The sequence below is a fragment of the Lactuca serriola genome, chromosome 5 (assembly GCF_051521515.1).
Source record: "Lactuca serriola cultivar US96UC23 chromosome 5, Lser_US96UC23_V15, whole genome shotgun sequence".
NCBI classification, from domain to species: Eukaryota; Viridiplantae; Streptophyta; class Magnoliopsida; order Asterales; family Asteraceae; genus Lactuca; species Lactuca serriola.
Genome location: NC_136412.1, coordinates 263,065,154 through 263,137,242, shown reverse-complemented (window position 1 = coordinate 263,137,242; position 72,089 = coordinate 263,065,154).

Below are 72,089 nucleotides of genomic sequence, written 5' to 3'. Positions count from 1 at the left end.
AACCTAAAAATTAAGGTTTGTCCCAGGTGGTTGTAGGCCCCGCGACTCCACATACGCCCAACGTACGTGGATGCCTCCACGACCAGCTTTTCGACCCAATATGCCCAGCGTACTCCTAGCGTACGCCGAAGATACTGGTCACGGACCCAAATGCATAAGATTTTAAGTTTGAGGGTTAAAAGGAAAATACCTAAAATGTGAGTGTTACAAACGCTCCTAATAAATCCTAGTCATTCGCTTACACACTCGTGAAAATATAGTTATACACCCATGCATATATAATTACACCGACACAAATAAATTCAAACATCTGCAAGAAATGCAAGCTTGCAGAAGTGTGCACCATCCACAAATATGTTGTCCTACACTTCCCCAAATTAATAAATTACACGGTATTCCTTTGCACATAATAAAAAGTCACGGCTTAATCTTCATAAATTTCATCGTAAGTGTGAAATACTTATCAAAAAAAGTACAGGAGAGATAAAAAAGATGCAGGGTCATTTGTCTGATCGGCTAGTTAAGCATGGACTAATTCATAGATCTTTGGGCTTTGATTACCAAAGAATAAACTTTACAAATCATACAGAGGGATTGACATTCCATTGCGGTCATTTTTATATGTATATTGTTACAATTATCTTCGCTCCCAATATGCCTATGATGTAGCACTAGGCAGACTATTAGCTTGTCTGTATCATATTACTAGAATAGAGTATGGTGTGGATAAACCAGAAGAGGTATACATAAAAGTATTTGCCCGATGAGGGATCCTAGAATTCCATATGTTTTTTGGGTTACAAGAAGTATGGATTTTCAAGAACGGGAATCCTATGATATGTTAGGAATCTCTTATGTTAATCATCCCCATTTGAAATGTATATTAATTCTTAAAAGTTCAATATGATGGCATTTACTTAAGGATTATATTGCTCCCAATTTTTATGAAATACAAGATTGTTACTTCCGGTTTACCAGGATAATTGTTTTAATTATTTAATTTAAGGATTTTGGAGGGAATCGACGAGTTGGTGCCTCAACTTGTCGAGTAGGGTCGCGAGTTAGTGATGTGTTAAATGGATGGACTCGACGAGTCGGGTATCTGACTCGCTGAGTCAGCGCTGCTGAGGAAAACCCTAATTGTCTGGGTTTGTGACCTATTTATAGGATCTTATGGCCTTCATTTGCGGCCACACTTTCCCTTAAGAGTTCCTATTTGATCCAGAGAGCATAAAGAGAAGGAGGGGGGCTAATGTCATCATCTTGGTGCATTCTTGTAAGGAAGAAGGAGGTTGTTCTAGCAAGATCGACTTGAGGGGCTCAGATCTGCTGCTATTCCATTCAAAGCTATTGTTTATGGTATAAATATATACATATTTTCATATGTTTAGTAGATCTCATGAATTTAGGGTTTCTTCACCCTCTTTTAAATTGAGTTATGAAGTATGTGAAGTCCCTTTGAGGATTAGACATCAGATCTGGACCTTTAGAGGTCCAAAGAGACCCATGATCCCAGCTTTATGCAGTCACATAAGAGTATTGAGCCTAAAACATCATTAAGAGGGTCATTTTTTCAAATAGAGCTAGATATGTGATGCATGAACATAAAGGTCGGACCTTTACGTGACTTTTGGATGATAGGAGGTTGGATCTATAAGCTAGAGTCACAGATCTGACCTCAGGTGGCTGAATGAGAATCCGATGGAGCCAACTCGTCGAGTCCATGGGATGACTCGATGAGTCGTAGTGGGTGTGACCTAGTAGCCTAGGCCCAGTGTTAACTCATTGAGTTGGGAGTCAACTCAGTGAGCTGAGTGAACCCTAGGAAGAACGTGGAAAATACAAGTGGACTTGGCGAGTTAGATCAATCTTGGCTGTTGAATTGGTCTGGCTTTCTGTTGACTTCCTGGGTGAGTCAATAAGGGGCAGGAGGGACCAAGGAGGGGTAAAATAGACTTTTACCCATCTCGAGAGTAAAAAGGGGAAAAGAGGTCTTAAGGAGTAAATGAGTAATAAGGAGAATAATGATCGAGATGCTTGTCTAATGTGTAGGCGGAGGCTAGTCCAGGATTTTCGAGTGTTGTCTATTACCTACTAGCCACCAGGTGAGTCTTCTCACTATAATTTACCTAGAGTGGTAACTATGTGTGACCAGAGGTTCTTATGTGCTTGTTTGAGTTATGCATGTTTGTGTGATATGTATGGTATGCTATATTATTTGTTGCTTTGACCGAACCGGAGGGTCCAACGAACTATAAGGCCGGAAGGCTCTCAACCAGACCGGGCCAGAGGGTCCAACGAGCTAGACCGGACCGGAGGGTCCAACGAGCTATGACCGGAGCAGAGGGTCCAACGAGCTATGGGACTGGAGGGTTCCATTGAGACACATTGACCGGAAGGTATTACAGGGCTATAGCCTCGAGTGGCTAATTAATTGTGCATGGTATTTTGGGGAACTCACTAAGCTTTGTGCTTACTGTGTTATGTGTTATGTGTTTCAGGTTTTCTCAGGATCGCGGGACGACACCGGCTTGATTGTACACACCAGAGAAAGAATTATGTTTCGAGGATCCTGGATTATAACTAATTAAACTCGGATTTATGTTATGTAACTAAATAAATGATGTTTTTTGAAATGAGTTATGAAGATTATATGATTAAGAATGAAAAATTTGTTTTGAAAATTTACGTTGTCACAAGTTGGTATCAAAGCCTTGGTTTGAGGGATTCGGATGCACCTTCGGGTAAATCTGGACTCAAACTGAGGATTTGAGAAAAATTTTCAAGGAAATGATTTTTCTAAGACGAGCAAGAGTTTCTGAGAGAAAACGAGAAGGAGCAGTGTGTACAATCAGCCAGAGCCCAAATGGTGATTTCCCAAAATACCCTGTTTTGTGTTATCATATATTTTGTTATATTATGCATGCTAGAGGATAGGCTAGGTATTTCATATTTTAGGACTAGAGTGGCTTGATTTGTGATGTCTTAGCCTAGGAGTTGCTGCTATCTGTGATGTGCTTTCGAGTATGTGCTGAGTAAGAGTATCCAACAAGAATATTATAGAGATAGAGTTTCGAGTAGAGGAGTAATCTAGGAGAGTCACCTAGATGATCATTGGGGGAGCCTACTTAGAGAGTAGTTAGATTCCCGCATGGGGTAGAGTTGCTTGAGTTCGGTGACACCTGTTGAGTATGAGTAGATCAATAGAGTTGTAGCCTAGAGTAGGTTTTACATGTTTATTCGACGTCCGAATGCTGCTTGCTTTGTGCTTTGTGGAACTCCCGATGATGGGAGTCAGCTACCAAGTGAATGTGACGATAGGTATTACATGGCTATGGGACTGGAGGGTTCCACTGAGACACATTGACCAGAAGGTATTACAGGGCTATAGTCTCGAGTGGCTAATTACTTGTGCATGGTATTTTGGGGAACTCACTAAACTTCGTGCTTACTGTGTTATGTGTTATGTGTTTCAGGTTTTCTCAGGATCGCGGGACGGCACCGGCTTGATTGTACACACTGGAGAAAGAATTATGTTTCGAGGATCCTGGATTATTAACTGATTAAACTCGGAGTTATGTTATGTAACTAAATAAATGATGTTTTCTGAAATGAGTTATGAAGATTATATGATTAAGAATGAAAAGTTTGTTTTGAAAATTTACATTGTTACAAAGATGCTCGTTGAATGATAAAAAAACGAATCTTCAATTATACAATTCTATAGATTCCAAATACGATTCTAGATTAAATAGTGTAATTGAAGACTTGTTTATTGTTTGTATTTTTATTATGTATAGAACAACAAAATACAATAAAATAAAATAATGAATTAATCGGGATTCTCCAATTTATAAAATATTTACGTGTTCTGGTGTTCATCACTTAGGTGTTGTTTGTTTTTTTGAAGCCAAAATATTTGCAGCCTGCGGACCACATCTGCAAACCTCTGCGGCAGAAGAGGTGGACCAAATGTCTGCAGTCTGCAATAAGAAGACTGTTTGTTTTTAGCGTCTGCAGCTGTTGAAATAAATTAATTTTTCAAATTTAATTTCATGTCATAAAGATTAAAAATGCATTTTCAGCAAAAAGAGAAAGAAAAAAAACGGGTGATCTTTTTTTTTTTTTTTGTTAAAATGAGGTCTGAAAACCTTTGAAGACAGTGGCTCATGTCTGCGCCAGGAAGACCTCGCGCAGACGTTTTTTGGTCTGCGCACTTCCAAAAAACAAACACTCTGCGAGGGCATATGTCTGGGCGTTGTCTGCGTGGCGCAAACAAAAGTGGTTGCGCAGCTCTTCACAAAAAAAACAAACAGCCCCTTAGTCTGTTCACACCACTTCTATTTCAGTCAAGGAAGTAGTAGTATATGCTAATACCACAATAACGATACAGAATAACACAAGGCTAAAACATACTCGCGAGTATGTTCTTGAAACACTTATTATGAGCATGTTTGTCAACCACTGATCATTTACACACATGCACGGAATAGGGTGATTTTCGTTGCGGTAAAAAATACAAAAGAAATACAACAATATTAAACTTTAGAAATTACAAAACTAGTTAATATTTCTTAACATATATTTTTTTTCAAATCTATTTATTCATAAATTAGTAGTTATTATTTTTTACATTTTGATTATAAACAATTAATTATGTTTACTTATTTAAACGCAATTCAACTAAAACATGTTAACTAAACGAGACGAGAAAACTCATGATAAACTCGAGCCCGACTTGAAAGATACTCTAAATCGACTTGATTTTAGTCGAGTCGAGCTCAAGCTCGAGCTACTCGAGTACCTTATTGAGTCGAGCTCAAGTTGTAAAATACCCGGCTCATAAAACTCGTGAGCTTAATCAAGTATTTATAAATTAGTAAACATTTCAACACTTTAGCTTTTAGGCACCGATTAAGGAGTAAAGACTTAAGTTGCATTTCAAAACTTCTGAGAACTTTTTTTTTTTTTTAATATTTTAGATATATGTAAAATGCAATGGAATAGAATGTTGATGCTATATTGACATTAGATGGTTTATTTGAATTTTTGTTATTTTGAACAATGTAAAAACATGTGGAATGCTTAGAAAAAGAAAAAAAAAAGCAATAAATTCAAAGTACAATTTTATTTATTGCATTTATAACCAAAAAATTGAAAATGTACGAAATGTCAATCTATGTTTGTTTTTTGGTAAAGCAACTTAAAGAAATTGCAAAAAATAGAGCCCAATATCAGCAACATATTTTGGTTTTGGCCTTTATAGTAAACTTGGGTTAAGGTTTCGATGTCTTTTATGATGTATTGGGTAATTGACTTTATTATCTATCGGAATGGCGTCTGAAATGATTAATACAATCTGCACATAAAGAAGTCGTATGTTGACTAATACATAAGACGTGAATTCATTTCTAAATTCTTTCTAAAGGAGTAGATATGTCAAAATCTCCTCTAAAATAAATGATAGAAATATTCGACTGCAATTCAAAGTATTCTATATCTTTTCAAAATGTACAAACAACTTTATCTGTTATCGTTTATATGGTTTCATTTTTTTAACGAATAAATATAGGAAGTGTGTGACACTATATGGATCAAAAGATAATCATTCATTACTAAATGACTACATGATATTGGATTACATACATTCTAGATACAATAGGAAGGATATTAGATGGTGGCAAAAGCATATGATATTGGTTGGTTATGTTGTTGGGTGGTCTTTCACGATTTTGTTGCATATGTCCATGGCTGCGGCCATGTTCTGCTGCATCATGTCAAACATATCCAGCATCACCACCACATATGATAAGTTTAATTAATCAAAATTATTTAAAAATTAAAATATAAATAAGAAAAAACATTTGAAAAACAAAATCTTACATAAATTGCTTCAAATGTAATAATCAACAAATCTATTAAAAATCAGAACTGACCCAGAAATGAATTTCATGGACTTGCAGTCCCTTGTTTTAAGTTAAGCTAAAGACACGGACGGAGATTGAAACAATCAAATACCTTGGAACAGAGAAGGTAAGAGTGTGATCATGCATTTGCATGTGGAGCACGTGTGCTTCTCCCACCACCACCCATTCCACGTCCACCAGCTGCACCACTTATCATTGAGCCACTGTGTGATATATTTGGGTCCATGTAAAATCTCGCCCGAAATGCAGCCAGATGAACATTGTATGCAGGTGGCACTGCATATCACATTCATGTATCATAACTGTTAATAATCTATTCAAATGTGTGTGTATTTCATTAATAATACAAGTATATATACAGGCTGTGATACACTGGATATGAACGATATCTTTATAACTAATATCCCATAATACTAGGAAACATTATCTTGCTGTGATGATACTATAATCTCGGCTAATATACCCCCGCAGTCGAATCGGGAGGAGCACAGACGTTGAGGCTGTTTTTGAAGTCATCAAATAGCACGAGAGGTAGACCTTTGGTGAAGATATCGGCGACCTGATAGCGTGAGGGAATGTGAGAAACACGGATTTGACCACGAGCAACTTTTTCCCGAACAAAGTGGATGTCAAGCTCGATGTGTTTTGTTCTTTGATGTTGAACAGGATTGCAAGATAGGTATACTGCACTGACATTGTCACAGTAGACGAATGTGGCTTTATTTTGAGGCAATTTAAGTTCTAATAGTAGATTTCGTAGCCAACATGTTTCAGATACTACATTTGCAACGCCTCTATACTCCGCCTCGGCACTTGATCTGGAAAGAGTTGGTTATCGCTTTGATGACCAAGAGACGAGATTGTTTCCCATGTAGATAGCATATCCTGACGTCGATCGTCTTGTGTCCGGGCAGCCTGCCCAATCAGCTTCTGTGTATGCGATAATGGAGTGTGCCCTTTATGTAGCGTAAGATCCTTTTAAGAGCATTGAAGCGAGTTGTTCGAGGAGCATGCATGTGCATGCAAATTTGCTGAACGGCATAACAGATATCCGGACGAGTGAACGTTAGATATTGGAGCGCACCGGCTAATTGACGGTATTGAGTGCGTCCATCGGTCAAAAGAGTGCCGTCATTTTTTACTTATCTTGGATTTTGTGTCAACTGGTGTGGAGGATGGATGACAGGAACTCATGTCGGCTCTTTCTAGGATTTCGGTGGCATATTTGTGCTACGAAAGATGAATGGAATTTTTCGTTCGTGTGACTGAAATGCCAAGAAAGTAGCTTAAGGGACCAAGATCTTTCATTGCAAATTCCTTGGCTAATAGTTGCATGAATTTTTGGCATAAGTGGGGTGATGATGTCACGAGCAAGATGTCATCTACGTAGAGAAGTAGGAAAGCCGTATGTGATCCGTTCTTGTAAATGAACAAAGAATGATCACATTTGCTGTGTTTGAATCCCAAAGTGAACACGTAATCAGCGAATCGTTGGTACCAAGCCCGAGGCGCTTGTTTGAGGCCGTATAAAGATTTCTTGAGTAAGCAAACATGGTCCGGATAGGAGGGATCGTGAAACCCTGGGGGTTGGTGCATGTACACAGTTTCATGTAGGTGCCCGTGTAAAAACGCGTTTTTCACGTCAAGTTGGTGAATTTGCCATGCATTTGAGAGAGCAATGGAAAGAACTGTCTGTATTGTTGTTGGCTTCACTACGGGACTAAATGTCTTCCTACAGTCAATTCCTTCCTTTTGAGACCTGCCATCACAAACCAAACGAGCTTTGTATCGCTCTAAAGAACCATCAGACTTAGTTTTGTGGCGATAAATCCACATACTCCGTACCACATTCATATTCGGAGTTTTTGGGACTAATTTCCACGTATTATTGTCAATAAGGGCCTAGAATTCATCGTTCATGGCTTTATTCCAATCCGGATTTTTGAGAGGTTCCAAAAAAGTTTTAGGTAAAGGTGAAATAGACGATGTAGCATGAAGAATGAAAGGTTGTTTTGGTTTAGAGATGCTGGACATACTTCTGGTGTGGATGGTTCGATTGGAGGTAGATTGTGACATGGGGGAGGGGGGTTGTTGGTTGCTGTATGACAGGAGATAGATGTGAAGCCTGGTTAGAGCGACGTGAATAAGTAAACTGGATGGGAGGTTTTGGAGATGGAGTGGGATTAGTGGTTGGCAAGGATTCAGAAGAGGAAGACCATAAGGAAGGATGGGGATCTGATTCAGTTTGGGATTGAGTGGAAGTAGTTGATGGTGAAGATGGCAATTTTGAGAATGGGAATATTGTTTCGTCAAAAATGACGTGGCGGGATAGGATGATGGTACGGGTTTGGATGTCATAACATTTATACCCCCGATGGTTGGATGGATAACCCAAGAAAACACAGGGTGATGACCGTTTGTTTAACTTGTGTGTAGTAGTAGGAGAGGTGAGGGGATAGCAAAGACATCCGAAAGTGCATAAATGAGAATATGTGGGTTGGAGATTGTATAGAAGGTGAGTAGGTGTGAGTTTATGTAAGAGATTACTCGGAAGAATGTTGAGAAGATAAGTGGCGTGTTGAAGAGCGTGTTGCCAAAAACGTAATGGTACCGTGGAGTGAGCAAGAAGAGTCCGCAACACATTATTTATTGAACGGATTTTTCTTTCCGCTTTGCCATTTTGCGGAGATGTGTGTGGACAAGAGAATCGAAATTGGATGCCATTTTGAGAACAAAACTGATGGAAGTTATGATTGTTATACTCGCGGCCATTATCACACTGTATTGTTTTTATTGTAAAGTGAATTGGGTTTTGATGAGTGTGAAAAATTGAACGAAAGTGGAATAAACTTGAGATTTATGTGCAAGTGGGTATGTCCACAAGAAATTAGTTTTGTCATCTAAGAATAGGAGATAATATCGATGACCACTAGAACTTAGCACAGGTGATGTCCACAAATCTGTGTGAATTATATCAAAAGGTAAATGTGTTATAGAATTTGAAGCATAAAAAGGAAATTTAGATTGTTTTCCAAACACACAAGAAGAACAAACAGGAGATAAAGGTTTAGAACTAGAACTAAATTTCAAAGTAGACTGTAAAGAAGATAAAATATCAGATCCCGGATGTCCGAGCCGATGGTGCCATAAATCCTTGTTTATTGCAGCAAAAGTTGAGGGTGTTGTAACTTGGGATGATGATTGAAGAGTGAAAGGATAAAGATCGCCAGAACTATTGCATCGAAGAAGTGGTGTCCGCGTCTGGAAATCCTTCACATCAAAACCGAAAGGGTCAAATTCCACAGAAAGATTATTGTCAGTGGTGAACCGACGAACAGATAAAAGATTTTTGATAATATGAGGAGCATGAAGAACATTTTTGAGAATTAATTGAGGGAAAGGTAAGGCAAAGTTTGATGTCCGGTACCTTGGATTGGAATGGTGGAACCATTACCGACAGTTATATTCTGAAAAGGTCCATTATTTTGATAAGACGTGAAGTTACCTGAATTATTTGTCATGTGGGAAGTAGCTCCGATGTCTACATACCAATTTGTGTCAGGTGGGTGGAGCGACATCGTGTGAAAAGCCTGCTCCAAATCAATGGCCATGTAGCTGGAGTCGTAGGTTGCATAGGTCTGCTGGGGTCGGCTGCCAAGAAGACCAGGTCCATTAGATGGAGGTGGGCATGTAGCTTGGATTGGAATGGTGGAACCATTACCGACAGATATATTCTGAAAAGGTCCATTATTTTGATAAGACGTGAAGTTACCTGAATTATTTGTCATGTGGGAAGTAGCTCCGGTGTCTACATACCAATTTGTGTCAGGTGGGTGGAGCGACATCGTGTGAAAAGCCTGCTCCAAATCAATGGGCATGTAGCTGGAGTCGTAGGTTGCATAGGTCTGCTGGGGTCGGCTGCCAAGAAGACCAGGTCCATTAGATGGAGGTCTGGTGTTACCAAGTTGTTGTGTAGGATAAGGGCACGGTGGATAGGCCCATGGTGAGTAGTTTTGGAATGCCCAAGGAGGTGGTGTAAGCCATGGTTGATAGGAGCGTGTACTAGAATCGGAAGTATGTTGAGGTTGATGTGAACCGTTGTGGAAGCCTCGTCCCCTGTTGTTGCTCGATCTACCCCGACCACGACCTCCTCTGCCACGACCTCGTCCACGAAAAGAGGTAAAATCAGCTTGTTGTTGATTGAATCAGTTGTTGTTGTCGTTGTTTCTGGGGTTCACAAGTGTTGTGGATGCAGTTAAGCCGGTTGCGGTGGCGCTGATGTTAGGTGAAGTTGCAGCTACGGCTGCTTGATGAGCTTTGCGAGATTCTTCCATGATTAGTTTTGATCGGACTGCATAAAAATCAGGAAGAGGAGTGGTTTGTTGTATGAGCATGGCAACGCCTTCGTAGCTTTCATTAAGACCGGCAATTAGTTGTAAAACGAGCCTTTGATTTGACACCGGGTTTCCCATGTTGGCAAGCTGGTCTGCCAACATCTTCATAGCTTGGCAGTAGGAGGAGATGTTGGGATGATGATCAAGACGGGTGGAAACGAACTTGCTGTCGAGATAGACAGCCCTTGAACTTTGATTATCTTGAAAAATATTTTCGAGAGCTTGCCAAGCCTGTAAGGCAGTAGTCTGAGGTTTCAGGATGGTATGAAGAAGATCATTGGAGATTGTACTATAGATCCACTGAAGAACAATCGCGTCTAGACGAGACCAGATTTGAGATTCAGAGGTTACTGTGGCCTTTTCGGCCTCAGTGGCAATTGAGGAAGAGGGGGCAGATGGTGGTGGCTTGACTTCAGGGTCGATGTGATTTTCAACTTGGAAAGCACGACAGTGTATTTTGAACAACTCAGCCCATGAAGTATATTGACCGTTTTCCATTTCAAGAGTGAATGGAATGAAGTTTCTGATGTTTGTAACAGTGATGGCTGGGTGATTTTTGGGATCCATGGAGGCTGATTTTCAGAGGATACAGGCTGAGAAAGAAAGAAGAAGATTGGCGGCTGAGAAAGGGTTTTCAGAGGATTATAGAGGATTATACGCTCTGATACCATGTTAATAATCTATTCAAATGCGTGTGTATTTCATTAATAATACAAGTATATATACAGGCTGTGATACACTGGATATGAACGATATCTTTATAACTAATATCCCATAATACTAGGAAACATTATCTTGCTGTGATGATACTATAATCTCGGCTAATAATAACATTTATTAATAAACAAAATTTTTAAAAGAAAATAACAAAGGCCAATTGATATTTGAAACAAAAGTCAACTCACCAAACTCACTAATTGAAACAGAACTTATACATGTTGCATAACTGTCAATAAAACAAAACAGAAAATGTAATGAATTTTTAAATTATATATGCCATATGCAATGAAAAAGAGAAAGCAACATACATGTAACAAATAGCACTTGGTTCATCTATCAGTTAAATATGGACAACATTACAATTCACCACCAGAAAGATTAACAACCTCTTGATCATTAATTGGTCAATCTGAAGACATTTCATGACATTAGAGATAAATTGAGGATGCATATATGATTTATGAATCTTTTGATGCAATAAATGCCTGAATGGATCTTTTGATGTTTGTAAGAGGCATTAAATTCATAATAATAATACTTACCAGCATATGGAATTATGGATAAATGTTGGTTTCCCTGTGGAAAATCACCCTCGACCACCTTAATTTTGAAACAACCATGAATTTTTGACATTGTGGAGTACCAATAGCATATATATGTTTCTCACTCGTGGTTTCCCAGACAACTATTTTTCCATAAAAAGGGCAATTAAAAAATAGAAAAATTGTAAATATGCTGGTAAAAAAATGTGAAATGTTTACGAATGAGTAGCTGGTATGACAGCATAAAGTCAGGCTTGCCATGTAAAATCCCACTCTTTATTTAACCACACCTAAAATCCCACCTTAATTAACTAAGATTAAAGTGATTGTAAAAAAAATTTCAAAAAAAAAAGTGTCTCTAACTTCTAGCAGTATTGTTTACGATAAACATAAACTTAGAATTCATTTTCATAACAAAAACTTGCGATCTATGTATAGTTAGCACTTAGAAATGTCAAAACTTTATTAACAGACTTTATTTAAACATGCATGGGAATTTATTTAAATAATAACATTTTTTTAGGTAAAGGTAGATCAGAAAAATCAAAAGTTTTACAAAGGCTGTAACCAAAAGATGAAATTGACAGCAACAAACGAATATAAGAAGGAAACTGAAATACAAAACCTGTTATGGAGTTTCAATCTTCTCTGTGCCTATGCGAAAGAGAAATAATTAATCAATAAAATATAGTATTTTGAGAACATTATAATGGAATTACCCTGTGATTTTTCAACTTCAGCTCCATTTCCAACTATTTCTCCCAAAGAATTTTTATGTCTGAACTAATAAAACCAATTTCAACCTACCACAATAGATATAAAACAGGTCAAAGAATATATTAGCAAGGTTGGTTGATAATAGTACTATGATTAACAACTTGAAACCCACCAAGTAGAGTTTCCATTTGTGAAAGAACGACATCACAATCACAATGACGTAGATTATCAGTCACTATTATGTACTGATGTTAATAAAAAGATAAGTAATTTCATTAGTTAAACGAAAAAAAGTAAATGTAATTATAAGTTAATATAAAATTCATAAATAACCAAAACTCAATTAAAACCACTGAGAAAGACTTTCTGATGGCAGACCTTGACAGCATCAACAAACACGGTAATTGATGAGGCTTCGGGCAAGAGACAACATCTAAAAACGCATGACAAACCGATTTGGACGCATATAAGAGGATCAGTTGTGGTTCACAATCCAAGATTGAGGGGTGAGAAAGGATGAATCGGAATAATAGGGTAGAAATTAGGTGAAATCATCAATTACCTTTGATAAACGTGAAATTAGTTCAATAATCCAATTACCCCCGCACAAATAGAAACCCATATCTGACCGCTGTGCTCTTCGTCAACTCATCAGGAAGCTGCTTCTTGTAGGACCGATTGAGTGGGTATTGAAAGCCGATTAATGGATATTTTCATCCAAGTAGATAGATAGAGGAGAGATAGGCGGTGGATCGGTAGGGGATACAGAAATTAGAAAAAAAGGAGCGGGACGACGTTCCAGAAGAGAAGCCATCTCGTTCCATAAGGCGATGACGTCAATCTCTGTATGGGCTTCAGCCAAATACCCTTTGCCCCTTTCCTGCTTTCAATCCTGTGGGTTTGAATTTATAAAGCACAAAATAAAGAAGAGATGGTAGACTTACAAGCGAATGTGAGAGAGAAGTTTGACAGGGCGATGTCGGCCAAACCACCGACTCTACCAATTCCTCCTGGAATAGAGTTGTTGACGTGTGATTGAAGAGGGAAGACAGACGGAACCATCCAGAAAGCAAGAGAAAGAAAGATACATTATTAGAGAAGGAAGATAACGCGGTGGGTCGTTGACGTCACCAGCTCTTCAGTAGCATCTTTCGTTGCTACTCGATCCGAAGATCTTTGGCGAGAGAGCAAGGCAATGGGGTGGAAGAAGAAGAGGGAGCATCGGTGAGATTTTAAGAGGTTCCGACGATATTGGATTTTTGTGGGTTCAAGTAGTTGAAGCGGTGGACTAACCCAAGCAAGGAGAAGCAGTGACCTCGCTGGAGCAAAACCATTGGACAGCTGAAGCGGTGCATTGAGAACGACAACACGTATGGACAAAAGAATGGAGAAAATGACATAAACTGCCCAACACAAATGAAGGACGAAATCTGCCAAAAAAACCTAAGTTTACTGTAGATAAGCTAGGAGAGTTTTAATATATATATATATATATATATATATATATATATATATATATATATATATATATAATTATTTTTATATTATAATAACATATATTGTTATTTATATACTATTAAATAAAAGTTTCGATTAGAATATAATAATAAAACATCATAATCATAAGTAATATATAGGGACAATTACTAATCTAGTCAAATTAAAAAAGTGATTAATAATTTATAGCAAAAAATTAAGATTTGTCCCAAACTAGCCCACGAAACCGTAGGTGGTTAAAATGGTCTACTATTTCGCTCATTTACCTACTGTTTTGATTTTAGTATATAAAGTTTTTTTTTTCACTTTTCACTACAAAACCGTAGACGAAAAAAATGGTCTACTGTTTCCTCTGAGAAGTCTATTGTTTCCCAAATAGTAGATTAAAATGATTTACTGCTTCGTCCAAAACCTACGAATTTTTTTTTTTTAAAATGAAAAAAAAAACACCAACTTTTACTGTAAAAAAGATTTTTCTTTTAATATATAGTAGGTAGGATATAGTAGTAAAAAGTTAGTGTTTTTTTTCATTTAAAAAAAATCCCAAAACCATAGGTTTTTAGACAAAACAGTAGATCATTTTTAATCTACTATTTGGGAAACAGTAGACTTCAGACCATTTTTTCGTCTACGGTTTCATAATGAAAAATAAAAAAAAATCTTTATATACTAAAATCAAAACAGTAGGTAAATTGGCAAAATAATAAACAATTTTAACCACCTACGGTTTCGTAGGCTAGTTTGGGACAAATCCTAACTTTTGGCTAAAAATAAGAAGTTATTAATAAATTTAATTAGATTAGTAATTTTCACTAATATATAATATAAAACAATAGACCTACAAGAATCTAAACCTACCAAAGAAAAACGGGACGGGTGGGACATATGGGTCCCAAAGGACCCAAACATGCATGCATGATGCCTCACAAGAGATACATTATGCACTATCATTCGTAGTTTGCTAATTTTATAAAAAGAAAATTACAAATATAATCAAATTTCTTAATTATTTTGTGAAAAATAACCAAAAAAATTCAAATTATAAAAATAGCCATCAAAATTGTAGATGTACTTAGGGTGATCGTTTGGATGGATCGGTTCAATCCGATCCAATTAAGTAAATCTAAATTGATTTCGGTTTTCAAAATATGGATCCGAATAATCCAAACTAAATTCAAATCTGATCCGATCCGATCCAATTACAATTCGGTTGAATCGGTTTTTATAATTCAGTTTTCAAAAACTAAAATATTTTAAAATGACATATAATTATAATATTATCCAATTTTTATAGAAGAAGCAAAAAAAATATTTAGTTGTGATTTAAAATTTATAAACTATTAAGAGTGTATATTATAGTTTAATATTTAATAGATAAGGAGATTTTAAGAGAAAATGCATATTAATGTTTTTTATTAGATGAAACTTTTTTAACTTATTTGAAAAAAATAAATAATAAAATTAATAAATAGTTATAGTTATATTAAAAATAAATAAATAATAAATTGTTATTCGGTTATTTTGGATTATTTGGTTCATATTTTATAAACCAAAACCAATCCGAAATCCAAAATAGTAATTCTGTTTTGTTGAAAACCAATCCAAAAATCCGAATATCCGAACCAAATAGTCCAATCCAATTTGTCCAATTGGACAATTCGGTTTTATCCAAATCATGAACATTCCTAGATGTACTCAATGCATCTCTGATTTTACTTGTCTATCTGTGATTTTGCGTCCATCTATGATTTCCCATTTTTCAGGGGTATAAAAACGTATTTTTTTTTCTTCTTTCATTTTTCAAACTTATTTTGGAGAACTCTTTCCTTAGAGGTACTATGAATGATTTCATGTTTCAAATATTTTTCAAAGTTTTTGTTGCAGAATTCATTTTATTAGAAATGTTTTAAACAAATATTCTAAAGAAATAAGAACTAAATTGATAATTTTTTGCAAAACTTTCTATTTAATAATGTTGTTTCGTAGTTAAACCCTATCAGTTTTGTAGTCAAAATTTAAAAATAAAATAATATAAAATATAAATGCAAAATCGCAGGTGGGATGAGAGGAAATCACATATGAACTTAGTTCATCTGTGATTTCAGTCAAAGATTGGGGTATTTATACCGAAAAATAAAAAAAAAACTATAAAAAAACATCTGCGAACGTATAAGTCGCAAAAGCACGACTGTGCTTTAGCAACTTATACTTTCGCAGATGGAATACTAAAATCGCAGATGGACTTAATCCATCTACGATTTTCATGGCTATATTTGTAATTTGAATTTTTTTTTTTTGGCTATTTTCCACAAATAATTAAGGAATTTGGTTATATTTGCAATTTTCTCTTAAATGGGTTAAAGGTGAAATTTGAGATTTGTCGTAATTTGGTTATTATTAACGGTACTGCCTAACTTACTTTGTTGGTGTCTTTAATTTAAATAAACATTCTTAAGTATTATAAATTATAGTTACTTAAATTTGGTACATTGTATGGGAAAATTAGTATTTCCTTTTTACAAGACTTTTCAGCTATATCTAGGGCTATTTAATTCAGCCTCCAATGGAATAACATAATAGAACATTGGTCTTAAATAACATGTATTTATTGTTTCTTTATTCTGGGTTCTATATCTAACATCTGGTATGAGAGTTCGGTGCTTGTGTGAGGTTAGATATAAAAAAAGATACAAGTGAAAGAAAAAGGAAGAGGAACGAATGATAGCAAAAAGTGATAACTTGCTCTGTAGCACCTGGTTCTTGGTACGCATTTCTTTCTTAGTGTTTTGCATTTTGGGCCTTGGACTCGGCCAGTTGAAGGACCAACTCGCCGAGTAGAAGCGGGACGGAACGCAGGGCTTAAGTGATGGACTCGAGGAGTCGCGTCCCGGACTCGACGAGTAGGCCCTGGCTGGACAGAAACCCTAATATGAGGGTTTTCACCCTATTTAATCATATCTTTCAGCCCCCACTCGTCCTTAATGCTCCCAGAGACCCTCCATAGCAAACCCTAAGTGTTTTGGTGCAAGATCTAAGGCTTTTGAGTGATTTTTGTGGTTTTTGACCTCAAGGAAGAAGGAAGAGCATAGAAGGATCAAGAGGAGACTAAAGGATTCAAGTTTGGCTCATCATTTCCAGTCTTTGAAAGGTATAAAGTCTGTACCTTGCTTGTTCATTTGTTAGATCCCTTTTTGGGGAAGATTTAGGGCTTTTTAAGCCAAATGAGGTGGCCAACCATGATTGCAAACATGGTTGGGGGTCAAGACTTCGGATCTAAGTCTTGGAAGGAGTTACAAAGCAAATTTGGGGTGCTTTTGCACCCAAGGAAGGTCCCATGCACCACAAGAGTCATTTTAGAGCCTTTTTGGCTCAAAAGTCCCATGCATGCACGTAAAGTTCAAAATTTTACGTGCTAGATCGAGCCTAGGGGCTTGGATCTATCTTTTGGTCAAAAGTTGTACATCAGAAATCGAGGAAATAAAGCTTGGACGTTATCGACTCGGCGAGTCCGTTCTTGGGACTTGACGAGTCCAAGACTTTGGGTCCCATACCTGTTGAGGGTCAAAAGGACTCAGTTGGGTGTTAGAAGGTTTGTAGCAGGACCGAAAGAGTGACCCAACGCATTGGACTTTGTTTTAGACCTGGATTTCATGGGACTCGACGAGTGTTAGAACAGACTCGGTGAGTCCAAGGCAATATCCTTAAGTTTGAAGATGAACTCGACGAGTTGTTCATACAACTCGGTGAGTCGGATGAAGGATCATTCGATGTTCTTATAGATGGGGAACTCGTCGAGTCATCGCCAAACTCGACGAGTCGAGTCATAAGTGAGGACGAGTAAAGGGTTAGGGACTCGATGAGTTGACGGTCCAACTCGACGAGTCGGGTCAGCTTGAAGTTGACTTTGACTTGGACTTGATTGGGGGTAGAATAGTCCTTTTACCCTAAGAGTAGATGTCAGTTTTTGACTAAGTGTTTGTGGGGATTGTAGCCGGAGGATTTCCGGAGCAGTAGCATACAGAGACTTCCCACACGAATTATCAGCAACTACTTGTTCGAGGTGAGTTACCTTCCGGTAGCGGTGGGTCTACGACCACAATGTCGGCCCACCAGTAGGAGTCATATGTTAGATGATTGTCTTTGTGACATTCATCTAGGTTTGCTACTACCTGATATGTTATATGCTGGCATGATATGTTATATGTGATAGTAGTAGAGTTAGGTTGTTAGGACCGAAGGGTAGTTCGGACACCCCAGATATGTCTGACAGTATGTGATGATATGTTTATATGTTGGCATGATATGTTATATGTGATAGTGGTAGTAGGAGGGTAATAGTCCCCAAGTTCGGTTGTTAGGACCGAAGGGTAGTTCGGACACCCCAAATATGTCTGATAATATGTTTATGTTATGATATATGTGATAGTAGCAGTAGGGGTGGAATAGTCCCCGAGGGTCGGTTGTTAGGACCGACGGGTAGGTCAGCACCCCAGAATGGCTTGACATGGGTAGGTCAGCACCCAAAAATGGCTTGACACGGGTAGAACGGTACCCCAGAATGGCCGCACAGGTAGGACGGCACCCCAGAATGGCCGCATGGGTAGGTTGGCACCCCATAATGGCCGTATGGGTAGGTTGGCGCCCTAGAATGGTCGTACCGGGTAGGTCGGGCACCCCAGAATTGCCTGGAAGTATGTATGCTATGTGATTGTATGGTATGTGGTACGATGGGGGAACTCAATAAGCTTCGTGCTTACATTTTACAGTTTTGGTTTCAGGTACCTCTTCAACAAAGGGGAAGGAACTGGCGCGGTAGCGGCACATCATACACACACATGTTGGTTTTCCACATTAGAGTTTCTTGGGATTGTACTCTGGCATTATTCTTATTTTGGTGAATGGTTTTCAAACATGAGTTGTGGTTTTACGAAAAGTTATGATTAGATGGTGTTGTCTTATAAATGTTTTTACAAGTCAATTACTTAAAAATAAAATTTTTGGTCTTGAAAATTGGGTCGTTACAAGTTGGTATCAGAGCCCTAGTTTGAGGGATTCGGACACACCTTCGGGGGTGTCTGGACTCAAACCAAGGGATTAAGAGATTTTTACAAAGAAAATGATTTTCTAAAAGCTAAGTTAAAGAGTTATAAGAAAGAACAAGATGTGTGATGTGCGCGACCGGCCAAGCTCAAGTAAGTATTCCCCAAAGTACCCATACAAGTTTATATTATGTTTATCAGTTTCAGTAGAACAACATGCTAGAATAGGACTAAGGGTCTAGGAATGATGCCTTATGTGCCTGCTTTATGTGCTTCAGCTTATGAGAATTGCATGCTAGTATTGAGTAGACAGTAATAGGATAGCATGTTTAGGTTATGCCTGGTAGTATAAGCTCAACATTGTATGTCGGAACAGTTTCTCGTTAGGAGAAAATATTTGCTTAAGTAGTTTTCCTGCGTCTGAATGATGCTTGCTTTGTGCTTTGTGGGACTCTGAATGATGAGAGTTAGCCATTAGGTGAATACGTCACGCCACATGTGATCAGGATTGGATAATCTCAGAGTGCTGGATTTGGCCCTATTGCGCAGCTCTTGTTTGAGTCTAACCGTTGTGGGGACGAGTCTTTTACTCAAAGGATTATCTGAGCCTCATTACATGTGATGGTATTCAGGTAATGGCTAATTGGCATTACTAAGAGCCCTTCATCAGCTGATGACCGGTTTGGATGGAGTCAGAGATTTCCCTAGGGTAAGCCAAGGATGAGAATAGCAGAGATCAACAGGGGAAAAAGGGACTTGGTGGAGTCAAGGCAGTCCTTGAGGAAAGTACGGATAGATGTGGAAGGTAGTATGAGCCCGTACTACTGAAAGCAGAGGATCCGTACTCGAATTAAGGAAGGCTGAGGCAAGACCAAGGAACTTGTGATGGGTGTGATCCCTCTAGATGTACTAGTATCACTAGCGGTTGTCATGATGGATTACAGAATGGTGGTACTACGTTCCAAGCCAACAGTTGGCAGTTCCGGAGAGGGATCGGGTTTGGGTTCAGGCTCCGAACCAGTGGACGAGAGGCTACGCGAGTTCATCATGTCTGATATCACTAGAGGCATCCTTGATGCGACCCCGGTCATCTTTGGGTTGATCAAGGAAGGGATTGTTGAGCTGATGGAGGATCGCCTTAAGGCGTTCAGGAGTGACATGGAGACCAACCAATTGGGGTCCCACACACTGTCCTTTAAGGACTTCAGGGGCAACGGTCCGCCAGATTTCCATGGGGCGAAGGACCCCATCGCTGCAAGACGATGGATTGCGGACATTGAGTCTGCGCAGCTGACCAGCTTCTGCCCCGAGGGGTTGAAGGTGAGATATGCAACAGGGTGTTTTAGAGACAGAGCTAGAGACTAGTGGGAGTCTGTTGGTGACTCATTGGGAGCCTCGGCTGTTGAGGCTATGACCTAGTCAGACTTGGTGACCAGATTCAGGGCGAAGTTTGCGCCAACTGTAGAGCTTCAGCAACTGGCCAGGGAGTTTCTGGACATGAGGCAGACTACGGAGACTGTGGCAGAGATCACCGCCAAGTTCTGGGAGAGGGCATTGCTAGTGCCCCAGTATGCAGGAGATGAGGATATGAGGAGGACCCGCTACCATGACATGCTGTGAGCCGACATTCGGGAGCATGTTAGTTTTTCAGCTTGCCCTACCCTAGATTCCATGATTGCCAAGGCAAGGGAGAGGGAGATCGATCTGGAGCATGTCCGGAAGAGGAAGATAGAGGAGGGGCAAACGACCGGGGCTTCGGGGAAGAAGCCCAAGCAATTAGATGGTAGGCCGAAAGGCCTGTCAGGACCAGGCCGCTGCAGGAAATGCGACAGGCCACATGAGGGGGCGTGTAGATTGGGATCATTGGGCTACTATAAATGCGGCGAGGCGGGGCACTTCAGCAGGGATTGTACTGCCCCTGCGCCAGTTATTCAGACGTCTGAGTTGCTGTGTTTCCACTGCAACCAGAGGGGCCACAAGAAGGCCAACTGCCCCCAGTTGACAACAACAACGCCAGTAAAGGCTCTAGCTCCAGCGACCCTACGGATTACTGATGGACGGCAGGACAAGGTAGAGGATCCAGTGGTGAGGAGCCGGGCGTTCCAGTTGACTGCCGAGGAGGCACGCGTTGCACCCGATGTGGTGATGGGATCGTTCCATGTGAATGGTATTCCAGTTCTGGTATTGTTTGATTCGGGTGCTACCCGATCATTTGTCTCTCTTGCGCTTAGCAAGAAATTCCATGAGTCTTCGGGCATGTTGGATTGCCCTCTAGAGATCGAGATTGCGGACGACCGGTCAGTGCGAGCATTGGGGGTATTTCGAGATTGTGTTTTGAGATTGTTCGAGGAGTGTTACCTAGTAGACCTGGTTCCTATTCCGTTGAGAGGGAACAAGGTGATTATCAACATGGATTGGCTGAGCCCAATGGGGTGGTGATAGATTGCGCACAACAGTTGGTGCAAGTCAGAACCCCAGGTGGGGGAGAGTTAGTGATTCAGGGTGAGAGGCCACAGCGAGGGCGAACCTTATGTTCAGCAGGGAGGGCAAGGTGTTACCTTCAGCAGGATTGCGTTGGATATGTCGCTTATGTCGTGGACACCCGGGAGGCGGGAAAGGAGACAGTGGGCGATGTGCCCGTGGTGTGAGAGTTTACGGACGTATTCCCCGAGGAGTTGCCTGGGATACCTCCGGAGAGGCAGGTGGAGTTCAGGATCGACCCACTCCCGAGGATTGACGACCTCTTTTACCAGCTACAGGGAGCATCTTGGTTCTCCAAGATTGATCTACGTTCAGGGTATCATCAGATGAGGTTCAGAGAGGAGGATGTTTAGAAGACTGCGTTCCGGACACGCTATGGCCATTACGAGTTTGTGGTGATGCCCTTCGGGCTCACCAATGCTCCTGCCGCATTCATGGACCTCATGAATCACGTGTGCAGACCGATGTTAGACCGGTCGGTGATAGTGTTTATTGATGATATCTTGGTGTATTCCAAGACGCAGGAGGAGCACGCGGAGCACCTACGGGAGGTGCTGGAGACTTTGAGGAGGGAGAACTTGTATGCTAAGTTTTCCAAGTGTGAGTTTTGGTTGCGTGAGGTGCAGTTCCTTGGGCACCTCGTCAACCAGAACGGGATTTCGGTGGACCCGGCCAAAGTGGAGGCCATGATGAGATGGGAGGTTCCGAAGTCCCCATCTGAGATTCAGAGTTTCCTAGGATTAGTCGGCTACTATCGGAGATTCATCCAGGATTTCTCCAAGATAGTCGTACCCCTGACCAGACTAACGAGGAAAGTCGTGGTCTTTCGTTGGGGGCCCGAGTAGCAGGCTGCATTCGAGTCATTAAGACAGAGATTGTGCGAGGCGCCAATCTTAGCCCTGCCGGAGGGCATGGAGGATTTTGTTGTATACTGCGATGCGTCCATCTCGGGTTTGGGCGCAGTATTGATGCAGAGAGGACATGTTATTGCTTACGCTTCGAGGCGGCTGAAGCCTCACGAGGCGAATTACCCGACGCATGATTTGGAGCTGGGGGCTATTGTGTTCGCCCTCAAGATTTGGCGTCATTACATCTATGGGGTCCGTTGTACCATCTACACGGACCACAAGAGTTTGAGGTGCCTCATGGATCAGCCGAATCTAAACATGAGGCAGCGTCGGTGGTTGGACGTGGTGAAGGATTATGATTGCGAGATCCTTTACCACCCGGGGAAGGCCAATATGGTGGCCGGCGCGCTTAGCCGCAAGGAAGCGCCAATTAGGGATATTTGTTTGAGGATGACAGTGGTGACTCCGCTGTTGGAGCGGATTCGGGAGGCCCAACAGGAGGCCATGAAGGAGGAACATCGGAAGAGCGAGCGGGTTGTGGGGCAGGTTTCCTCCTTCGATTATGATAGCCGAGGGCTGTTGACACTACAACGTAGGGTGTGGGTGCCGTACCATGGGGGTGTGCGCCAGGTTTTGATGGAGGAGGCGCACAAATCTCGATTCTCCATTCATCCTGGGGCGACGAAGATGTATAGGGATCTTCGTCTGGACTATTGGTGGCCCTGCATGAAATGAGATGTAGCATGGTACGTGGAGCGGTGCTTGACTTGCTGGAAGGTCAAGGCCGAGCACCAGAGGCCACACGGAAAGATCCAGCTGTTGGATATCCCGCTGTGGAAATGGGAAGACATTGCGATGGATTTTATCACAAAGCTTCCCAGGACCGCGTGGGGAGTGGATTCGATATGGGTCATTGTCGATCGATTGACCAAGAGCGCCCATTTTATTCCAATTTAGGAGAGTATCTCGGCCGAGAAGTTGGCCGACATCTATATCAGGGAGGTGGTGTCGCGGCACGAGGTGCTAGTTTCAGTGATTTCTGACAAGGATGTACGGTTCACTTCCAAGTTTTGGAAGAAGTTTCATGACAAGTTGGGTACTCGTCTGCATTTTAGCACCGCCTTTCACCCGCTGACGGATGGTCAGAGCGAGCGGACCATCCAGACTCTGTAGGATATGTTGCGAGCATGCATGTTAGATTTCAGGGGTAGTTAGGATACCTACCTTCCATTGGAAGAGTTCTCCTATAACAAAAGTTATCACGCAAGCATTGACCACCCTCCCTTCGAGATGTTGTATGGGAGGAGGTGCAAGACCCCGATATGCTGGGGCGAGGTTGGTCAGAGGGTAATGGGGAGCACTGAAGTAGTGCTCAAGACGACAGAGAAGATTCAGCAAGTCCAGAGCAGGCTTCAGACTTCTCAGAGTCCGTAGAAAAGCTATGCCGATAAGCGCCGATCAGACTTGGAGTTCAAGGTCGGGGATATGGTTCTCCTGAAGGTGTCTCCATGGAAAGGCTTTATCCGATTCAGGAAACGGGGCAAGTTGGGCCCCAGGTACATTGGACCATTCAGGGTTATAGCCCGGGTGGGCAAGGTGGCGTATAGGTTGGATCTGCCAGCCGAACTCAGCCAGATCCACAACACTTTCCATGTCTCTCAGATGCGGAAGTGCCTGGTGGACGACTCAGTAGTGATACCCATGAAGGACATTCAGGTTGATGACAACCTGAATTACATTGAGCGGCCAGTAGCGATCCTCGACCGGAAGTCGAAGGATCTGAGGAACAAGAGGGTTGAACTAGTGGAGGTGCTGATGGGTTTTGAGCATTCTAACACTCCTAAGTGTACATGAAACCCTAAATACCTTGGATCTATGTTTGCTCTATTATACATGCAAATATGAACTTTCCAAGGTATTACCCTATCTAGCGTACAATACTTGATACTTGGGTAATTGTCACACCCCCAAACCTGAACGGCGGAAACATTCGGGGGTGGATGACTTCATGTGGTAGCGTAACAATAGAATACATAGTAAAGAAAGCAATACAACCATCATATATATAATTGAAAGTTTACATTTGTCAAAAGTTACATGTTCAAAACCAATTACAATATGATGTCAAAATATGAGATTAAACTGGCGCCGCAGCATCCCTTCATCAAAAGCATAATGATACCTGAAATTACTGATTCCCTGGGACATACAAGTAATTTTGAAAGAGTAGATCAGCATTTAAGCTGGTGAGTTTCATAAGTATTTAAATGACTATGTTTGTATGTAATGAAATATTTTGTCCTTGTTTGTTTGTGTTTAGAAAATCCTATATTTTCTACTAGTATAAAAGTAGCCTTCTCTCAAGACCAATGTTTGTTTCTGAAATGTATGTAAGTGTGAAATAACCAAATGTGTTTGAAAACCTTGTAAATCAATGCATTTTTAATACCCCATGTGAGTTTTATAACCATACTATTGACTCGGAATGCCTATACACAATGTTCTTCAGGCGTTGGAATGTTATGACGTTTGTTACCCCAAACGATGGACTGTAGCTAACAGTCAGGGCGTGGGTTGTCAAGCCCGTATAGATCTATACACAAACACCATGCTCCCCCTCCAAGGGATTCTGGTATATAATACAGGACTTGAAATGTGTACTCGAACGTACGTGAAGTTTATGTCTCACAAAACCGTGGTATAAAAACAGATTTACGTGTTAAAATGTTCGTTTGTTCTTGTATATGAAAGTGAATTCTTGAAAATCATGTTTCTAGTATGTAAAAGTTAGCAATATCCTCGTAAAACTATACCTATTATAGTTTTCTAAAAGTGTGTCTCGTTTGTTTAGAAATACCTAGAAAAGGAATCACTTGTTATGAAAGTGTAGATTTTTGTAGAGCCTAAGATATACAAGTATACATAAAATCTAAGAAAATGTTTAGTTTATACATGCATTACAACAATTTATATTTCAAAAGGTAGAATTCTATTGTAACATATTTTATATACGAAAGTTTTCTATAAAGTTTATAAATCACATGTGATTTGGATATATAAAAGCATATAAAATAATTCTTTATGTAACACACGATAATACTCGTGTGTTTTACTTGTATTCCCCCCCTTGAAAGCATATAAAAGCATTTAGAATATCTTAAAAAGGTTAATTAAGGGGTATGAACTCACTTGAAAGTTTGAAGATAGCGAGAAAACCGGGCAGAGTTTCGTCTTGAGAAACGGATTTTTCTCGGGATTCTTGGGAATCTCGGGAGTAAAATCGACCCTCGGGACTTGAGCAAAAAGACCAGAGCTTCGGGTTTGAACGGGCATGGAAATCGAGGCAAGATCGTGAGAGAAACGAGAGAAATGAGCAATTTTTCCGGAAACCCTCGCATTCTATTTATAGGGGGTCTGAGAAGCCTCGGTACGCGGGGCGTACGCTCGTACGCAGCGCGTACGCGTACGTCATGCATGAGCGAGTCCTCGACTGCCTCGGCTTCGGATGGGACGGATCGGATGGGGCGGGTTGGTAGCTTCGCATAGGGGCGACGTGGACAGACCGAGACCAAGGCCCTCGGGTACGCGGGGCGTACGGGGTTACGCAGCGCGTAACTCGGATGAGGACGCTGACTCTTTCTTCGGATATTACCGGATTTTTGATTTATATATATATATATATATATATATATATATATATATATATATATATATATATATATATATAAATTATTTAATAAACTTCAAAAAATCATATCTCCTTCATACGAACTCCGTTTTCGATGGTCTTTATGTCCACGCGAAGGTGAGACTACGCTCTACAACTTTCGTTTAGACTCCGTTGGCAAATTCCGAAATTATTTTTATTATTTAATTATAAAATGATGTGATTAAGGAATTTCTTTAAAAATTCATAACTTCTTTATCTGACGTCGGTTTTTGCCAGACTTTTCACCGCTGAAATACTATTGTCGAGACCTTCGATTCTCGTTTAGGTCATTCCGGCCAAAAGTCGCTTGATCTCCGATTCAAGTTTTTAGCTGTCTGTTGCTAAGCCGAACTTGGAAAAATCATAACTTCAATATACAAAGTCGGATTTGGGCGTTCTTTTTACGTACGATCATGGTTTAATGACATTTAAACATAGAGGGAATTTAAATAGAACTTTTTGGACATTTTATTATCAAAGTTAATTTTATTAACTCAAAAGTGGTTACGATACTTGACTTTTTAGGTCATTACAAAGATTTGAAATATCGGGTTGTCACATCATCCCCCCGTTAGAGGGAATTTCGTCCCGAAATTTAAAGTAGTAAAGATACTAGTGAACATGAAAGAGATGAGGGTACTTTTGTTTCATCTGATCTTCGCGTTCTCATGTGAATTCAGGTCCCCGCTTGGCGTTCCAGCGAACCTTCACGATGGGTATGCGACTTTGTTTTGTTTGTTTGACCTCTCAGTCCATGATTTCTACTGGTTCTTCCACAAAGTTGAGGCTCTCGTTGATCTCGATCTCGTCGAGTGGAATAACAAGAGTCTCATCGGACAGACACTTTTTCAAGTTCGAGACGTGGAAGGTTGGATGTATGTTACTAAGTTCACGCGGTAGGTTAAGCTTGTAAGCCACAGGGCCGATTCTGGCAAGAATCTCAAAAGGCCCTATGTATCTTGGATTTAGTTTCCCATGCTTTCCAAAGCGTATTAAACCCTTCCACAGTGAGACCTTTAATAAAACGTGGTCTCCTACCTGGAATTCCAAAGGTTTCCTCCTTTGGTCAGCGTACCTCTTCTGTCGGTCTCTAGAGGCTTTCAGTCGTTCACGAATCTGAACGATCTTCTCTGTCGTTTCTCGTATGATTTCCGGACCGGTGAGAGTGCTTTCAGGAACTCTTCCTTTAGCTAACTGGGTATCGCCAACTTCAGTCCAGCACAGAGGGGATCTGCACTTTCGACCATAGAGGGCTTCGAACGGAGCAGCCTTTATGCTTGTATGATAGCTATTGTTGTATGAAAATTTGACAAGGGGTAAATGGATATCCCATGCCTTTCCAAAGTCAATCACACAGGCTCTTAGCATATCTTCTAAAGTTTGTATCGTTCTCTCACTTTGCCCGTCTGTTTGTGGGTGGTAGGCTGTACTCATGTCTAGCCTAGTCCCCAGGGAACTTTGTAGTGACTGCCCGAATCTTGAAGTGAATCTACTATCTCTATCGGAGATAATGGATATCGGAACACCATGCAGTCGCACTACTTCCCTTAAGTAAGTTCTTGTAAGCTTTTCCATTTTGTCAGTCTCCTTGATGGGTAGGAAATGTGCGGATTTGGTCAATCTGTCGACAATGACCCATATAGTATCGAGTCCACTCGTCGTCTTGGGTAACTTGGTTATGAAGTCCATAGTAATCCGCTCCCATTTCCATTCTGGTATCTCCGGTTGTTGTAGTAATCCTGACGGTTTCTGATACTCGACCTTAACCTTAGCGCAAGTAAGGCATTTACTTACGAAGGTAGCAATTTCTGCTTTCATGTTAGGCCACCAGTACAGTTTCTTAAGATCCAGATACATTTTATCTGAACCTGGGTGAACGGAATATCTTGAGTTGTGTGCTTCGGTCATGACTACGTTTCTGAAACCACCATGTTTCGGGGTCCAGATTCGGTCCATGAGATAGTAGGCTCCGCCACCCTTGACTTCTAGATTCTTTTCCATTCCTCGCAGGGATTCACCCGCCACATTTTCAGGTTGCAAAGCTTCCATTTGTGCCGCCTTAATTTGTGTGGATAAGTGGGAATAGATAGTCATAGTCAGAGATTTGACCCTCCGACCAGTGTATTCCTTTCGACTGAGGGCGTCAGCTACCACGTTGGCCTTGCCAGGATGATAACGAATTTCGCATTCGTAGTCATTTAGTAACTCAACCCATCGTCGTTACCGCATGTTGAGTTCCTTCTGATCGAAAATGTGTTGAAGGCTCTTGTGATCGGTGAAAATAGTACTCTTTGTTCCGTATAAGTAGTGTCTCCAGATCTTCAGAGCAAATACCACTGCTCCTAACTCAAGATCGTGCGTCGTATAGTTCACTTCGTGTGTCTTAAGCTGTCGGGAGGCATAAGCAATAACCTTCCCTCTCTGCATAAGAACACAACCTAGTCCTTGATTTGACGCATTGCAATACACTACGAAGTCTTCTATCCCTTCGGGGAGGGATAGTATCGGTGCGGTGCACAAGGCTTGTTTTAGCGTCTGGAATGCCTTCTCTTGTTTCGCTTCCTAGCCAAAGGCCACGCCTTTCTGGGTTAATGTAGTAAGAGGTTTCGCAATGCTAGAGAAGTTCCTTATGAATCTGCGATAGTAGCCAGCGAAACCTAGAAATTGACGAATTTCTGTAGGTGTCTTTGGTGCCGACCAGTTCTCAATGAACTTAATTTTGGAGGGGTCCACGTGTATACCTTTCTCACTAACAACGTGGCCTAAAAATTCGACTCTTCGAATCCAAAATTCGCATTTAGAGAACTTCGCATAGAGTTTCTCCGTTCGCAGTGTTTCTAGGACTTTTCGTAGGTGCTGACTATGCTCTTCCTCACTTCAGGAGTAGACAAGTATATCATCGATAAAGACGATGACGAACTGATCCAAGTAAGGACGGCATACCCTATTCATTAGGTCCATAAATACTGCTGGTGCATTGGTTAATCCGAACGGCATCACTACAAATTCGTAGTGTCCATAACGATTTCGGAAAGCTGTCTTTGGAATATCCTCCTCTAGAACTCGTAATTGGTGATATCCGGATCGTAGATCTATCTTTGAGAAGTAGTTTGCTCCTTGAAGTTAATCGAACAGGTCGTCAATACGGGATAGAGGATAACGGTTCTTGACAGTAAGTTTGTTCAGTTCTCTATAGTCGATGCACATACGGAACGATCCGTCCTTCTTCTTTACAAACAGGACCGGTGCTCCCCAAGGTGAGAAACTTGGTCTTATAAATCCTTTTTGAAGGAGTTCATTAAGTTGACTGGAAAGTTCCTGCATCTCTGCTGGTGCGAGACGATAAGGTGCCTTCGCTACTGGGGTAGCCCCTGGAACTAAGTCGATTCTGAATTCGACTTGGCGTTGTGGTGGTAATCCTGGTAGTTCTTCTGGAAAGATATCGGGAAAGTCGCGTACTACCGAAATGTTCTTGATGTCCTTCAGTTCTTGACTTGTATCAACGATGTGCGCTAGGAATGCTCGACAATCCTTCCGCAAGCACTTTCGAGCTTGGATGCACGAAATGATGCGAAGGTTTGTACTTGATTTGTCGCCGTAGATAACTAATGTTTCGTTGTTAGGGAGATTAAGACGGACTGCTTTCTCAAAGCACATGATGTCGGCGCGAAGAAGACTCAACCAATCCATGCCGACTATGACGTCGAAACTTTTAATTTGGACCGGCATGAGATTGATTGGAAAAGAATGGCCGTCTAAAGTTAACGTACAACCCATGTATATGCAGTTAGTGTTTTCGGTTTTTCCATTGGCCATCTCTACAGTGAATGATTTTTCTAACTTGCTAGGTTTAGGTTTAAGTAAATGAATAAAGTTTTGACTCACGAAGCTTCTCTCCGCTCCACTATCGAATAATATGCATGCATATGAATTATCGAGAAGGAACGTACCAACAACTACAGTTGGGTCAGCTACAGCTTCATCGTGGCCTATCGCCAAAACTCGTCCCACACCGCCGGTGCCTGCTGCATTAGGGCAGTTCCTCCTGAAGTGGCCCACCTCGCCACAACCATAGTAAGTCTGGCCTACACCCGCACTGGGAACTTGAGTGATCGGCTTTGCGGGGTCCTTGCAGAAACGGGCTGTGTGTCCCTTTCTGTTGCAGTTGGCGCACTGCATTTCCCGACAAGGTCCATGGTGGTGGTAAGTGCATTTGGTGCACTTTGGAAGGTTACCCACATAGGGCTTTGTAGGGTAGGGATTTGTAGGGACTGTAGTAGGTACAGTGGCAGCATTCACTGAAACCAGTTGTTTCTTTGCGGATTCTTGGGAATACCCACCCTTCCCTTTACTCCATACTCTCTTCCTGTTGTTGTTGTTGTTGTTGTTTCATTTCTGTGGTTCTGGTGCAGAAACGGTTGAGTTCTGATGACCTCCGTAGCCAATCAGAGATTGTGCCAGTTCCTTAGCACTTTCAAAGGTGTCAGGTTTGGAAGCTAACACACTTGATCGTATTTAGGGCGTCAGTCCCCAGATGTATCTTTCTATTTTCTTGCTCTCGGGAGCAATCATATCTGGGCAAAGGATTGCCAGATCGCAGAATCGGTTGGTATAAGTTGTGATGTCGGTACCAACCATTCCGAGAGTCCATAGTTCGTGTTCGAGCTTTTGAATCTCTCCCCGTGGGCAGTATTCTCTCATCATCATGGCTTTTAGGCTCTCCCATCTTATGGAGTTTGCCACTATCAGGGTAAGTACTTTAACGTGGCCATTCCACCAAGTTAAAGCTCTATCAATAAGGGTGAAAGTTGCAAATTTGACTTTGTTGTGCTCGGGACAGGAGCAGATTTCAAAGACTGACTATGTCCTTTCAATCCACTGTCTCAGGGCTAACACACCACCAGATCCATAAAACATCTGGGGCTTGGCGTTATTAAAGTCCTTATAGGTGCATTCTCGGGGTGGTCCATGACTCTCGCCATGGTTGGATGGGTGTGTGCCAGATCCCGAGCCATTAGTACTCGAGTTATTGATCTGTGACATGGCAGCTGCTACCGTTGCGGTGACTGCTGCTTGGAACATAACAACATCAAATTGAGGTGGTGGAGGTGGTGGTGGTACAGGTGCTTCCCCACCGTTGTTTCTCCTTGGATTCCTACGCGGAGGCATCCTTCAACTATAGGTTGAAAAGGTAAAGATAAAAATTCCATAGAATAGAGAATTAATGTGTCTCATGAACTAAACTGCTATAGTTCAACAACAGATGCTAGTATGAGTCTTAAAATAGAAGAATGAAAGTTATTTGTAAGACTGGAAGTATGAACCAAGTATTTGGTTTCTCAAAGACTTTTCAAGGTTTGAACGAAATACTCAACGTAGTAATAATAGTGTCACTTATATTAATATAAAAGTTGATACAACGATCATGAAAATTTGACCCCTATAAGGGTCTTCGATTACAAAGTTCGAGAAATTTAAAGACTTTTAGCCGAGGTCCTAAGCTATAACAAAATTTGAGCCTATGACAAGCACTACTTGCGGCGTAGGTTGCGCTTGGAGCTTGACTCTGCATCTGATTGCTTCGACTCCATTAGACGCCTATCAAAAGCGGCTTGTTGTTCCCTTAGTTCAGCGAGGGCTGCAATCATTTGCGCTTGGAATGCCTCGGTTTGGAGTTGAGCATTGTCTTGTATCTTGTCCAGCCTACGGATGTCAGAAGTGTGAACCTGCACTTCCACGTTGACATCCCGGAGTCGGCTAGCTTGAACTCCGGACTGATAGGAGTGATTGGCTAGCTTACCCACCATTACCGGGAGTGCCCGATCAGCCGAACCTCCGCCGCGGACATCATAGAAGTCCCGGCACATGCCGTAGGGAGGGCGTAAGTTCTGTTGTTGGCTCCAATGATGGAGGTGACTTCCCCAGACGGGAGTCGGTCCTTGAAAGTTCCTTACGAAGACGGGAGGTTGAATGGGTGGTGGATCGATCACTTCCGGTTCTGAGTCGGTACCGGAGTCATCATCCACTTCTATGGGTTCCTCGTCCTCTTCGGGATCATCTTCGATCCATCCTCCGTTGCCTTGGTTGGGAAAGTAGGGGTCGCCGGGGTGGTGAAAACCAGCCATTTGACTGTACGAGAAATAGGGTTACAGGAGTTGAATAAAGTTGAAACTTGCAAAACATGCAAGTTAAACTAGTTTAGGTAGCAAATACTCCTATAGTATTTAAATTCTTGTGTTTAATTCTAGTAACGGTTTGGTAAGTTTTGACTTGTTGCTTACTATGATCATTCCTCGATATACGTTGGTCCAATCTCGGGCAAATATAGTTGATCACGCTATATTTGTCCAAAATCTGATTACATATATCGAGGCTTAATCGTAGTGTCAACTTGTCTAAATACTTGTTGTATAGTTAGATATCATGAAAATAATTTGTTGTATGCATGTAATTATACTTAAATGAACTATCAATTTAAGTTAAACGTAACGCTGCTTAAGCGTAAAAAGAAAAATGTTTTGTCAGAAAGTGTTAGTCCCTTAAGCATTTATAGTTTGTATATCTTATGTGGTTCGACATACTTAGTTCACTATAAACATTGCTTTGATACCAATCTGTCACACCCCCAAACCTGAACGGCGGAAACGTTCGGGGGCGGATGACTTCATGTGGTAGCGTAACAATAGAATACATAGTAAAGAAAGCAATACAACCATCATATATATAATTGAAAGTTTACATTTGTCAAAAGTTACATGTTCAAAACCAATTACAATATGATGTCAAAATATGAGATTAAACTGGCGCCGCAGCATCCCTTCATCAAAAGCATAATGATACCTGAAATTACTGATTCCCTGGGACATACAAGTAATTTTGAAAGAGTAGATCAGCATTTAAGCTGGTGAGTTTCATAAGTATTTAAATGACTATGTTTGTATGTAATGAAATATTTTGTCCTTGTTTGTTTGTGTTTAGAAAATCCTATATTTTCTACTAGTATAAAAGTAGCCTTCTTTCAAGACCAATGTTTGTTTCTGAAATGTATGTAAGTGTGAAATAACCAAATGTGTTTGAAAACCTTGTAAATCAATGCATTTTTAATACCCCATGTGAGTTTTATAACCATACTATTGACTCGGAATGCCTATACACAACGTTCTTCAGGCGTTGGAATGTTATGACGTTTGTTACCCCAAACGGTGGACTGTAGCTAACAGTCAGGGCGTGGGTTGTCAAGCCCGTATAGATCTATACACAAACACCATGCTCCCCCTCCAAGGGATTCTGGTATATAATACAGGACTTGAAATGTGTACTCGAACGTACGTGAAGTTTATGTCTCACAAAACCGTGGTATAAAAACAGATTTACGTGTTAAAATGTTCGTTTGTTCTTGTATATGAAAGTGACTTCTTGAAAATCATGTTTCTAGTATGTAAAAGTTAGCAATATCCTCGTAAAACTATACCTATTATAGTTTTCTAAAAGTGTGTCTCGTTTGTTTAGAAATACCTAGAAAAGGAATCACTTGTTATGAAAGTGTAGATTTTTGTAGAGCCTAAGATAGACAAGTATACATAAAATCTAAGAAAATGTTTAGTTTATACATGCATTACAACAATTTATATTTCAAAAGGTAGAATTCTATTGTAACATATTTTATATACGAAAGTTTTCTATAAAGTTTATAAATCACATGTGATTTGGATATATAAAAGCATATAAAATAATTCTTTATGTAACACACGATAATACTCGTGTGTTTTACTTGTATTCCCCCCCTTGAAAGCATATAAAAGCATTTAGAATATCTTAAAAAGGTTAATTAAGGGGTATGAACTCACTTGAAAGTTTGAAGATAGCGAGATGGAAAACCGGGCAGAGTTTCGTCTTGAGAAATGGATTTTTCTCGGGATTCTCGGGAGTAAAATCGACCCTCGGGACTTGAGCAAAAAAACCAGAGCTTCGGGTTTGAATGGGCACGGAAATCGAGGCAAGATCGTGAGAGAAAGGAGAGAAATGAGCAATTTTTCCGGAAACCCTCACATTCTATTTATAAGGGGTCTGAGAAGCCTCGGTACGCGGGGCGTACGCTCGTACGCAGCGCGTACGCATACGTCATGCATGAGCGAGTCCTCGACTGCCTCGGCTTCGGATGGGACGGATTGGATGGGACGGGTCGGATGGGGCGGGTCGGTAGTTTCGCATAGGGGTAATGTGGACGGACCGAGACCAAGGCCCTCGGGTACGCGGGGCTTATGTGGTTACGCAGCGCGTAACTCGGATGAGGACGCTGACTCTTTCTTCGGATATTACCGAATTTTTGATTTAAATATATATGTAAATTATTTAATAAACTTCAAAAAATCATATCTCCTTCATACGAACTCCGTTTTCGATGGTCTTTATATCAACGCGAAGGTGAGACTACGCTCTACAACTTTCGTTTAGACTCCGTTGGCAAATTCCGAAATTATTTTTATTATTTAATTATAAAATGACGTGATTAAGGAATTTCTTTAAAAATTCATAACTTCTTTATCTGACATCGGTTTTTGCCAGACTTTTCACTGCTGAAATACTATTGTCGAGACCTTCGATTCTCGTTTAGGTCATTCCGGCCAAAAGTCGCTCGATCTCCGATTCGAGTTTTTAGCTGTCTGTTGCTAAGCCGAACTTGGAAAAATCATAACTTCAATATACGAAGTCGGATTTGGGCGTTCTTTTTACGTACGATCATGGTTTAATGACATTTAAACATAGAGGGAATTTAAATAGAACTTTTTGGACATTTTATTATCAAAGTTAATTTTATTAACTCAAAAGTGGTTACGATACTTGACTTTTTAGGTCATTACAAAGATTTGAAATATCGGGTTGTCACAGTAATCAAATGGATATAATACATACCTTTGTTTGATGTAGCTTGTCTTCATGAAGCTTGAGTGCCTAGTGCCCCAAGTGTGACACCTCAAATGGTTCACACAACACCAAATGCACATGGAATGACTTGAGAGAAATGGGACACTCCTTGAAATCGTCTAGCCCTCATACACACACTAGTTCCCGATTTCTTGAGCCATGGGATTCTTTTATATGGTGGCTATTAGGGTTACACCATGTAACTCATAACTTTACCCATTCCTTATGCTCCATGGATTTTAACCTCCATGGAGTATCCATGGGTCACCCCATGGACTTAGTCCAACATAAGGAATCTTGGATCATAAGCCCACATATATAAGAATGAATGATTTACACAATCAACCCATATATTTAATTAGTCTCCTTTTGATCACTTAATTAATTCCAAATTAATTCTTGATCAATACTAATTAAATAACCTTGTTAGTATATTAGAACTTATAATATATTAATAAACCTTAAGTGTTATTTCTCTCATTATAGTCTATCCAAATGCATGATGCCATGCAACCCAAATGGACCATGTCGGGTCGGGTCAAGTCTTACAAATTAAAGTTATGAGCTTAGACATTAATCCAACAGTCTCCCACTTGGATAAGTCTAAAACTATTATTGCATCTGACTTCAAGAATCGACTGGCAATCGTAGCTCTCAAAAGCTTCTGTCGAACTCTGACCTTGTCGATGAACTCTGACCTTTGTCAATGACTTGTCCATTAGATAAGGGATCATATATTCCTCCATTCTAGATATCATATGGACTGAGACATGGATTATAAATCATTCTCTATGTCTATTTGTTGTTTCCCGATTTCCGATTCATGATGACTGACTGATTGAACAAATCAAATCAGTCCTGGCTTGGCCAAGCACTCACATGTATCATCATTAAATCATCGAGGGTCCCACAGATATCGCTTTTATCCTGAAGGTAAAAGGAATGGATAAACTTTGACTCATATGGCTTGTTCTACTACTTGTTGAATCATATACAAAGGCACGTTTTATAACATCAAGTTACTGAATGCGTTTTCGTGCAATCAATGTACAACCAACTCATAGTAACAACTCATATCTCTAGGATTGAAAAATATAAGATATTATCGTCTCATGATCACTCGTCATAAAATCCATGAAGTGATTCAAATGAGCGCGGGTTGAATCCAATACTTAGAACTTATGAGCACTCATGAGTGTTGTAACACAACTTTGTCCACCAACTTGGACATCTACAAGCCAACCCATGACAGTCTTGATTCATATCTACTTCCAACATATGATCGACTGTGGATGGTTTGAATAACTTAGTCATCCCGGAAGGATAACCTAGTTTATTCTGGAAGTCAAAACATGCAAAATGAAACACAAGAATAATTGAATCTAATATGGTATCAAAACCTATGAACATAAATAAAACACCTTTTATTTATCACCATATGATTACACATTATTCATTGCATGATCGGCTTCACCGAACTATGACAAACAATGAATCACCCTTTGCCACCTTTGCTTAGAACCAATTAGTGTGCCGGTTAACCACACACGCTCCACTAACTTCTTAGCAAGGGTGAAAAGTGTAATTTCATGGGATTGCATCAATTCACTTTTCCTAAAGTAACTAAGATTGAGAATTTTTATGAAACACGTTTAGTTACTTTATATGGATTCATTATACGTATTAATGAGAAGAGGTTTTCCCTATCCTACCCGTTCGGCTAACGACCCTCCACCAGTCAAACAAGCGGTGGGTGTGAGTGTACACCCATTAAGCGCCATTTTATAGGAAACAACCTTATACCCACCTTATAGACCGGCTTCGTGAATGAGGCCTACTAACGGTAAGACTAGCATTTTTTAATCATATATATATATATATATATATATATATATATATATATATATTAAGCTTGTAATAATATATTAGTATAGTGTTGAATTTTAAACTTGTAAAATTCCAGGGTTTGAAATTTAAATTATTCAAATTAAAATTTTAATCACAAAACTTAAATTTCAAAACTTGAGGACAAGTTTTAAACTTTTCAAAACATAAGGATCAAATAGCAAATAACATAAATCAACTAATTAGATTATCTCAATTTGATCTTATTCAATATTACTTGCAAGACAATCCACCAATTCAATTCAAATAATCAATTATTATCATATAAGGAAATTATTATTCAACTAATTGGTAATTATCTTTTGTTTGGTCAAGAATATACTCATATATTTGATTAAAATCGGATTTTAATGACCCAAAATAGTTAAGGCAAGTATCCTCAAGTAAAGCAACAAGAAATCCCGAAACTACCTCCTTCTGACGCTCGAACTCGCCGAGTTCCCACTATGGACTCGCCGAGTCCACAGTGGAACTCGCCGAGTTCATCAGGCAGAATCACAAAAATCGAATTTTTCAAGCAACAAGCAATCAACCAATGCATCAATTCAGTAGAAATCAATCAAAGCTCTGATACCACTGATGGGTTTGAGCCATAAGAACTTTCCTATGTGCACATACAAACCCTAATGCTTGGATCTAGGTTTCTCTAATTGAACATGCATTGTATCCAAGACTTACAATACTAGATCTAATGTAAACAATTGAATCTAATCATATGTATTAGGATCTAGAACAATACCTTGGATTACTTGCTTGATACTTCTTCTTCTCGGAGCTTAGATTCACAATTTTCACTCCTCTAATGGCTTATAAACACCAAATAGCAAGAGAATGATCTTGAGAGAGAGGGAGGAGGGTGAGAAATTGGCTCTAGGGTTCCTTGCCTTGCATGAGTGCCGATTTCCCTCATCCAAGGGATCTATTTATACTATGAGCTACTAAGGTTTCACCTTTAACCCTAATTGAATAACTTAGGCCCTATGCAATCCAAGATCCTCCTAGATACTAGGCTTGGACGATTTTATGGTCTCCTAACCCTAAAATCCATCCACCCTTATATCCATAAGGATACATAGCCCAAAACACAACTATCACACATTTGACAGTTTATGCCCCTTTATTCAATTAACATCTTTAAGTCACCAAATTAATTCTCAATTAATATATGACTTATATTAATCAAATAGCATTATTATACCTTTAATATATTATTCTCATAATATATTAACAATAATATCTCTTCTCTCTTAACAAATCATCCTGTCAAGTTGCTATGGTGAAGGCAACCCAAAAGGACCATGCATAACCGGGTCAAGTACTTACCAAATATAGTTACAGCCTTAGACACTAATCCAACAAGATCATGGTTTGACAAATCTCTTATAGAATAACATAGATGTCCTAATATTGTGAAACAAGAAAATTGTGTAGAGTTCAATGAAAGATGAGGAACTCATTCTTATGGCTCGCACGGAGATGTAAGGTGAAAAAAATGGAAGATGTGTAGTTCCTTGATAATGTCTACAACAATGACATGATGGAGGATGAAGAAATTGTTTGTTGAATTAGATGAGACATTCAAACATTATGTGAAGCTCGGAAACAATGCAACATTGCAAGTTCATGGGAACGAATGTGTGAAGCTCAAAATTAATGGGCTGGGATAAGATATTAATGATGTGTACAATGTTTTTGACCACGGAAACAACATTCTAAGTGTCAGTCAATAACAAGAAAGAAAGTTGGCAATGTTAATACATGATAACATATGAAAAGTCTTTTACCCAGCAAGAGGACCCATTATAACTGTCACACCCCGACCGAGGCAGCGGAACACACCGGGCTGTGCGACTAAGTTCATGGATCACATGTAAACTAAGTATATAGCACAATTACAACAATGAACAAAATAACATCCGTGTTCCATCTTGATATTTGAATACAAGTTTTTTTTTACAGATAATAATAGTACATGAATTAGATTAACATATAGTCATATAATACAACAACAAGTAAATTATGTCACCTGTAATCCATTCGTCTTGAATGTTTGTTTACTGATTTCCTGAGAATACATGTAATTTTGAGGGTCAATACAAGGTTGGTGAGAGTTACAGGTTTTCTGATAGCATCAATAATACTTTAAAAAGTCTAAAAAGTATTATCGTTATATGTATAACAATAGTTAAAGCGATGTTTGCAACGAGTCCTTAAAAGTCAAAATGTATCCTTGTATAAGTAAATAAAATACTTAAAACCGTATTTGTAAAGAATCTTTGAAAGCCAAAATGTATCTTTGTATAAGTAAATCCGTACTTAAAATAGTTTTGAAAACAACAAAGTCCATGGTTTGTAGTGTGTGTGTGTGTTTGTATGTGAGAGAGAGAGAGATTCCAGTTAATGTTTATAGTGAATCCTATAACCGAACTATGTGACTGAATGTACCCCTTACAATGCTTCATTGGATGTTGTAGTAACAATTGTAGACACTTATCACCCACTTCAATTGATCGGTCGAGGTTGTAGCTAGCGACCGCAGGTGGGGATGTCAACCACGCATAGATCTATACATATGTATCTCGCTCTAAATATTAATGATTATAGTGGTGTGGGTATGTTAGGTGTTTAGACTCAGCTAATTAATATTGTCTCACTAAAAATCCCTTAACCAAAGTTTGTGAATAATTCTCAACCCTAATTTAATTGTGACTAAGTCACTAGGCATAATGAAGTTCATTGTATAAACTTTATAAAAGCCGAGTATGTTTGATATGTACGTAAAAGTGTAATGTACTCGCTTTTATAAAGATGTATGTTTCAAAGTAAAAAACATATGTACATGTATAAACTTGATGTATTTAAACATATAAATATACATAAATAGTAATAGCTTGAATCATTGAAATACTACAAAGTTTTAGAACATGCTTGTTACAATATACATTGTCACATATAATTCATATATTTTAGTATCATGTAGCATTTGTTGTAGTTATTCACGATAAAATAACCATAATATATATATATATATATATATATATATATATATATATATATATATATATACACAAAAAGTTTACACTAGTTTATTTGTAACAATATGCTAAATTGTTAAATAACATTTTTATAAACAAGATTTATTGTATTTTCACATAAAGGATAATATATTTGTATACACAAGGTATATAGCACATGTATCCCCCCCCCCCCCCCCCCCCCCCCAATTAAAAAGTGGTCGTAAGCACTCACCCTTGAAGAGTGAGTTCGTGTTGTTCGAAGTTCGTTTATTTTTAGGAAGCTTGACGTGAGAAACCGCAAAGCCACAATTCTTGAACTTTGAAACATTTTCAGGATCGTTTTGTAACAAATTTACGCTATAAAGGTTGTTTGGTAATTTAATTAACCAAAGCAGGACTGATTTGGTTAAAATAAATTAAGGGAGGGGCTGAAATGGTTATTTTTATTCTAGGTTTGAATATTGGGATATATTCTGTTAAAAATAACCAAGGATGGGTTATTTCGAAAAGAGAAATTTAATATCCTCCTACCTTTTCTTCCTACTTATCTTCCTACCCACATGAAATTGTGACAAATGTCATATTTAGATAAAATTAATGATATTTTAAGACACTTGTCAAATTTTTAAATGGATAGGAAGATAATTAGAAAGAAAAATAGGAGGATATTTAATCTCTCTTTCGAATATATGGGTTCACCGTTTGGGGATTTGGGACTGATTTCGAATAAAAGTCTCAGTAAAGGGGTAAATTGGTGATTTCAAAGTTAAATGAAATTAGGGCTTTTATGACAAGGAATCTCATGGGGGGATTGATTGTGTTTAATGGTCCAAACGTAAAAGAAATTAGGGCTTTATCCCCCCGTCGTCACTTGTTGCTCGATCAAAGAGAAGAAACGCGAACGAAAGCAGATAGAACGAAGACTATTTGAAAGGAACACGATGGCAGATGAACGAAACAAAAACGATTTTCTACATCCCGGTCCTTGTTCATCGCAAGTCACGAAGAGGGTCAAGGAACCTCCGGTGTTTGCTTTCGTGTGCCTCCGAGGGTCAACAGGACCGAAGAAGATGGGGAGAAACAGTGGGGCTACGCTCCCTTCTCGTCCGGCTGCGAGGTGCGAGGGTTGTGGATCGGTCGCGGGCGGAGGGTGCATCTCCGGGGTCGACGAGGCCGATAGCAAGGTGCGAGAGGGAGGCTAGAATCGGTTGAGCAAGGCGAGCCGCAAACATCAGTGCAGGTGGTATGTTTGTCAGTGGAGCTCGACGAGAAGAAGGGCAGGTGTTCGGGGATGCTGTTTGCTAGATAATCACAAGTTTTTTTTTTTTTTTTTTTTTTTTTTTTTTTTTTTTGACATTTTTGATCAATCAACGGGTAAAGGATGCTTTGGGTGTGGTCTGATCGTCAATCACGGAAAGAGAAGAAAGAACAAAGCCAAAAAGAAGAAAGAATAGGTAGGGTCTGCTGCTCCTTTGCTTACCAGGAACTCACAAGGAAACACCTCCGATGGAGGTGTTTCTGCCGATAACCGGGACATATAGAAGAAAAATAACAGGGAGAGTTCATTGATTTTTTTAAATCCGATAGAATTTTCAGTTTAAGAGTTTGATTGTTGTTGGTTGTTTGTGAATCAAAGTTGTTGATATTTATCATTGTACAGGTTATGGTCTGTGTTTGTGTGTAGTTTTGGTTAAAAGAAGATTGCAAGCCTCAATTGAGAAAAGGAATCCCAACACATTTCCTTTGTGTGTAGTTTTGGATACGGAGGAATTAATAGCTGTATTTTGAGTATAGCATGTGTATTTTGTGTTAAACTTGTAAATAATAAAATTTCCTTTGTATTTTGGTTATGTATCTGTTTCTAATAGATTTAAGGTTAAATTACACGAATGGTCCCTGTGGTTTGGGGTAGTCTGCGTGGTTGGTTCCTAACAATTTTTTTTAACTCAGACCGTCCTTGTTTTATATTTTTACTGCACGCTTGATCCCTGATAGATATAAAATGACAAGATTACCCTTATTATATATATATATATATATATATATATATATATATATATCATATTTATATATTATTATAAAATATAAATAAAACATAAATTGAAAAAATTGAAAAAATTGAAAAACTTGAAAAAAAAACTTAAATAAAATAAAAAAATGTATATAGTCGTCATCATCCCTTCATACCCTATTCATCTTCATCCTCATTCCTTCTTCCTTACCAGCTGCATTTTTTCCTCTTCTTTAAACTCAAGAACCCTAATGGACAACTAAACCCACCGTCGCCAGACGCCACTTCCAGACCGCCACCATCGGCCGAAAACCTCAGCAAAGTTGTCGACCATGCCTCACCACCTTTATACTCTCTCTAAGCCCCTCTAAATCCTCTGTCGAGCAGCCACAAAGTGTCAATCTGCACTCTAGAGCCACCGTCGACTGTCGACATCCTTCACCACCTATCTACTTCGTCGGAAACCACTCTAAAAGCGCCATCGATCCTGATTTACACTCCAAAGTCACGATATTTCTCTGAGACAACAATCATTTGGTTTAAAAAAGCAGATTGGAAACGACCACCAGATCTCTCTTTGTGTTTATCTCTTTCTCTCTCCCCCTTCTCTTTGTGTGTTTGTGTGTCTCCTTCTCCCATAGCATCGACGAAATCCCTGCTCATTGTTATTGGGAATATTCACGGTAAGGGTTGACAGAGAACCGATGGGCATCATGACAGGCTTCAAATGTGATATGCTTCATTAATCATTTCATATAGGTGTTCATCACGAAAGTGTTGGGGTTTCAAACATTTAGATTTTGAATTTTAATTCTGATTTATAGGTTTCATTTGATCTCAATTTCTTATTTCTAGTTCATTTTTAATGTCTTTGTTGCTTAACTAGGTTCAACTTAAATGTCACACCCCAAAACCAAAAACGGCGGAAACGTTTTGGGGCGGAGGAGCCGTAAACTCTCCTTAGGGTCACTAAATGAAGCTTAGAATTACTACAACCCTATTGGTGAATTGTTTCAAGGCTAAATCAAGTGTTTGGGCTTCCTATTAACTCCTTTAAGGAGTTTATGGCCCTGGGACCATATTCCTTGGAGTTTACGGCCGTAAAATCCCTTGGGAGGGTGTTTATGGTGTTTTCAAGTCTCTAACATTTCAAGGTTATGATCTATGTTGGGTTCTAGGCATAAGGAAGGAGTTAGGGTGTCATTTGACCCCTTTATAGGGGTTTACGGCCCAAGAACTTGTCTTGGCCGTAAACTCCTTAATACTTGTGATTCCTTATGTTTTCTAGGCTTTAAACACTTTAGGGTACATGTCTAAAATCAAGTCTAAGCCTTAGGTGCCTTAAAAGCACCATTTTGAGCATGCTTTTTGGAGTTTACGGCCTAAGATACTCTTGGGCCGTGAACTCCCAAACTTGGGTGATTCTTGCTTAATTTCATGTCACTAATACACTCCTATACAAGTCCAAGGCAGTAGTATATCACGGGGGACAATCTAGGCTTGGTTTCGGGAGTTTACCGCCCAAGAACACCTTGGGGAGTAAACTCCTAAATCGAATGATTTAGCTATGTAATCTATGTTATGAACACATTTAAAGCTTTCTAACACTACTAGAAAGAGTTACTCATAATTTGGGATAAAAACCCGAAGATCCGTGAGAGAGAATTTTGGCTTTTCTCTAATTGGAATTCAACTAATGAACCAATTTGGTTCAGAATTCTATTTATAGTCCTGAGATATTTTGGCAGAAATATTTTTATTCCTGAAACGAATTCTAATGTCCTAGAGTATTGGAATAATAGTGTTGCACAAAACCCTAGTGCATCCACTCTCCTAATATCTCCTTAAGTGTAAAATCCTGAAAACTACCAAACTTATACTCGAAATCTGAGTTTTCACTGTAACTGTTCTACTTCTATTGGCTTCAAATGGTTTGTTCAGAATGGAAATTTCGGGTTGTCACATCATCCCCCTGTTGAAGGGAATTTCGTCCCGAAATTAGAATTTAGGCAAGGAAGTATGTACGAATGATCGAGTCGTGGGGAGGAAACTTCCTAATCGATTGGTTCTAGCGTACTTAAGTGAAATCGGGTTCTCGGTTGGAATCCCAACGAACCTTCATTACCAGGCGATGGCGCTGCTTCGTCCGCTTGACCTCTCGGTTGAGGGTCACTACGGTTCTAATACGAAGGCGAGGATCTCGACGAGTGGACTTACATGAGTCCTGACGGAAAGGTATGGTTTCACGATCGAGACGCGAAAAGTAGAATGTACGTTACTGAGTTCGCGGAGTAGGTCTAGTTTGCGAGGCACATGACCGATTTTGGTAAGAATCTCGGAGGTCCTATCTATCGTGGATTTAGCTTTCCACGCTTTACGAAGCGTATTAAAGCTGTTCCCATAGTGAGACTTCCTAAAGAACTTGGTCTCTCACTTGGAATCTCCACAATTTCCTTTTCTTGTTTAACTTCCCAGTTAAGGGCCACTCCTTGCTGGGTCAAGGTCGAAAGGGTTTCTGTAATTTACGAGGAGTTATGGACGAACTATGACAGTAGGTCTGTAAGACCTAGAATTTGGCGAATGTCTGTCGACGTCTCTGGTGCCGACCAATGCTCAACAGTTTTGACAAATTGAAAAAGTACTCAAAACTTCCCACAATACTAACAGCGTGTCATAGAAATTCGACTCTTCAATTTCAAAACTTGTGCCTAGAGAACTTCACTAAAAGTTCCTCTGTAGGAAATGCTTCCATGGGTTTTCTTCTTACTACGAGGGTAGATAAGTAAGTCATTAAATGGAGAAATGAGGAATTGATCCAAGTAAGAAAGACATACCCTATTTGTTTAGCTCATGAAAGCTATGGGCGTATTGGTCCTATCCGAAGGGTATCACTACGGACTTGAAGTGTCCGTATCGAGTTTGGAAGATAGTCTTACAGACATCCTTCTCTAACACTCAAACTGGTGATATTCGGATCTCAGCTCTATTTCTGAAAGTAATTCTTTCCTTGCGATTGCTCAACCATTTCATTTATGCGAGGCAGAGATAATGATTCCTAATGAAAAATCTTGACGGAGTCCTCAATAACCGAGGTACATACAATGCGTTCCGTCAATCTCTGGAAGAATATGACCGGGGTTCTCTAGGTTGAGAAACCTAGTCTTCTAATTCTATTTCTGTGTAGTTCACTAAGTTGTCTGGACTGTTCTTGTATCTCCGTAGGTGTTTAAACTATAGGGCGATCTGTTTACACGAGTCGTACTGGGTTCTAAGTTTTTTCACATGACAATGCGATTTCTCGTAGGTTTAGGCAGTTCTCCGTCCTGAAGTTCATATTAGAATTCATACCTGGTTTCACAATCACTTTTTCGTGTATACGAGTCGTATATAATTAAGATTGAAAAGGTAGTCGAATAACTGATTCTTCTTTAAGCTCACATCCCGTGGGGGAAAAAGAAGTTAAAGTGGAATCATCAATTCTAAACCTGTAGAACCTTGATTATATATCACTCTTATGCATACATTCCTCAGTGACAGATCAATCGTATAAATCCTTGGATTGAACTTGACGTACTGCACGAGTGGTACTTCGGGGGTTTCTTTGGAAAAATAACTAAGAGGTACTCCTGGAATGAGTACTTCGGTGTTCTGATATGATGGCTTCGCTGGAAAAGTGATCTAGAAGAAAGAGATGTATGTATAAAGCTGTTTTTGTGAGGATCAAATTGACTCGAGTCGTATGATAATGTCAGAATCATACTGAAACTTAAAGACATTAGATTTGAGCATAAGGCATTTTACAGACAAAACACAACCGTGCAACCATCAACAGAGTTACAATACTTTAGACTTACATCAAGACCATTGCTGCGAATAAGGTATACTACAAAAGACAAGTATACGCAGCATGAGCATCCATATACAGACATGATCTCGCAAAAAGGTAAGACCCTAGGTGCACTAGTTATGGATAGTTTATAAGTCTGTTACAACGAAACGCCTAATTTACATTAACGTGGTTCCGGAGCAGGCTCTCCTGCAGCTGTGATCCTGAGATTTTTCCCGTCTTCGCCAGAGTTCTGCGTTATCGGGCAATCCTTCTTGAGGTGTCCAATTTCACCACATTGGTGACATATCTGGACAGCACCCACATCAGTGGAGGAAGTGAAGTGTGGAGTAGGAGTTATGGGCACACGGTTGCTTTCGTTGATCTTCTCTTTTGGGTAATTTCTGTAATAGTGCCCTGCCTCACCACAACTATAGCAAACTAGGCTTGCTCCAGTGGTGGAGGTAGTTCTACAGAAACGAGCAATGTGTCCCATCTGGTTGTAATTTTTGCATTGCCAGGCTCGGCAAATTCCCTTGTGGTGGTGGTTGTACCGATCGCACTTCGGGAGTGTTCCTTTATATGGTCTGCTCGGTACGGGGATGGCAGAGGTTTCTACTTGCTGCTGTTGTATAGCCAGCCTTTGGGATCTCTTGCGTTCTTTCCGGGCTTGACGCTTTCGTTTCTTGTTCTCTGCTTTTCGGCTTTGCGAGCCTGTGACTGTTACTGTTTGGCAACTTCCTGGATGGATACCACGATTGGAAACTTCATTCCCATCAGCAACATTGACTGTGCTGATAGCGCTACGGGGTGCAAGGACCACGGTTACGGCAGCCACCACGGCAGCTGTAACTGTTGTTTGAAAGGTAGCAGCATCCATAGGAAAAACGGAGGTTTCGCTGTTCGACTGATTGCTTCCGGACGATGACATGATTCTGTAACATGAAAGATAAGGGTTTTCTGGTTGACCCTTGATGTACTTAGATTGTTCATGTAAAGAGTACGATTATGTTCTCGAAAGTTTGACCTACATCCTTATGATGCAGTCCTAGTACGGAATGGAAGTATGTTCGCGAAGGTTTGACCCACATCCCTATGATGCAGTCCTAGTAATGAGTAGAAGTAAGTTCGTAGAATGGTCTCAAAACGTTTGTCGTTCAAGCCGAGGTATCGATGGTTGGCGAATCACATGATCCAACCACTAAAAGAGACTTGGAATTGTCTCTAGATCTAACTTGCTATAGTTCAATGACTTGACTAAAGCATGTTTCAGATAGACTCTAATGAAAGAATGATAAGAGTACTTGAATGAAGAATGACACAGAGTTAGCCGGCTGTCAATATCTTTGATATTCACGACGTAAAGATTCGGGAAAATGACCTTGTAAAGGTCTCACATCATATCCACAGAAGATAGTTCCTGACAGCATAAAGATCTAACTAAAAGTACTTACGATACAAGAATATTTCATAGCAAATGCCACATCGGGCAAAGACAGAAAACGATTACTTTCTAACAAGGAAAGTAAGGTAAAAAATCTACTACTGACGACGGTCATCCCTCAGGTGAACTCTCAGTTCAGCCAGTTGACGTTCTTCATCAAGTAGGTGTCTTTCGTACACCCTCTGGCGTACTCGGGGTTTTATGACTTCGGCTTGTGATTCAGCTAGTGCGTGAAGTAGGATTTCATGGTTTCTCTCTGATCTCTCGCGAGGATCTTCTAGACGTATGGTGCGGAGGGTATGCATTCTCGCATCTGCGACAACTTCGGTAATCTGATGTAGGGCTGTCCTGCCTCGAATCTCATTTCGGGCCACTCTGCGGACCAAGATTGGCAAGATTCTATCTGCTGAGCCCCTATTGCTCAAGTCGTAAAAGCTTCGGTCGCCATTAAATGGCATGGGCTGATCTTGTCCTTGGCTCCATGTTTCCAAGCATTCCACTCACTCAGGGGTCGGGCCATGAAAAGCCGGATGAGGATTAGGAATTGGAAAGGGAGCTGCTTGGGGTAGGTTCTCAACCTCTGGTTTGGAATTAGCATCGTTCGAAGGGTCTTAATCATGGTGATCATTCAAAGGGATAGGATGATCATTCTCTAGTTCTTCTCCAAACCAACCAGCTATGACCTCATTCAGAAGGTACTGGTTGCCGTGGGGATGGAGTCCAGCTATGTTTTCTATGCGAGAATTTAGGGTAAGGGAATAATTATTAGACAAACTATCTAGATAATTATTTAGAAAACCTTCATTAGTTACATCGCTATTTGTGAAGTGCATACCAGTTATGTGTAATCTAAACAGGATAGACCTTCGAATAAGTGACCTTAACTCCATATTCACACAGAATAGGGGTGAAGTAAAATTTTCACAGATTCTAAGTCTATAACATCCTAATTACATATAGCCTTAGTGTATCCACTTAGAAACTATCAACTTAGTAATGAAGATCCCGTTTTAGTTCTCAAGTATAAAGTACTTATAGTAACACCAAATACTCCTATAGTATTTTAAGTTTAATGTTATGTTCTATTGTTCTCATTGTGGTAGGGTTGGTAAGATTTTAGCATTGTTGCAACCACACAATTAAACTTAGGCACATGCTAGTCAACCCTCAGATAATATAGGTGATCGGGCTATATCTTCCCAGTTTTGACCATATGTCTCTAAGCCCACCTGTGTTGCCCAACAATCGTAATTCTTTTGTACTGTCCTAGTGACACTGATTTTAGTATGAATGCAGGCACGTATACTTACTTAAATATTTTATTATTTAAAGTATAAACTCTTGGTCAGAGTATTTTTATCCCTTATGTATTTATAGTTAGTATATCTTTTATGGGTTGATATACTTAATTCACTATAAACAATGCTCTGATACCAATCTGTCACACCCCAAAACCAAGAATGGCGGAAACGTTCTGGGGCGAAGGACGTCATGTACAGTATCACAACAATGAAAAGTAGTAAACAAGCAACAACATCATCCATTGCATTAATAATATAATTATTATACTAGTGTGTTCTGTCAAATTTTGATAAACACTAAAGCATAAATCAAAATGAAAGATGAGTCTTGAACAAGCTCCATCTTCTTTTCTCCTTGCATCGGTACCTGTCTATGATGACCTGAGGATACAAGTAATTTTGAAAGCGAGTATTAGCTTTGAAGCTGGTGAGATCATAAGTATTTTAGTGTCTTAATTTGTATGTAAGAATTTGTAAGTTTGGAAAATGTATATGAACTGTAAATGTAAGAATGTTTGTAAAACAACTGTAAACATTTGAAAAACTCTAGAAATCCCTATGATTCCTACTATTATATAATGGTGTCTTCTACCAAGACCTAACTGTTCTCAAGGTAGTCTTCTACCAAGACTTAACTGTTCTAAATGTTCGTTTCTTGTAAAAGTGTGAAAATTTCCCCAGTGTAACTGTCATTATCAAAATATAGTTTTTATATTAAATGTTTAAGTGAAAAGATCACTAAATATATGTAAGGAAAAATAAATGTAGTACTGTAGTGTTGTATTATAGGAACTACTGCTGTACTAACTACCTTAAACCGGATTTATATTAAGGCATCGTGTGATTAATTGTACCATACTATTGACTGGTAACAACGACATAAGAATGGTCGTAATAACGGAATGACGTTTGGCACCCGCAGACCTACAGGTCCGGCTGTAGCTAGCAACAAGGTGTAGGATAGTCAATCCAGTATAGATCTATACGCAAACTCACGCTCTCCCTCCAAGAGAATTCTGGCTACAACTCGGGCCATAACATTTAAGGCATTCTCCGATACAGTGGATCACAATTTTATTAACGTATTAATGTAAGTGTAATGTACAGAAATGTTCTACATGTGCTAGCTGTAATGTGTGTTCTTTCTCTATCTAGCAAGTATAGTAATGTAATCGTTCTAGTATCATTGTATATGTTCTATTTCTAGTATAATTGTATATGTTCTTCTCTAGTATAGTTGTATATGTTCTTCTAGTAGTAAGTATTGACTCATGAATGAACCGACTCATAGTATGATATTGTGTTCTAGTAATAGTTCTAGTATCTTCCTAAACTACCCATATGGTAGTTTACTAGTAATCTAACTGGTACGTATGGACATGGATGTATACCCTTGCTACCCAAGGGCATGGGATGAACTGGAAGGGCCTTTATGACTATATATGTACATATGTTATATAACTAATATTTAAACAACCTTCGGATGAGTACCCGATATCCCACCATACCACATCTCAAGCGCGAAAAGGAAATAGGGTGGATAGCCTTCCTAAGTCTTTTAAACATTTCTTATATAACTATACATATAGAGGCATGCAATTTATAATATAAAAGCATAAATAAGTTTTGTAAAACATTTGAACATAATTATTATCTTCAGAAAAGATCGACTTGATGTCAACCTATAAAACAGTTTGAGGGCATAGGTTTGATAAAACAGTTTAAGTATAAGGAAACATTTGTTTGAAACACAATTGTAAATAAGTTTGAAATGTGATATACAGAGTAAAATGTACAGTGTAATAAGGAGTTTAAAACATATAAAATGTTTATAAAAATCATTTGAAGGAAACTGTTTGGTAAAACGGCTAATGTGTAGTAAATCATTTGAATGCTGCATATTAATCACATGTGATTGATATAATAACTAGCATAATTATACTTATTAATCACATGTGATTGATATAATAACTAGCATAATTCTACTTGTATCCCCCCCCATAAAACATTTAAAAATAGTTTAAAACATTATTTAAGGGGTATGAACTCACCTGCAGTAAGTGACTGGAATTGAACGGACTGTTATCGCAAGGAAGGATCAGACAAGTGCTTGGTGTCAAGTGAAGACTTTAGACACACACAATGATCCTAATTACATATGAAGACATATGTACTTAAATAATTAGTGATTAAAACACTAATTATACAAGTATAAACATTTTAACGCGAGGAAAACACTTTTGGTCAAGTGCTAGGAGGCTAATGGGTTGCAACAAAGGAGTGCAAGGCCTCTAATGGGAGTTAAGGTCTAATGACCATATGTTTTGGACTTTACGGCCCAGGGGAGTAAACTCCTGGCCGTAAACTCTCCTTAGGGTCACTAAATGAAGCTTAGAATTACTACAACCCTATTGGTGAATTGTTTCAAGGCTAAATCAAGTGTTTGGGCTTCCTATTAACTCCTTTAAGGAGTTTACGGCCCTGGGACCATATTCCCTTGGAGTTTACGGCCGTAAACTCCCTTGGGAGGGTGTTTATGGTGTTTTCTAGTCTCTAACATTTCAAGGTTGTGATCTATGTTGGGTTCTAGGCATAAGGAAGGAGTTAGGGTGTCATTTGACCCCTTTATAGGGGTTTACGGCCCAAGAACTTGTCTTGGCCGTAAACTCCTTAATACTTGTGATTCCTTATGTTTTCTAGGCTTTAAACACTTTAGGGTACATGTCTAAAATCAAGTCTAAGCCTTAGGTGCCTTAAAAGCACCATTTTGAGCATGCTTTTTGGAGTTTACGGCCTAAGATACTCTTGGGTCGTGAACTCCCAAACTTGGATGATTCTTGCTTGATTTCATGTCCCTAATACACTCCTATACAAGTCCAAGGCAGTAGTATATCACGGGGGACAATCTAGGCTTGGTTTCGGGAGTTTACCGCCCAAGAACACCTTGGGGAGTAAACTCCTAAATCGAATGATTTAGCTATGTAATCTATGTTATGAACACATTTAAAGCTTTCTAACACTACTAGAAAGAGTTACTCACAATTTGGGATAAAAACCCGAAGATCCGTGAGAGAGAATTTTGGCTTTTCTCTAATTGGAATTCAACTAATGAACCAATTTGGTTCAAAATTCTATTTATAGTCCTGAGATATTTTGGCAGAAATATTTTTATTCCTGAAACGAATTCTAATGTCCTAGAGTATTGGAATAACAGTGTTGCACAAAACCCTAGTGCATCCACTCTCCTAATATCTCATTAAGTGTAAAATCCTGAAAACTGCCAAACTTATACTCGAAATCTGAGTTTTCACTGTAACTGTTCTACTTCTATTGGCTTCAAATGGTTTGTTCATAATGGAAATTTCGGGTTGTCACATTAAATTTCTGATTTATAGGTTTCTTATTTGTAGCGATGGTAGTGACCGGAGGTTGGTGGTGGTGGTGACAAGAAGTAATTTTTCGGTGTAGTGATCAGAGGTTAGTGGCGGTGGTGACCAGAAGTAATTTTCGGGTAACTGGACATAAGGAGGGGAGGAGGGTTGGGGGTAGGGATGGGTCACATTTTAATTTATGTTATTGTTTAAATAAATAAATAAATAAATAACATTAATTAAAAAAGAAATGGATGAGGGTAAATTAGTCATTTTAGAACGGACAGGGACCGAGAGTGCATAAAATATAAAATAGGGACGGTCCGAGTTAAAAAAAAAGTTGTTAAGGACCAAGCATGCAGATTACCCTAAACCACAGGGACCATCCGTGTAATTTACCCTAGATTTAATGTATACTTTTAGTTTTAATAATGTTGTATGTATGTGTGTATTGGTTGGAGACATTTTATGATAATAACACATACACAATATTTATACACTCTCATATTAAGAGTTTATTATGTATGTTTGTGAGATATATAAAAGATTCGAGATTTGTACATAATCAGTGTTCAATTTGTCGTATATACTGTTAATTGGTATTTGGAAATGTTACATGACATATATAAATATTTATATATTTAGTGCTCTTATATAATTTTAATTATATAACATATATGCATTGTGATTCCACGATTAACCATTTGTCATATTCAATATGGGTTTATAAAAATTATAGCAAATACATAATATATTTTTGAAAAATACGTTCTCCACACATATATGTATATAGATGTACATGATTTTAGAAAATTTGAGTTATCTCTTCGTTAAAATTCGCAATAACTAGACTGAATAATAATATATTATTTCTAGAATATATTGTCAATAATTGAAATCATATCGAAATCAATAGTTTGAGGTTTTGCAATTTATTGATTCAAAACGTCTGATTTTTTTTATAATTTTATAAATATTTTTGATAAAAATATTTTGATTATAAAATTAAATATTAGGCTATAGCCTGAGTCCAAAAACATTGTCGAAATTTCCATCTGAGTTGTGCAAGCCCTCAACGGATAGAAACCGTTTTAGCAGTTTTAAAAAAAATAGTATTATACTAGTTTTAGATTCTTAAAACGGTCGTATCTTTTGCATACGAACTCCGTTTTGTCTGTTCTTCATATTTTCAGAAATAGGGAAACATGTACTACGAGACTATAATGTTTTTATTGCTCACAACTGCTTAATACGAAATGTTAGTTTTTCAGATTCATTAACTATGGTTGCAATTTGAGTTGTTTGATTCGTTTGTTAGCTTACACATTTGGAAGTAAATACCATCTAGTATCTTATAATAGTTGAAATGAACTCATTTATTCATAAGATGCACTAAAACTCAATGAATCAAATTACAAAGAGATTTATTGTGAACTTGACCGTTCATAGTCCTTTGACCTAAATTTTGGGATGTCACAATAATAACCAAGATGACTACAAATAAAATGTTTGTAGTCTTTGCACAATACACATATGTAGATTCTTGCCTCTGAATAACAACACCTAATGAAGTCCAAATGTGGCATTGCAAGTTTAGCCATCTCAACTGTCAGGGTCTAAGAACATTAAGCCTAAGATGTTAGTTATTAGCTTACCATAGATTTTTGCACAAACAAGGATATGTAAGATTTGTCTCATTGGGAAACAAAAGAGAGAAGCTTTCCAACAAGAAAGTCAGTGAATAGAATCAAAAGTTTTGTAGTTAATATATGCAGACATACATGCCAAAACATCAAAGATCAAAGGCAACGACCAAAGTTGACTTTAGCCAACCGCCACATTGTGGAGTTCCTTGGCCATGCCATGGCCTTCACCCAACCAAACATACAGGAAATTCCCAATCGCCATGTTGTGGCGACCTATGGCTACACCGTGGGCATTGGGTTTCCAGCAACTTAATGGATTAAGCTGATTTCATTGATTCCAAGAACTCCAAAGCTCAGATCTGGTCCATACTATGGTCTAAATGGATAAAGTTTCCAACTTTATCCAATCTATAACCACTTTGATTTGGTATTAGTTTTTTATCCATAGAACTAGTATTTTTTATAGGACTTTTCATTTGTATCTAGGGCTATTTAGATTCAAACTCTAATGAAATAACATAATAGACCATTGGTCTCAAATAACAAGTCTTTCTTGTTTCTTTATACCTAACACACTTCTCTAGCATTATTATTAGTTTGCGTTTAATAATATACATTATTCAAAAAAATTATAATGTCAAGGACCCAAAGTTCGACATATTCTTCAATTATGCAGTGTCTATATATCCCCATAAAAACTATAGACTAGTCTTATCTCATAAGCATGCGAACATTTTTTTTATCTGTTACGAGCTTATCACGAAAGTGACAATAACTCATCACAAAAATTTTCTTATGGCACTCTTCCCACCCCCACAAGGTGCATCTCCCATTGACGCCCACTTATTCTACTGAGCGACAATAAGGTCAAAGGCAAGATCAAGCTCTACTACTCAACACTAGGAACCTCAAAAGATAGTAAGAACGAACGAGTACTTTCAAGAAGATGTTGTTGTTCTTTTTTCGCCAGATTGTTTTCTTGAGGAGTGTTGGTATAGATAATTGGTGCATGGTGCCATTAGATGAAAGTAACTATGTGAAATAATTAGAGGTATAATTCTAACGACCCGAATTTTCTAACATCTAATCTAATGGGATTATTAGAGTACTTCTAAAAATTTATGGAATTCTATTAACTCATAAAAATAAAAACATTTTATATCACATACAGTAATCATAGATTTACTAGAAATTCTATCTATTTAAATAGGCTACAAGGAAATACAAATAAATAAAATTATTCTTCTCCACTAAGTCCTTGTGCTCCTATCTTCTTCACGTACACCGATTGCTACCTGAACCTATGAAACATGAAACATATCTACAACATTAGACAATAATGTTTTGTGAGTTATATATTCTTTCTATTTTCATGTTCATCTACTCTTTTCATCTTTCATACTCTAATCTTTCTTCTTCTTTTCTTTCTCATGCTCTACATTCTAAACTATTCTTCTCATCTTTACTTTCTACTCTTTCTCTATCCCGTACCCTCTCTCTTTTCTTCTATCTTTTCCCATGTCTTAGAATTCTCTTATTTCCTTCTCATACTCTATCCCCTAATCTTCTTCACTAATAGCACACACTGCTATTCTTCTTCTTTCATCAATATCTTCTATATTTCTTAGTATTTTCTCATGCTCATCTCATAATCTTAACATATTCCATCTCTTCCACCACCTCTATATTTTCTCTACTTGTTTCTTCATATTTCTATTTTTCTCCATACTTTATCTTATCTCATCTTTCTCTGTTTTTATCTATGATCTATGCATGATCTTCTCTACCTCTTACTCTATTTTTCTTATATATCTAACCCTTAGCATGCCTTCTCATACTCATCTTACTTCATGTCATAACTATCATATCGATCCCTCACGGACCCCTAACGGATCGCTTGACATTCTCTTTCTTCTCTTGAATCCCTCCACGAATTCCTTACTCTTAATCCCTCGTGGATTATCTCTAAGTTCTTAAGAGAACTCCATTACCTTGTTCCATTCATGGAAATCTTTTCTCTACCTCTTCTAACCACACACAATCTTTATTCCTGCAAGAATAATCTATCTACATCCCCAAACGGATCATCTATCTATGTTCCCTAAGGAATTATCACCTCATTCCCCAAGGAATCATACTCTTGTACCCAAAGGAACTTCTATCACATTCTCAAAGGAATCATCTTTCTAAACATCTCTGTCTCTAGTATGTGGTTCATCACATAATACTTGTTCCATGGACATTCTATCTCTTTATATAATCAAGAGAACTTCTGCGACACATCTAACACTTAACATAATAAGTACTTATTCTTTATCTATGTCTATTAACATAGGAATTCTACACAATACCATTCATGTAGAGACATACATAAATATACTTATGATTATACTACATATAACCATCTTTGTTTCTATCTACAAACTCTTAGGTATCCACAAATTTCTTTTCTCCTTATATACTCATACATAGGATTATAATACATATACTCCTATTCTTTCTTTATCTACTCTCAAGGGTATTACACATAATACTCTTGTTCTTTCTCTATACATCTCTGCTTACTTTGGTTATACACACATTCTCATATACATGATCTTAAGTGTATAACCACAAGTACATAACCTTACATAAGATTATAGCAGATAAAATCCTCTTCTTTCTTTCTCTTTGTTATGTGTAGATACATGACTCTTACATACAAATATATATATATATATATATATATATATATATATATAAAACAACATAAAGAGAAAGAGTATGTGAGAGTTATAAATCACCTTATTAGTTAGTGAGGACTAACTACTCTTCTTGGCTCCTTTTTTCATGTGATGAATCTTGGCTCATCCTTTTGCTCAAGGCCTACTCATACAACATTTCAAGTTCATTAAAACTTGTCTTAGCCTATTAAGAGCTTATCTACTTCTTAATGTCAAAATGATCACTTAATTGATCATAACTCTTACATTTCATTCTCTACTTCTAAGTTTAATCTAATCAATGAATTAAGCATCTCATACTTGTAACAACCCAAAAACCATGATAAAGTTTTTCATTTTTTTTAATACAGTTTCACAAAACCATAAGATGATCAACCCTTGCTTTCAAATCAAATTCATAGAATCAAAGTATCGAATAATTTCTCAAAACTTAAATCAGCAAAAGGATGTGTATGATCACGCCTTTGCTTTGCCCCGATCATCTGATGTACCATAAAACATTGAAATCAACAACTCTAAGCCAAAGCTTAGTGATTTCCCCCAAACTACCCACATAATAGTACATATACAATGCATGCACATCGGGCCAATAAAATAAGACTAGACCCATCCCCGATCCCACAACAAAAGACTAGAATGCCCTCCCGACCCTCAGCTTATGATTGTATTTCTCTCGTGCCCACAACATAAGACTGGAAGACCCTCCCAGGCCTCAACTTATGATTAGATTGCTCTCGGGTTTGTTTGCTTACAACACAAAGTAGTATTGCCTTAACCCAAACGCACTATGTTGACATATGCAAACAATAATCAACAAACAACAAGTACATGTAATTATACAAATCTAAAAGATCACTACAATATACCAACATCTTACACACAAGGACACATACTACGATACAAAGTATAGTGAGAAAAATCACCTCGTAGTCTAGATGATAACAATACTGATCATAGATTTGATAACCAACTCTACATGTCACTTATACAGAAAACAAAGACCAATCCTCAAACTACAACCTAAAACCCTAAGTTTGACCTAAAGTCAAACATGGTCAACTATAACGTCCCATTTATAATGACATAAAATGTCGTTCTTAAATTTATAAATCCTTAATACATATCATTTCCATAAAACCATGGTTATCAAGATTTAGTAAAACATCATCAAATCAGAGTAAATCACATAATACGGAAACATGTGGTGTGTCCCCTGCAACTATCCCGAAGTCTTCTATTTGGAAACCGAAGTACCTTAAACATAAACAGAAAATGGTAAGAATAAATCTTAGTGATTTCCCTAGGATACCTCATACCACACATACATAAATCACATACTGGGCCCCCGCCTCATTCAGGCCTCGCGCGGTCTCGAGTCCCACTCGTCCTCGGGCCCCACTCAAATTACAAATCTATTATTCTCAGGCGTCACCTGTCACTGGGCCTCACCCAATATACACATAAAATATATCAGATAATCATGCTAACACATAAAATTATCATAAACACTAGCATATGTTCTAGTCATCGGGCCTCGCCCGACATCGAGCCCCACCCGATACACACATAACCCTATAACCATATAAACATAAAACCATACTATCACATGGAATAATCACAAAGACTATAGCATACCATGCTGTCATTGGGCCCCGCCCGACATCAGGCCTCACCCGGTATTCATAAAGACACATACTGATAACTAACATACGACATCCTCAACAGGTCCCGCCTGGCATCGGGCCTTACCTGGTAAGCATATCATCATATACTATGTGCAAGAGTTGAACAAGCATCTAGCATCCTAACATAAAACCATAGGCCAACATTAGTGCCTTCGACCCGATAATCATAGTGAGGAAACTCACCTCACACTGTCGAATCACACAGATGATCCCTGGCTACTGGCTGACAGATCCCCGAGCTGTCAACATCAAAACAACACCCAATTAAAAATTGGGTTCCAATCTATAATCCAAAAATCAATACTTGGGGTAAAAAGACCATTTTACCCATAACCTAGCCTGGTCCAATACTGAGGCCCAAACTCGAAATCTAAAAGGCCCAAAACCAATTAATCACTCAAGGCCCATACTTGGCCCAATTTTCCAAATTGGGCCCAAACCCATTACATGGGCCTTACCTTAATGCCCAAAAATAGCCCAACATAACTCATGGTCAACCTTGATTAAACTCTTGGTCAAATTCAAAGTTAACAACCCATGTTGACAAAAGACGCCGTGTTCCCCCTTGGACATGCCATGCCCTTCCTGATGGGTTTTGAGCATTCTAACACTTCCTAAGTGTACATGCAACCCTAATAACCTTGGATCTATGTTTGTCTAATTATCATGCAAAGTTGAATTCCAAGGTTATATTCCTATCTAGCATACATGGGGAACAATTTTTAACTTGAATGAAAGATAGAATAACTTACCTTGTTGTTGCTTATGATCCTTGAAACCTTGTGAGCCTAGCACCCCAAGTGTGATGCCTCACATGCTTCACACAACACCAAATGCAAAGGAGTAAACTTTGATAGAATCTTACACTTGCAAAAATCGTCCTAGCCCTCACTTATTAATGTGTAGCCGATTTTGGTGGAGAATGGGTTCCTTATATAGTGTTGACACATCTAGGGTTACACCATGTAAACCCTAATGTGTCATGACTCTTCATTTCCATGACCCATGGGTTTGTAACTCCCATGGAGCATCCATGGAGCATCCTATGAGTTTAACCCAACTTGATAATCCATGGAGCCTCTTAGCCCACTATACAAGTGATGGATGATTTACATAGTCAATCCATATATTTAATTAGTTATCTTTTGATCACTTAATTAATTCCAAATTAATTCTTGATCAATACTAATTAAATAATACTATTAATATATTAGAACTTATAATATATTAATAAACCACAAGTGTTATTTCTCTCATTTAGTCTATTCAATTGCATGGTGCCATGTAACCCAAATGGACCATGCCGGGTCGGGTCAAGTACATACCAGAAATAGTTATGGACTTAGACACCTTATCCAACTGTCTCCCACTTGGATAAGTCTAATAACTATAACTGCAAGTATGAATTCAGGAACCAATCAGCAATCGTAGCTCTTTCAAGGTCTCTCGGAACTGAGAAGATGATGATACGCCATTTAAGATAAGTGATCATATAATCCTCTGTTCTAGATATCAACCGGACAAATACATGGAACAATGTCTTACTTATTGTCCAGCAGTTTGTTTCCCGATTTCCGATTTGTTTGACAAAGAGCTTAATTGAACACATCAACTTGGTTCTGACCGGGCCCGGTACATAGGTCAAAACAAAATCATCGAGGGGCCCAAATATCAGCTTCTAATCCAAGAAGGAACAGATAAACTTCGACTCATATGTTTGTTCTACTACTCATTGAATTATACACAAGAGCATGTTTTATAACATCGAGTTAGCAATGCGTTTACGTACAATCAATGCATAACCAACTCATAAGTAACAAATCATATCTCTAGGTTTGAAGACTTATATGATATTACTGTCTCACGATCACTCGAGATAAATTCCATGAAGTGATTCCAGTGAGCATGGGTTGAGTCCAATGCTTAGAACTTATGAGCACTCATGATTGTTGTAGCCATGTCCAACACCTTAGATCTCTGCAACCAATCATGAAAGTCTTGATTCATACCTACTTCCGACATATGACCGACTGTGGAGGTTTGAATAATAGGATATACCAAACATAATTATTCTGGAAGTCAAAACATGCAAAAGAAATATAGTAAACGATCGACAAGAGATAGCAACACTTTACTCATAAATAAAACACCTTTTATTCATCATCTAATGTCAACTACACTTTACAAATTTCGAGGTTATCTAACTACTAAATCTAATATCATCCTTCAGCCCTATGCTCCAAGCATGCTGGAGATGCTTAACCCGAGTCAGTCCCTTCGTGAGGGGATCTACTGGATTCTCATCCGATGATACCCTCTTTGCCACGAGGAGTCCTTCTTCTAGTTGATGTCTGATGAAATGGTATTTTCTGTCGATGTGTCTGGATCTCCCGTGATCCTTTGGTTCCTTGGCTAAGGCAACTGGACTTTCACTATCACAAAAAATTTCCATTAGCTCCTTAATAGTTGGTACAACTCCAAGGTCTCCAATAAAGTTCTTCAGCCATATCGCCTCCTTTTCTGCCTCGCTAGCTACAATATACTCTGATTCGCAAGTTGAATCAGCCACTGTCTCTTGCTTGGAACTCTTCCAAGAAATTGCTCCTCCGTTTAAGGTAAAGACCCAACCGGACTGAGAGTGGAAATTATCCCTATCAGTCTGAAAGCTAGCATCACTATACGCTACAACTCTCAAGTCATCACTCCCACCGAGGGTAAGGACCTAGTCCTTAGTCCTCCGTAGGTACTTGAGGATATTCTTTACCGTAGTCCAGTGTGCGTTGACAGGGTTCCCCTGATACCTGCTAACCATGCTCAAGGCAAAGGCTACATCAGGTCGAGTACACGTCATAGCATACATGATTGATCCTACAGCCAAAGCATAAGGTATTCGACTCATTTATGCTATCTCAGCCTCAACACTAGGGCTTTGTGTCTTACTCAATCTGGCGTCTATTCAACAGCTTATCCAAGTAGGTACTCTGACTAAGTCCAATTAGTCTTTTACTCCGGTCTCTCAAGATCCTTATCCTTAGAATATAGGCAGCTTCTCCGAGGTCCTTCATAGAGAAACACTTCCCAAGCCAGGACTTAACTTCCTGCAGAGTTGGGATGTCATTTCCTATGAGTAGTATGTCATCCACATACAACACCAAAAGGCTAAATATACTCCCACTAGCCTTGGCATATACACAAGATTCATCTTCACTCCTAGAAAATCCAAATTCTTTGACTTTCTCATCAAAGCAAAGATTCTATCTGCGAGGTGCTTTCTTTAACCCATAAATGGATTTCTCAAGCTTACACACTCTATTAGGGTACTCTTTATTGACAAAACCCTCTGGCTGACTCATGTAAACATCCTCAGCCAACTTTCCATTAAGGAAAGCGGTTTTGACATCCATTTGCCATATTTCATAGTCATGAAATGCGGTTATGGCTAACAGAACCCTAATAGACTTAATCTTGGCCACTGGAGAAAAAGTCTCATCATAATCAACTCCCAGAGTTTGTGAGAAACCCTTTGCAACCAGTCGTGCCTTATAAGTGTGTACCTTACCATCTATGTCGGTCTTCTTCTTGAAGATCCATTTGCACCCTACAGTCTTACGACCTGGTACATTCTCAACCAAGTTCCAAACTTGATTGTCATACATGGACTATATCTCGATGTCAATTGCCTCTTTCCACTTGGCTGACTCAGGGCCTACCATGGATTCTGCGTAACTGTTAGGTTCATCCAGACCTATCAGTGCCTCATCACTGATAAATATATCACCTTCTGCAGTAATATGGAATCCATAGTAATGCTCATGTGTATTCCTAACCCTTGTGGAACGCCTTAGAGGTACAGACTTGTCAATTGGCTCAACATGAGTTTCCTCCTCAAGTTGAGTGCTAGGGTTTGAAGTTACTTCACCGCTTGACTCTTGAATTTCTTCAAGGTCAACTTGCCTCCCACTTTTTCCTTGGCTTATGAACTCTCCCTCTCTCTCTCTCTCTCTCTCTCTCTCTCTCTCTCAAGACAACCCTCCTAGCTATAAAGACCACATTTGCACTAGGTTTGTAGAAGAGGTAACCAAAGGATTGCTGTGGGTAGCCGATGAAAATACACCTCTCGCTTCGAGGTTCGAGCTTATCATGAGTCTCGCGTCTCACGAAAGCCTCGCAACCCCAAATCTTGATGTGGTCTAGTTTGGGTACTTTACCAGTCCACGTCTCATGAGGAGTTTTGGCTACTTTCTTTGTAGTGATTAGATTAAGGATATGGGCAGAAATCTCTAAGGCATACCCCCAAAATGAGATTGGTAGCGAAGCTCGACTCATCATGGAACGAACCATATCCAACAAGGTTCGATTACGCCTCTCAGCCACACCACCTCGATCGGATCGAAGCATGTTAATGTTCCTGCGCAATTGATTCTCGACTTCCTGTTTAAATTCCTTAAACCTTTTGAAAGTCTCTAACTTATGCTTGATTAAGTAGACATATCCATATCTACTGTAATCATCAGTAAAAGTCAAATAATAACGATTAGCATCCCTTGTGGCATGTTTGAAGGGTCCACACACATCCGTGTGTATAAGATCCAACAAACATTCACCCCTCTCACAAGAACCTGTGAAGGGTGACTTTGTTATTTTTCCAAGTAAGCATGATTCGCAACTATCATCTGACTTTAGGTCAAATGACTCCAAGACTCCATCCTTTTGGAGTTGGCCTATGCGTTTCTTGCTTATATGTCCAAGACGACAATGCGATAATGATGCTTTATCCAAGTTATTATCATTAACATAATCAATACACAATGCATTATTTCCTAAGTTATCAACCACAGATACAGTTTCATACACACCATCACAAGGTAATGCTTTAAAATAAAGAACATTATTAAAGAAAGCATTAATCAAACCAACTTGATTATCAAATGAAAAGGTGAAACCTTGTTTATACAATGCATGAAAGGAAATAATATTTCTTGCCATTTCTGGCAAATAACAACATTTATTCAAATCTAAATTAAACCCGCTACTTAGCGATAGAGTATAAACTCCAATCTTGGTGACATGTAAAGCTTTCCTATTCCCCATGATTAAGTTTATTCTTCCATGCTCCACATTCTCACTTCTTCTTAGTCCCTGCAAATCAGAACATATATGAATACCACAACCGGTATCAAGGATCCAAGAGTTAGAATGGGGTGAGTTTTTGGATAAAATAGTGTAAATACCTGCATGGTTGGGTTTAACTTTCCCATCCTTCACATCTTGCTGGTACTTTGGGCAGTTCTGCTTCCAATGTGACTTTTCATGGTAATAAAAGAATTCAACCTCTTTTGGGTCAGAAGGAGTGATGAAACCTTTCTTGGTTCCACTTGAAGAAGATCCATCAAGGGTCCTAGCCTTGGTACCCTTCGAAGAGCTCTTCCTCTTCTTCCCTCGACCTTTCCCGATTGCCAAAACCGGGGCGGAGTTTGGAGTAGGAGTGCTAATAACCGACTTACCCTTAAGACCTGTTTCTGCGGTCTTGAGGAGTCCCTGAAGTTTGTTGAGTGTGACCTCTTCCTTATTCATGTGATATGTTATGCGGAATTGATCATAGCATGATGGTAAGGAGTGTAAAATGATATCTATTGCAAGCTCCTCGGGGAAGTTCACATTAAGCTTCAGCAACCGATCCACATACCTTTGCATTTTATGCATGTGGCTCATGACGGATTCCCTGTCCTTCATCATGGTTGTTATGATGGAGCAGATGATTTCATACCTCTCTTGTATTGCACTTTGATGGCATATTTCCATCAGATCTTGGTGCATTTCAAAAGGGTAGAAGTCCTCATAGGACTTTTGGAGTTCCACTGTCATGGTGGCCAACATGATGCATGCCACTTTTGTAGCATCCCTTTCATGTGCCCGGAAGTCAGCGATCTACTGGGGAGTTGCAGTGGTCTCATCAATCTCCTTAAGCTCCTTGTCAAGGACATATTCTTTGTCCTCGTAGCGGGTAATCATCCTGATGTTTCTGATCCATTCATTGAAGTTGGATCCATCAAAAGTGACTTTCCCACACAAGTGCATACGGGTACATGAGCCATTAGGATTAGAGCCAGAAGCAGCATTGTTTGAAGACATCTGAAAGAAGAGAACAAGATTAGTTTAGATATTAAGAGAGTCCTTAATAAAACACCCAAATGTAATATTAAGGCTAGGATCCAATCACAATATATTATTACTTAGAAGAGGTATGCCGTAATCCAAGCTATAACATATTTGAAAGGTAGGTGAATGACGATTCACAAATTTCCACCATGAAAAACGAAATGAAAATATTAGGTTTTTAATTGGTTCTTAGAAATTCCTAGATTCTTTTGAGATTCAATGAAATTTTCAAAGGCATGTTTCAATCTCGAGTGTGCCCTCCAAGTTTTGTGACTGGGATACCGAGGATCACAAAACGAGGTGTGAAGTAACCATGCAAATCACTTGGCACCCTTAAAGTTTATCACTCAATCGATGTGCCAGTAAACCACACACGCTCCACCGATACTATGATAAAACTTAAGTTACCCTTTACCTACCTTGTTAAGTCCAAGTTAGTGTGCTGGTTAACCACACACACTCCACCAACGGCTTAAACAAAGTGTAAAGTGTAATTTCATGGATTAGCACCTTATTCACATTTTTCCTAAAGTAACTAAGATTGGGAATTTAATAAAAGCATTTAGTTACTTTATAATATTCGTCATACTTTTAATGAGAATTTATAAGTCCTTGTCTTACCCGTTCGGCTAACGACCCTCCACCGATCAAGGAAGCGGTGGGTGAGAGTAGACACCCATTAAGTTGCCATTTTATAGGCAACAACCTTATACCCCCCTTATAGACCGGCTTCGTGAATGAGGCATATTAGCGGTAAGACGACTTGATCTTATACATACATATATATATATATATATATATATATATATATATATATATATATTATTAACTTATAATATTATAAAGTATAAGGGTTGAATTTTAACTTTTAAAATTCTAAGGGTTGGAACTAAAGTTTTAATCAAGCCTTTACTTGCTCCAAAACTTGAGGGCAAGTTTTGTAAACTTTCAAAACTTTTCATTTCTTATAACTTATGAGTTAATTGAGTAATAAAAATGAAGACTCTTCATTTTTATAACTCTTGTATTCTTCTAATGGCTTTAATAAAAGTGTGACTTTTGATTTTCCATAACTCGAGGACAAGTTATGGACTCCATTAAAACACATTATGATCATGAATTAAACTACCATGAAGGTTACAAGCAATTCCTATGATCATCTCATCTTCATAAGTTCAAGAACATGAATATGAACACTTTCAAGAATCAAAAATTACAGTTAAAAAACTTGTAATTTTGATAATTGCCAATGTAAATGGATTAGCATAAACATTACACCATCTAAAATAAGTTGTATAACACCAAAACAGTTTAGGGTAATGTTTCTAGTCCATTTCCAGTAGCAAAAGTCGAAAATCTGCATTCTGAGGCTCCTACTCGTCGAGTGCACGAACCTACTCGGCGAGTATGATGAATTTACACATGAACTCGGTGAGTCCCCCCATGGACTCTGCGAGTGCAGCAGGCAAACAACACAAAATCGACTTTTCTTAACAATTTTGCACAAATAACAAACAAACAAGCCTAGGCTCTGATACCCCTGATGGGTTTTGAGCATTCTAACACTTCCTAAGTGTACATGCAACCCTTATAACATTGGATCTATGTTTATCTAGTTATCATGCAAAGTTGAATTCCAAGGTTATATTCCTATCTAGCATACATGGGGAACAATTTTTAACTTGAATGAAAGATAGAATAACTTACCTTGTTGTTGCTTATGATCCTTGAAACCTTTTGAGCCTAGCACCCCAAGTGTGATGCCTCAAATGCTTCACACAACACCAAATGCAAAGGAGTAAACTTTGAAAGAATCTTACACTTGCAAAAATCGGCCTAGCCCTCACTTGTTCATGTGTAGCCGATTTTGGTGGAGAATGGGTTCCTTATATAGTGTTGACACATCTAGGGTTACACCATGTAAACCCTAATGTGTCATGACTCTTCATTTCCATGACCCATGGGTTTGTAACTCTCATGGAGCATCCTATGGGTTTAACCTAACTTGATAATCCATGGAGCCTCTTAGCCCACTATACAAGTTATGGATGATTTACATAATCAAACCATATATTTAATTAGTTATCTTTTGATCACTTAATTAATTCCAAATTAATTCTTGATCAATACTAATTAAATAATACTATTAATATATTAGAACTTATAATATATTAATAAACCACAAGTGTTATTTCTCTCATTTAGTTTATCCAATTACATGGTGCCATGCAACCCAAATGGACCATGCCGGGTCGGGTTAAGTACATATCAGAAATAGTTATGGACTTAGACACCTTATCCAACACTTCCATCATCCATATAAATAGAAATCCCTAGCCAACACGCCGTGTTGGCCTGCAAACATGCAGTGTTTAGCCCAAGATTCAACAACTCTACCATTAAGCACTTAATCCATAAAGGCATGGCCCCAAAACATAGATCTGACCTCCTTGAGCTGGATTATCACGTAAAGTTGCCAACTTTACGTCCCTACATGACTAAATGAAGCTCTTAAGCTAAAAGGGACATAATAGAGGGCTTGAAGCATGCATGGCACCATTCTTCACATAAAGATTGCACCTTTATGCTTAAGGATACCAAAACAAACTCAGATCTGAAAGAACAATCCCTTAAACAATCCAACTCATCCATAGACCTGAAAAGGAGACCAAAATTATAATAATTATCCATGAGGAGATCTAATCAAACACAAGTCAAGATGAAAACTTGATACCTCAAAGAGACTATAAGAAGTGGAGAGAATCTGGATCAATGATCTTCCTTCCATGCTAAGAACCTTCAATCTTCAAAGCTTCCTTAAGAAATGTGCAAAATAACCACAAGCATCCATAGAAGGCTCAAGAACACCACCAATAAAGCTTAAGGAACGAATTAGGGTTTGAGTGGAAATGGAGGCTAGTAAGGAGGCCATCCATGAGGACTTAAGGCCTTTAGATAGGGTGCAACACTTTCCTTCCCAGCTGTGTTGGTTCCTCCAACACGCCGTGTCCAACCCTAAAAGGGGCTTTACTCCCAACAATTCTCCTCAAGATTTTGGTGTTACATCAACGGGCCAGTCAAAGTCACCACTCCAAAGTTCATTTACTCGGTTGCCACATAATGACCACCCATTTTTCTAGTGGTGGCATAATGAAGACAAAACGATCGCGGATCAGACCCTCGTCATATAGTGACGAACAAAGTGTCACGTCGTGAGGAATGCTCTGGACAGACCAATGCCTTAAGCTCTTAATCCTTTAAGCCATGCAACCAAACCTTCCAAAAGGAATTATTTATCTCAGAATACCATAATAAATTGTAGCTTTTTATACATGCATGTCCTAAACACAAGCTAGGTCAAAATGAAGGGAAAATGAGCTCTAATCCCATGCATGAAACCCAAAACTCACTAATATTCTAGATTTGGGAAAAAGGGTAGCAAAGGGGTGCTAGGAATTCATAAAGTTGCCAAGTTTATGAGATCCCACCACTTAAACTTCCAAAAATGATGAGAAAAGTGATCCAAACACTAGAACTAATAAGCTTGAGCTAAAAAGTTAGGAACGTGAGGACTTACAAGAGTCCTAAGGCAACTCAAGATGATGATGATGGAGTGGTTAGGAAGCTGAAATGATTCACCAAATTCCTTCTCTTCTTCTTCAAGGCTTCAAATCACTGAAAAATTAAGTTCAAAGATCAATAATGGAAAATTAGGGTTTTTGGAGGGTGAAGGGAGGTGATGGAGGCCGAGGGCGAGCAAACCTTAGCCCTTCCCTTAAATTAGGGGACAACCCCCGAAATTAGGGTTTTGGCATGCAAGGGCTGTCATGCCATGAACCATATATGGTTATGTTGTGACTATCAAATAGGATGCACATTTCCTCAGGAGCGGTCACGTCATGATACACAAGTGCTCACATCGTGACCATGGCTTAAATCCTTAAAATTAAACTGATAGATCGAAAGAAATGCTTACCTAGAACTGGGTGTTGCAATACTACTTAATTCATTATAATCTAACGTCTAATGCATTAATTCAACATATCACTAGTTAAGGGATTCAAGCCCTAACTTCATATATATAGATTTCACCTTAGAAATCACATATAGAGGTTATTCATAGCCTCTAAACACTTGATTAAGCATTAATAACAAGCTCTTTTAACACAATCTAACATAACTAACTCAAATCATCAAAAACACCATTAAACCCTAATTAGCGTAAAAATGGAGAAAGCGCTTACCCCATGAGTTCTTATTGCTCAAACTAAGCCATAAATGTCATGTCGAAGCTCCCTCCTCTAAGGAACGGGGAGTGTTTTGACAAGAATGAAGATTGATTATGGGTTTAATCTGTGAAACACCACACCACGATGGTATCTTTACTGTACCATCGTGGCTAGACTCATAGTCATTGACAACCACTTACGCTATCGCATCGTGGCGATCTACTTTTTGTGTCATGGGGCTCTTTCTCTACTAGCATCCTACTTTAGACACCATGTTGTGGCACCCATATACCACGTTGCGGGGCAAAGTACATTGCTTTTCTCTTACGGAGAAGAATTATGTCTGAATCACTATCCTACTTCACCGTACTGTGGTGAAGTCCTCAATGCGTCATGGTGGTTGTATGACAACATCATTCAGGGCTGATTTTGTTACAACCGTGGGACATTTTTCTTCAATCTTGAAACCTTCTTATTTTCATCGTCTTAAACCCATTTTCTATGATCTTTATATCAACACGAAGGTGGGAACAAAGTTACAATTCTATTAAGTCATATCTAACTAAATTATATGGTTCTTAATCTATTAAGTCACAAAGTTGGCCCAAAAAGCATAAAACTTCCTATTTGACCATTTTGACAAAGATGCATCTTCTCATGCATTCTTTCTCTTTAACTTAATTCTTCAACCTCTTCTAAGTGAACTAAACTTGTCTTGGCCATTTTCATGAAGTTAAAACTTTTTAATCTCATACTTTTCTCATAAATGACCATTTTGCCCTTTTGGTCATTATTTGACTAAAAGTCAACTTTATCTGAATTTTGGGTTCTTACAATAACCCCCTCTCTAAGTCATATAAAATAATTTTAAAACAGTCATGTCTTGTGTCTTGACAAGTGCTTTAAAGTTGTTATATATTTTCAAACATAAGATATATTTTTCATGAGATATACCCAAGGTATAGCAAGTGTGATCATATATAAACAAGACACATGTAACGTCCACGTTTCCTGCTAGAAATAGTCATATTTGGTAAATTATTGTGTTTAACTGTTGTAATCTTTTTATAAATGAATAAGAACGTATTATTCATGTATTTATGTACTTAATTATTTTACATGATATTTTGTATACGTAATATAATAAATAAGATTAAAATACGCATCAAAATAGAATAATAATGAGGATGAATAACTTTAATTAAAGATGAAGTAGTCACGATGAGGATTCCAAAGATATAAAGAATGCTCAAATCCGACTTAGAATGAAGAAGTTGTAAAGCCCGAAAAATGGATCTACCAATGATCAAAGACAAATAACAGAAGCAAAGATGAAATAATAAGCAAATAACAAAACGAACCAAGCTTGCATACGCCTTAAAGCAATAAAACGTCAGATACAACTTGGGAAAACACGAAGGCATCAACAACCTTTAAAGTCTGACACAACGCCCTATTTATAGCCAAGACTTACAACCGCAAGGAGTTTACGGCCGGAAACACATACCAACCGTAAACTAGACAAAATTGACTTTCTACACAATCACTATCACTAATCAGTATACCTAGACCAAACCATTAGACAGGGTCTTTCAATCTCCCCCTTGGTTTGGACTAGCTCGAGCCCATTCCTTTGTTGACAATCATCACATCCATCTGGCCCATCGCTCCATTCCACATTCTCTTGCTTAGAATTTCTGCAATCATCATTGTGTACACCTTGGCTCCCTCCTCGTAAATATCTTCAACAACTTTAATTTGAAAGTTGCTAAGATAATGAATATCCCATTTCCTAAACTGCAGCAAGTCTCTGCGATCGTACAAACGAATACACCCATTCTTAAGTTTGATAACCGCTCCTAAAGTATTTTCATCATAGACCCAGCATTCCAAAGAACTGAGAGATCCATCTTGATAGCCTTGAAGTACAGGAAACTGCTTGACTTGTTTCGTTGCTGGCCACATCACTACCTGCAACGGCTTGTCAGTAGACGGTTCCAAGACATCTGGGTGTTCAAATACAACTGACTCTGCCGTCGGCATCGATGGAAATCCTTTCTTCACTTGATCATCCAGAAAGGGTTTAAACTGAGTAACCCGAGGAGTGTTGAAAAGATTGATAAACGGAGCTTGAGACAATTCCGTTAGATCAATTTCCGTGAACGACCTAAATGCATGAATGTCCTTATACAACTATGAATTACCATTCTTACGAATAACAATCCACATTCTGAGAGCATCATGAAATCCCCAGGCAGCCACTCCTGATCTATCTCCAAATGTATCTCGGAACCTAAAAACTTTAAGATCAGTAACAGTTATTAAGGGTTCGCTCCGAAATGTATTCTGATTAATATTCCGTTTAAACAACAATTGTCCTTTCTGAACATCATTTTCTTGATTACAACGAATAACTTCTTGAATGTGTGGAACTAATGGAGGTTCAACGACAACACGCTCAGCAGTACCAGAAGACTGACCGACTGGTAGGTCAACCGAAAAAGCTTGTACGTGAAGATTAATCCTTTGTTCTTCAACGGATGTCTGGTATTTCTCACCAAAATCAGCTTCAAGTTTCTTCTTTAACTCAAAATAACTCGAAGTCAGCAGATTAAAATGATCTTGTAAATCGAAGATCTGCTTGGTTTTCACCTTCTTATCCTTCTTAAGTCCAGCCAGTTGTCCGCGAAGATCGACATTCTCGGCACGAAGCTCTGCCACCTGAATATCAAGTTCTATATTTTTCTGGCTAAGAATCGAAATTTCTTTCTGCAGACCAGCAAGAGTAAGATTGTCATCCCTAGCACCACCTTCTTCAATGGAAACACCCTTTCCTCGAGGGTCTGGCGATGTAATTTTTTCTTCAGCCATGTGTAACGCCAGCCTTTCAGAAGCAACATCTCGACGGTATCTAGGGACTGAGAAACCAGGCGGTGCAGAAGAACCACCAACATCAAATGTTGAACTCGGACCAGTTGGAAACATCTTTGTAGTGGTAAGCCTTTTAGTAGTAGTAGTGAAAGGTGGGGTAGGAAGACCACTCACCAAACTTGTGATTAGTTCAGATTGTCTTGCATCAAGTCTTCTTCTTTTAGATTGTTGTTGGTCAGCTTCAGGAGAAAACACACTCACAAACGGTTCTCGAGTAGGAGAAACAGACACAGGAGGGGAACATCCCATAACCATCTCCATAGGAATAGAAGTTGACACCGTTTGCTTTGAAGTAGGAGTTCGTGTATCAAAAGTCTTGCTCGATTTCCTTGTCTCAGTTGTGTAAAGACCAACGTCATCGACATTATAGAAAATTGTGTCAAGATTTTCATGAGACAAAACATTAGCACTGCTTGCCAACGAAGCTGCAATATCATCGCGATCAAAACCAGTCAAATCTAGATCGACAAACGAGTCATTTCTTTCTTCACCAATACTCATCTCTCCACCAACTTGATCATCACTTAACTCCTTTTCATGTTCTGAGACAGTTTGAACTTTTGGAGTTGGAGAATCTTCTTTTTCGGTTTCCTCATCTTCGGACACATCTATAACAATGTTGTTTGGCGTTGACCTTTCAACAGATGTCTGCTCCAAGAAGGTTTTCTCAGACGACTCAAATGACTCTGGAGTCTCATCCAGTTCAGTGAATTTACCAAACTTTTCAAGAGGATATAGTCCTCGAAATATGACTTTGCCTTTCCGATTTTGTTTGATGAGTCCCACCGTGTGCGGACCTAAGGACTTCATATCCAATGTCTCTCCCGTTTTTCTCACGTTTGGAAATTGAATGTTGATGAACAATTGTATGAAGCGGGGATACAACAGAAAAGTATCCCGAGTAGAAGCTCTAATGTTAATAACAAATTCCTCAAGGATGAACTTTGAGAAATTGAATCGAAACCCAGCAGCAAGAGATACCAAAGCACCAGTTGTGCGCTAAGAGATCTCGTCTGCCCCAGACCTCCTTCCCGAGATGCAA